This window comes from Schistocerca nitens, chromosome 7, assembly GCF_023898315.1.
Source record: "Schistocerca nitens isolate TAMUIC-IGC-003100 chromosome 7, iqSchNite1.1, whole genome shotgun sequence".
Classification (NCBI taxonomy): domain Eukaryota; kingdom Metazoa; phylum Arthropoda; class Insecta; order Orthoptera; family Acrididae; genus Schistocerca; species Schistocerca nitens.
Genome location: NC_064620.1, coordinates 269,640,054 through 269,712,142, shown reverse-complemented (window position 1 = coordinate 269,712,142; position 72,089 = coordinate 269,640,054).

Here is a 72,089-nt window from a genome sequence, read left to right as displayed (position 1 = left end):
CTTATAACTAAATCTGGGGGGGGGGGGGGGGGTGCGATGGGGAGGTTCCCTTGTTAGCTACCTAGTTATTTGGACATCACATGTGGGATACGTCTCTTCGACGACCGTATGCTCTCTCGCTAGACAGCTACAAGCAGACAACTTACATGCGACCGGGGCAACGATTCTTGTATTTAAATTTACAATAGTCATCAGTTTTAATCTACATTGAAGAGCCAGAGAAAATGGTGCACCAGCCAAATATCGTGTAGGCCTCCGCGAACACGCAGAAGTGCCGCACCACGACGTAGCATGGACTCGAATAACGTCTGCAGTAGTGCTGGAGGAAACTGACAACCTGAATCCTGCAGTGCCGTCAATGAATCCGTAAGAGTAAGAGGGTTGAGATCTTCCGAACAGCACGTTGCTGGCATCCCAGATACGCTCAGTAATGTTCATGTCTGGGTAGTCTGTTGGCCAGCGGAAGTGTTTGAGCTCAGAAGTGTTCCTGGAGCCACTCTGTAGCAATTCTCGACGTGTGGGTGGCGCATTGTCCTGCTGGAATTGTCTGTCCGTCGGAATACACAATGGATATGAATGGATGCGGGTGGTCAGATAGGATGCTTACGTTCGTGTCACATGTCATAGTCGTATCTAGACGTATCAGGGGTCCCATATCATCAGCAGTACACGAGTTGGCCTTCGGCTCCGAAGGTCCATATCGATGATGTTTCGTTGAAAGGTTCACACTGCAGCAATTTGCGGAAGGGTTACACTTCTGTCACGTTGAAAGATTCTCTTTAGTCGTCGTTGGTCCCGTTCTTGCAGGATCTTTTTCTGGCAGCAGCGGCGTCGGAGATTTGATTTTACCAGATTCCTGACATTCACGGTACACTCTTGAAATGGTCGTATGGGAAAATCCCCACTTCATCGCTCGTGAGCAGACTATAACACCACTTTCAAACTCACTTAAATTCTGATAACCTGCAATTGTAGCAGCATCAACCGATCTAACAAATGCGCCAGACATTTATTGTCTCATATACGCGTTGCCGACCGCAGCGCTGTCTTATGCCTGTTTACATATCTCTGTATTTGAATATGAATGCCTATAACAGTTGCTGTAGCGCTTCACTGTATATTTCAACTATTAACTCACTCACTCACTCACTCACACACACACACACACACACACACACACACACACACACACACACACACTCACCCACACACTCACCCACACACACACACACACACACACACACACACACACACACACACACACACAGATAATTTCTACCTTGACAGACTTCTCAACACCGTATTTAAGGTGAATATTCGCCAGGAGATTTTTGCCAACGACGAGACTGAGACATTAGAGTTATGTTGTTCTAATATCAATGTGCGATTCTCTGGTAACCGAGACGGTCACACAGCTGAAATTTTATGTTTCTAGAACAACTGGAAATATCTTTGGTTACAGTACTAACTTATCCTGAAGTCGCTAGCGCGCGCCTGTACTGTAGCACTCGATTCGTAGTCAGCCACCGCAGATCTGTTGGTGGAAGAAACTTTCACCACCAGTGTTTGGCTAGCAAGGAGAGGAAATGCATCGACATAAAGTTCCTGCTCACCAGTCTCTGTGCCAGTGACCTGGATTAAATCTAAACCTCTCCTCAGTGTCTGAAGAAGTGAGCCCTGTTCATCAAGTTCCGTCCATCGTAAGCGAATCTCAAAGTTGTCTCTCCACTTGGTGCCATACGAGATGTAGGCTGTGTGCCTGCTTCTGGCATTGTCCTCTGCATCTACATCTATACTCTGCAAGCCGTTGCGGCCGAACGGTTGTAGCCGCTACAGTCTGGAACCGCACGACCGCTACGGTCGCAGGTTCGAATCCTGCCTCTGGCATGGATGTGTGTGATGTCCTTAGGTTGGTTAGGTTTAAGTAGTTCTAAGGGAGTGATGACCTCAGATGTTAAGTCCCATAGTGCTTAGAGCCATTTTTTTTGCGTTGTGTGTCGGAGGTTGGTTCCGGCACCACTACCGTTTGGCCCCTTCCCTCTTACGTTGACGAATGGAACGTGGCTCCTCATGAGCACTAAATTCTCTGATTTTCTCTTTGCGTGACATATTGCGCTGATAAGCTCGCCCGTAAGTTCTCCGTGAGGCATATTTCGGAGGAAGTAATATGTTGTTCGACTCTTCTTGGAACATACGCTCTCGCAATTACACTACTGGCCATTAAAATTGCTACACCACGAAGATGGCGTGCTACAGGCACGAAATTTAACCGACAGGAAGAAGATGCTGTGATATGCAAATGATTAGCTTTTCAGAGCATTCACACAAAGTTGGCGCCGGTGGTGACACCTACAACGTGCTGACGTGAAGAAAGTTTCCAATCGATTTCTCATACACAAACAGCAGTTGACCGGCGTTGCCTGGTGAAACGTTGTTGTGATGCCTCTTGTAAGGAGGAGAAATGCGATTGAGGTATATCGTATCGCGACATTGCTGCTCGCGTTGGTCGAGATCCAATGACTTAGCAGAACATGGAACCGGTGGGTTCAGGACGGTAATACCGAACGCCGTGCTGGATCACAACGGCCTCGTTTCACTAGCAGTCGAGATGACAGGCATCTTACCCGCATGGCTGCAGCCACGTCTCGATCCCTCAGTAAACAGATGGGGACGTTTGCATGACAACAACCATCTGCACGAACAGTTCGACGACGTTTGCAGCAGCACGGACTATCAGCTCGGAGACCATGGCTGCGGTTACCCTTGAATCTGCATCACAGATAGGAGCGCCTGCGATGGTGTACTCAACGACGAACATGGGTGCACGAATGGCAAAACGTCATTTTTTCGGATGAATCCAGGTTCTGTTTACAGCATCATGATGGTCGCATCCGTGTTTGGCGACATCACGGTTGACTCACATTGGAAGCGCGTATTCGTCATCGCCATACTGGCTATCACCCAGCGTGATAGCATGGGGTGCCATTGGTTCCACGTCTCGGCACTTTGAACAGTCTACGTTACATTTCAGATGTGTTACGACCCGTGGGTCTGCCCTTCATTCGATCCCTGCGAAACCCTACATTTCAGCAGGATAATGCACGACCGCATGTTGCAGGTCCTGTACGGGCCTTTCTGGATACAGAAAATGTTCGACTGCTGCCCTGGCCAGCACATTCTCCATCTCTCTCACCAATTCAAAATGTCTGGTCAGTGGTGGCCCGGAAACTGCGTCGTCACAATACGCCAGTCACTACTCTTGATGTATTGTGGTATCGTGTTGAAGCTGCATGGGCAGCTGTAACTGTACACGTCATCCAAGCTCTGTTTGACTCAATGCCCAGGCGTATCAAGGCCGTTATTACGGCCAGAGGTGGTTGTTCGGGGTACTGATTTCTCAGGGTCTATGCACCCAAATTGCGTGAAAATGTAATCACATGTCAGTTGCAGTATAATATATTGTCCAATGAATACCCGTTTATCATCTGCATTTCTTCTTGGTGTAGCAATTTTAATGGCCAACAGTGCACAATAGGAAACTTGTACGTGATGAAAAACGCATCTCATCTAGTAGTAGCCGTTGTAATTGGCTTAGCAGCTTTGTATTCAGACCTCGCGCTGACTAAACAATCCTATGATGAAACGCGCCGTTCTTCGTTGAATCATCTGTATCTCTTCTATTCAACCACTGTATCACCATACGGCACGAACAAAACAGCACAGCACAGATACACACCCATCACACAGCTAAGTAGTTCAGACATCATATCCTGGAAACGCACTTACGAACTCTCAGAGTTTTCAGTAGCAGATAAACTACTTTACTGATCTCTGAAGATCCTTCACTGCCGGCCGGAGTGGCCTTACGGTTCTAGGCGCTACAGTCTGGAACCGAGCGACCACTACGGTCGCAGGTTCGAATCCTGCCTCGTGCATGGTTGTGTGTGATGTCCTTAGGTTAGTTAGGTTTAATTAGTTCTGAGTTGTAGGCGACTGATGACCTCAGAAGTTAAGTCGCATAGTGCTCAGAGCCATTTGAACCATTTTTGATCCTTCACTCGCGCTTTCATAACGCGCAACTCTTTTTAAAGCCAATCTTCCCCACAGAGCTCAAGAGTCCCGCCCCGCCCTCTCTATGGCCGCGGTTGATACCTGATCGTGCTACCTCCAAAGTCGCTCCCGGAAATTATTTTAACAATCAGACCTTCCGGTCAATTAATCACCAGAGCGGAATATAGGCAGTTCAACAGGCCATTTTCTACCAAGTTCTTAGTATTTGCCGTTAGCTGCTATTTTCTGCGAGGACCTTCGGAAATTTGCTTCCCAAAGGATGTTAGGAAACAGCACCGATCCTCCACAAATCACCTGCCGTTGAAAACAGCATTGTTGGCCCAAAGCACCATCCATTTAGTCAGATTAAGGCAGATCGGCTGACTGTCTCAGCAGTTGAGAATAGTCTCCTCCCCTAGAAATTGAAATTAGCACTTGTCTTCACGATAAGGACCAGTACTGTTGACGTGTGGGGCCAGCAACTGATACTTAACCTATCATACAAAACAGACATGACGCCACAGTATACAAATACGTACACACACCACAGTCACTTACTCATAATAGGTAAACGTAAGACACAGCTCTGCTATATCGCGTGGAAAGGGAACATTGCGTTGGAGGAATACCCTTTCTGTGGAGGTGGCTGAACAAGCCCTCGGGGGTCTCCCAGCCAATAGTATCATAGAGTATTTATGCTGAATTGCTAGTTACGCGCTCATGGGATTAATGGTCCTGACAACGAATCCATGAACGTACAGAGAACAGCTACTTGTCCATGGGGAGCTAAGTGTTGGTCGTAACGTCTCAGGACGTGATGTGGTTACGGACGTGACGTATGAGTTTCGTGGAGAGACGAAAGATTCTCTAGTATCCGCCAGGAGATTAGGACGAATTTTTGCGACACGGGTGCAGGGAGCATCCTGCGAAAAACAGGAAGCCGGTGATATGAAGCAGGCAGCGTGCCGGTGGCTCTGCGGAGACTTCCGATAGGCCCTCTCGCTGTCCTTTCCCCGGCGCCCGCGGACGCCAGGATGTTGCACAAGTCCGGCGGGGCGCTCCCATTTCTCTCTGTCACATTGCTGTTAACCGTCTTAGAGTTAGGGCGCCCAAGTGTGAAACTTAGATGGGGAAGAGACTTTCACCAATCGTTAGAGTAAGCAGGCAGATGTGAAATGTTACTTTCGAACAGTATTGTATCTCCGAACTTCATCCGTGACCTGTGAGAATGATTTTTTGTTATTCTTTAACTGTTTTCAGTACAGTTTATGACCATTGTAGCATTTTTGTACAGCTTGTCCCAGGAGGAATGGTCAATATTCAGGGGTATGAGAGCAACGATCATTTAAAGCAGAAACCTTCATATGGACGTACTCCGTGTTCCGAACGGTTTCCGAGTTGGAACACGTTTAACGGAAACTGTTATTTATTTCCTGCATTATTTAGTACATCGCCATTGTTTACTATATACCACACTGATACAAACAATTAGATATGTGGCGCTTGCGGTCTATCAAGTCGGAAAGTTATCTCAAACTGGCTTATAAAAATTCTGTAAGCTACAGCACATGCTCTTCGTGATAGATTTTCTATAACCTTTCGCTGTCTTGGCGCCAACTATCAGTCCAAGAGAAAACCGAATAGTACCTTTTTGTATGAAAGTTAGTCTAGTTTAATTTTGTACTTCGACACTTTTTTCACTTGGTGCCGCGATTTTCAAAGTATTCGAGAACAACGTACAAAAAGTGATGTTAAATTTGTTCTAGCTCTGAAACTATTCGGAGTACGCTAGATGTACACACGAAGATTTTTACGACGGTCTCTGTCATATCCCTGAATGTCGACCTTTCTCCTGCGACGCCCGGGTTCCCGGGTTCGATTCCCGGCCGGGTCAGGGATTTTCTCTGCCTCGTGATGACTGGGTGTTGTGTGATGTCCTTAGGTTAGTTAGGTTTAAGTAGTTCTAAGTTCTAGGGGACTGATGACCATAGATGTTAAGTCCCATAGTGCTCAGAGCCATTTTTTGAACCTGCGACACGCTGTCGAAAGTAGATGGACTAGTCTTTTTTATGGAAGAAATAAAACGGCTACAATCTGGAACTATATACGAGGATGTTTTAATGTCCCCACGTAGTGTAATATTATTATAATATTCGAGCTGAGCGTACCAGCGATAATGCGCTACCGTAATTGAGACAACGCTCTTTGCTGTGGCGACAACGCTCTTTCCTGTAAAAAAAATAGCATCTAGTCTGTTTCGCAATTGTTGAAGACAAGGCATGGCTATCGGAGATTGTTTTTTTTTTTTTGGGAGAGGGAGGGGGGAGGGATCAGATAAGTTTGCATATAGGCGTAATTTGAAGCGCAGAGGAGATACAAATTGTAATCGCAGATATCAAGAATAAAAAATTTCTCTTATTAAAAAGGAACGTAAATATCGTCTACGAACTTTTATTCGATGATGGATTCCCAGACCTCCATAAAAACTATTAGTGTGTTTAGCAATACAGTGCATAGTGATTTCTTCGCAAATTAACAATACTGGGCGAATCTGCTACTATCACGGTCTGAAGAACGCGCAATATTTCGCCGTCAGCTTGCGTGTTCAAGACGTTCCCTAAGCGACCAGTTTGTTAGTCAGAAGATACCACACTGCCACTGTTGTTCAACCTTCTCACTCTGAAAGTGTTTCCAGAAAATCCTTCGGCGACTGTGAGTACCTTAGCTGCCAAGAGAGACGGAGTCTTCATCGCGAGTTGTAGCAGTTTTCTCTGACTTTGCCTGGCGTTCTCTGAGAGCCGGAGAAAAGGAAACGTCCGACCGCCAACTCATCCCGTACCTAACCCGTTCTGTCCTTACAGCAGCCACGAAGAAAACATAATCATCTACAGTCAAATTTTTTTCACGGATTTTTATATTAGACCGGCATCTAGCAAAAAGAAATCAAAAGAGAATTGAAATGCAGTACCTGTCTTATCTGTGTCAGAGTAAAAGGTCAAGTTATTTCATTAATTAACTTTTTTACGACGTTCATTTTAATGTCTACTATCAGAAGTAACTAGATGCAAGTTATGCCTACGTAAATACAGTGAAGCGCCAAAGAAACTTGTATAGGCATGCGTATTCAAATACAGAGATACGTAAACAAGCAGACGACGACGCTGTGGTCCGCAACGCCGATATGAGACAATACGTGTCTTGCACAGTTATATCGGTTACTGCTGCTACAATGGCAGGTTATCAAGATTTAAGTGAGTTTTAATGTGGTATTATAGTCGGTGCACGACGGATTTTCCCGTACGACCATTTCACAAATAATTAACTTTTTATACCTGGGATTCACAGTCGCGTAGAAATTTATAAAATACATCATATTTACGCCAGTGATTGTAACACTTTCTTTATTTCACGATTGCAATTTCGGCCCTGGGCCATTATCAAGTGCAGATTTTTGTGGCTTTAAGCCATGTCAACTTAATAGTAATGACAACGACATATAAATGTCACAAAAATCTGCACTGCATAATGGCCTAAGCCCGAGGTTGCAATCGTGAAGTGTTACAGTCACTGGCGTAAATATGATATTTTTTTATAAATTTCACGGGTGTACCGTGAATATCAGGAATCTGGTAAAACATCAAATATCCGACATCAGAAAAAGAGCATGCAAGAAGGGGACCAATGACGACTGAGGAGAGTCGTTCAACGTGACAGAAGTGTAACAGTTCCGAAAATTGATGCTGATTTCAGTGCTGGGCCATCAACAAGATCAGAGTGTGAGCCGAGCCATTCAACGAAATATCGATATTGGCTTTCGGAACCGAAGGCCACTCGTGTGACCTTAATGACTGCACTACACGAAGGTGTACGCCTCACCTGCGGCCTTCAACACCGATATTGCACTGTTGATGACAGAAAACATGTTGCCTGGTCGGACGAGACTCGTTTCAAATCTTATAGAGAGGATGGAAGTGTACGGGTATAGAGACAACCTCATGAATCCATGGGCCCTACATGTCAGCAGGGCAAGGGCACTGTTCAGGCTGGTGGAGGCTCTGTAGTGGTATGGAGCGTGTGCATTTGGAGTGATATGGGTCCCCTGATACGCCTATGTGCTACTCTGAGAGGTGACACGTACGTAAGCACCCTGTCTGATCACCTGCATCCATTTATGTCCATTGTGCATTCCAACGGACTTGGGCAATATCAGCAGGATAATGCGACACCTCACACGTTCAGAATTGCGGCATGGTGGCTCCAGCAACACTGTTCTGAGTTTAAAAACTTTCACTGGTCGCCAGACTCCCCAGGCATGAACATTATTGAGCATATCTGGAATGCCTTGGAACGTGCTGTTCGGAAGAAATCTGCACCCTATCGTACTCTTGCGGATTTATGGACAGCCCTGCAGGATTCATGATGTCAGTTCCCTCCAGATATACTTCAGACATCAGTTGTGTCCATGCCACGTCGTGTTGCGGCACTTCTGCGTGCTCGTGGAGACCCTACACGATATTAGGCAGGTGTAACAGTTTCTGTGGCTCTTCAGTGTATAAATGATATCCTAGAACTTTTCTCTCTCTTTCATATACATAATGACTAAGTTACACATGTCGTCCCACACTGAGGCCGTTGCTCAACAGAGTGATGCTTTGTCAGAAGAGAGTAAACATAGTCCAAGTTTTCTACAGACACAGTTCTGCTACGACATGGATAACAGGTCAGTCATTGAAGTGTGACGGCAGCTGGAAATGTGCTCCAATCTTGAAGTAGACGGGACAGTTTCGTGGTCAAAACATCCAAATACACACTGACAGTGAAACTCCGTCTGTATATGGACCAAGTGTAATGTCGCTTCCAGCCGTACTGAAAAGGTGCCAAAAATGTGACCAAGGCTGCACACACGTGAGTGACGCCGATCGGGCAGATCAGATCTTACACCATGCGGTTTGTATCTTTCCGGCAAGGACATCTGGAGGAGCGGGGAGAGGGGGGCGGAGAGGTAGGAATAGATTTCTCCATGATGAGGATGTATACATTTTCTAATGGTTGCGTGACCAAGGAGCCGATTTCTATCGTCGAGGAATTAAACGATTGGTACAACGCTCCGACCATTGTCTGCAGAAACTGGGTGACTATGTTGATAAACGTAGCATGTCTCTGTATCACATTGAAGCAAAACTTACTTGGCCCACCATAACAACATGTTACTTACTTTTTTAAGTAAATCCCTCTAGTCTTAATTACAGCCACAATTATGTGAGGAAGAGAATCAATACATTGTGCCACATCCAGCTGAAATCACTCACCGATGACACGATCTCACAGAGCTAAGAAACCGCGGGGGTACTTTCATCTCAGGTATTTTCTATGGGTTTAACATCGAGTGATTTAACGGGTAGGTAGAGGTGCTGTATGAAGCCTGCGTGGTCGTCAAACCATCATCGTGTTTCTGCAGCCCTTTGATCCCAGCTGCTGTCATCTCGGAGGACTGATCCACAACATACTCACGATGAAGATGGCAAGAAAGAACAATACTTAGGTCACTGAAACTCAAAACTTGCATCATTTGAAAAACAACATTTCAAACAGGAAAAAAATACAGGATTACAAAAAAATATAACGAATAAATTATGAGATGTAACACACAAACTGAGCGATTCGTTGCATTTATTTGGAAGTGCCTGAACGGCCGCTACTTCACTCGCTTGGATTTTACGATCTACACAGATTTCTCTTTCTTTTGGGTTTTGCTTTAACGAATTTGTAGTTTCGACGTGGTATCAATTTTGTCATCAGTGATGACTAGTGAACGTGGTAATTACAACAAAAATTATTTTATAAAGACATCTTAGAGTACTGAAAAATTAGTGTATGAAAGATACGTTTCTTCTTGTAAATAGTTCTGACAAAACCGACTTGTCGTAGTGACTGTTAAATAGCTTTCTTTGATTTAGCTCTCAAATTACACCATCTAAACTTTTCTCGTTAATTAAGTACAAGAAGCATGGTATTTTCGGGATGTAGTTCATGCCAAAAAGGTATTCTGGTAGCTGGAGTCAGAAGTTTTTGTTAAGCCTGCCTGTAGAATTCTTGTGATGATATTTCCATAGAAACACTCATCCTATAATACATATTTCTTTATTTCTAAATGACAAATCATACACCAGTTTTCATATATTTAGCTTTAAAAATATTATAATGTAACGAAATATTTTCATAAAACTTTTAATCCCTTATTTCACAACCTCAAGGGTTGAATTTTTTTTAAAAACTGCAACACGTACTTTTTTATTTCTAACCGAGAAGTGAAATATGAATTTTCATTAAAGTAGATTTAAACATGCTTTAGTATTTGTTTAATAAATATATATTTTATAAAAAAATCTCATTTCCACTGTTCCACTCCCTTAGGGAGGGGTCACAAAAATGCTGTAGAATGTATATGTAAAAATGTATATGCTGTATGTACTGTAGCATTATTATTATATGTATACAAAGGAACATGAATTACAAGCCACTGAAAGTGCTTCACAAATAAAGAAGCGAAACGCGTATGGCGATAAACAAACTGCCTTCAATTACTTCCTTAGGCGGAACACACCTCCACGAATTTTAAAGCAACTAAGGAAAGACGGAAAACAGATAAAAATGAATCTTATAATGTTTCATAGAATTATTCAAGCCGATTTTTTGCAAGTATTGAATCTGTTGTGGCATTGTTCTTGCGGTGTGCGATATGTCTCCAGAACTGGCCACATAATCAGAGCAATTAGAGCTCGCTCGGAAGTTTACAGACAATCGCTCTACACACACCCACACACAGCCACCCCCCCCCCCACCCACCCACACACACCATTCGCGATTCGAACAGACAAGGGGGGGGGGTAAGGGGGGAATTATCGTAGTACCATAGGTACTCTCCACGACACACCGAGTATGTCTTTCGGAGTACGGATGTACACCAGCAGCACAAGTCTCGTGGGACAGGCGTACGTTTCCTGGCCTACAGCCTGCCGGGCTTCAGACGGAGACGCGCGCCCGCAGGGGTCCGCGACCCGGCCGACGCATCCGGCGCTGTGACGTGGCGTGGCGAGGCGCCGGGTGGGCCTCGTTGCGTAAGGCGTTATCACGTGGCGGTATCGCGCTTTCTCCCGCTGAATCGCGGGTGCCCGAATAATGCATGAGGCCGCCCGGCCGGGCCGCACACCGCTAACGCGACCATTCTCATTCCCAGGGCGCGCCGCGCCGCCTTCTGTTGCTATTCTTTCCGTGCCCGCCACAATGGGCGCCGTGCTCTGCAAGTAGCGACGACCTGCGAGCACAAAGTGGTATTCAGTTCCAGTCCACTTGCTACACTTTTCCTTTCATTCCTACAGACTCTCTAATCATACCTCATACGCGTATGGTATTTTCTGCGATCTATCCACGGCGTTTGATTAAGTACATCAAATGACACTCAGAAAAAGAAGTTTTATGGCACTTATGGCTTTACAAACAACTGATTTCAGTCGAACTTAACGAACAAAATGAAAAAAAGTTTTTCCTTATGTTTCAGTCTTGGAAGTAGAGGAAATTCTTGTGGCTAGTGAGAAATCACGAAGCGAGTCCCACAAGGTTCAGTTTTTGGTCCATTCCCATTCCTTATACATGTGTATGATCTTCTACTAAACATTCATCAACATACAAATAGCGTCATGGCAGGAGCACAGAGTGCGTAACTATTGTAGAAGTGGTGGTATTTGGATCGAGAAGTATGCATAACAGAACATTTATTTATTTCTTAAAATAGTATTAAACACAAGTTCTGTATCAGGAGGGGTAATCCCCAGATGAGTTTTGTACTTTATTATTATTATTCACGTTTGGGCCCTACTGGACCACGCGAAGTACAATCACGGGGCATTCAGTTATTTTCTTTTAGACTTTCTCTCTGCCCAAATTGTTTTCATTCTCTCGGAATGAGCTCTTTTCCTTTCATCAGACCATGTGGTTCCAGTTTTCTTTGGTTTTTCAGCTTGACCAACTACCCAGTCATGAATTTTTTGCCTAAATAATTTTCTGTCTTGAATTTCATCTTGTTTTATATCTGCCTCTTTCATGTCCTCTTTTATAGCAGCAATCCATTTTATTGTCTCAAATTTAGCTTTACTTCGATTTTCGTAGAATTCCACTACTTGTTTAGTTAGTCTGGTAGCATCCATTCTTTTAATATGCCCATAAAATTTTAATCTGCGTTTTTTCATATCTGAATATATGCTGGTGTATTGTTGAATTTCACTATTTGCTCTTAGCCTGTATGTTCCTTCTTCAGTATATTTTGGACCTAGAATTTTTCTGATTACTTTTCTTTCTCTTTTTTGGATTTCTTGAATGTCCTTTTTTCTGTTTAAAATTAGCGTTTCAGCCCCATAAAGGCACTCTGGTTTTATGACTGTGTTGTAATGTCTCAATTTAGAGTACCTCGAGAGACATTTTTTGTTGTAGATGTCTTTTGTAAGTCTAAAAGCTGTCTCCATCTTTTGACAACGAATTTCATTTCCAATTTTTTCTAGACCAGTCTCTGAGATTGTTTCACCTAAATATTTGAATTGCGAAACTCTTTTGATTTTTCCATACTTAGTTTCCAAAAGTTTGGGTGCCAGTTTGTTGCTAGTCATATACTGTGTTTTTTCAAATGAGATTTGGAGACCTACTCTTTCTGCTGTTTCTTTAAGGATTTCTATTTGTTTCTGAGCAATTTGGATGTCCTGCGTTAGAATAACCAAGTCGTCTGCAAAGGCCAAACAGTCTATTCGAATATTTGTTCGTCCTAATTTCTCTGGTTGGTCAATTTTGAACTCCAATTTTCGTTCGCGCCACTCTTGTATTACTTTTTCTAGAACGCAGTTAAATAGCAACGGAGAGAGTCCATCACCTTGCCTCACGCCTGTTTTTATTTCAAAGGATTCTGAAATTTCTCCTCTGAACTTTACTTTTGATTTTGTACCAGTTAGCGTGTCTCTGATAATTGCCGTGGTTTTAGGATCCAGGCCTTGTTCTTTCACAATTTGGAAAAGAGATTCACGATCCACTGAGTCATAAGCCTTTCTAAAATCTACAAAGGTACAAACTAGTTTTTTATTGTAAATTTTTTGATGTCTGAGAATTAGTTTGAGGACTAAAATCTGTTCTGGGCAAGATCTATTTGGCCTGAAACCTGCTTGATATTCGCCAATTTTCCATTCAAGTTGCTGTTGTGCTCGGTTCAGAAGACATTGAGAGAGGATTTTGTATGTGACTGGAAGAAGAGAAATTCCTCTGTAATTATTAACATCAGTTTTGTCTCCCTTCTTATGAAGTGGGTGAATCAAGGCGGTTTTCCATTCATCAGGAATTTTTTCCGTTTGCCAAATGTTTTGCATGATTGAAGTAATTTCTTTAACGGTTTTTGGACCAGCTACCTTTAAAAGTTCTGCAACAATTCCATCTTCACCAGATGTTTTGTTGTTTTTCAACCTATGAATTTCTTTAATGATTTCCTCTTCATTTGGTGCAAGTGAAACTGGATTGCATTGTTGGGGAATTTTTGGTGGAAATCTTTCTGTGGGCTCGGGGCAATTTAGAAGATTCTTAAAATATTTAGAAAGTTCTTTGCAATTTTCTTGGTTGTTAAGAGCCAACTGTCCATTTTCCTTCTTGAAGCAAAGATTCTGGGGTTGGTACCCCTTTATTTTGGTTTTAAAAGTTTTATAAAAATTTCTGGTATTGTATTTCTGAAAATCTTCTTCAATTTCTAAGAGTTGACTATTCTCATATTGTCTTTTTGTTTGTCTAATTAGTTTTGAAGTGTCTTTTCTAGTTGCCATGAATGTATCATATGTGTCTTCTGTCTTGTTGCTATTCCATGCTTTAAATGCCTCTTGTCTGGCTTTAATTGCATGATCACAGTTTTCATTCCACCAAGCATGTTTCTTGTGTTTTCGTAAAGGAATTTGATCTTGAGCTGTTTTGATAATCTTGTGTTTGAGTTGTTCCCAATTTTGTGCACTTGTTTTGTCAAATTCGTCTGCTAATAATGATGGTTGGATTTTACTGGTGTCAAATTTGGGGATTAATGGTGTCCTTTTGTTGAAATTTTGGGGTTTTAGCTTTAGTTTCACACGGGTTAAGTAATGGTCTGAGTCAATATTGGCGCCTTTACGAACTTGAACATTTAAAATTTCTTTGTGACATGGATACGAGATTGCAATATGGTCAATTTGGAATTCACCTATGTCCTTGTTAGGTGATCGCCATGTCTTTTGTTTTGAAGGTTTTTTCTTAAAATGACTTGACATAATTTTGAGATTGAAATTTCTGCAAAATTCTACCAGCCTCTTTCCATTTTGATTGGTCCATTTATGTGCAGGGAATTCACCGACCGTTTTTCTAAATTTTCTCTCTTTCCCTAACTGCGCATTAAAATCACCCATTAAAATCTTTACATAATTTTGAGGAATTTTGGAGACTGTATTCTCTAACACTTCCCATGACTTATTTACTTTTTCTGGATTTGTTTTATTCTCCTGGTTGATAGGCATGTGTGCGTTAATTAAACAGTACATTTTATTTGCACATTTCATGGAAATTGTCATTAGTCTGTTGTTTACTGGATTTACTTCGATTACGGAGCAAAGAATGTCTTCCGAAATTGCGAATGCAACACCCAGATGCGGAGTGTTTTTAAGAATTCTTTTGTCTGTTTTACTTTTAAACAATCGGTAGTTTCCAAAATCCATGGCATTCTCATCAGGCAACCTTGTTTCTTGCAGGGCTAAAATTTTGATATTTTGTTCTTTTAGTGTGTCTCCTAATTTATAGAGTTTTCCTGGTGTCAAGAGAGAGTTAATATTGATAGTGCCAAAAAATGTTTCGACCTTGGGCATGAGTCGGTCAAAAGACTTCGATTTCCTCTGGTTTGGGATATAGCGTTTCAGCCTAGTCTCCCCAGAATCCGATAGACTAGTTGCGCCACTGATGGCGGAGGATTTGTTACCACCTGTGGTAATTTTGTAATTACTCAAACGCTCCATAATAGTACTTAGAATCAAAGGGTTGAGCTCAGAAAAGCTCAGTGGTTAAGACTGGAGTGGTTAGTTCCAGAATTTGTATTACGGCCGCACCTCTGGTGAACAGACGCCGACCACAGTGCCGCTTGTTACAAGTCAGACGCAAGGTGGATTTATTGTATTATGTGCCTCTTCCGCTAGTTCCACCGTACCGAGATTCGTTCTCTCCGCCTTCACTACCGTTGAGGTCTTCGCTGTAACCCTAGCAAGGGGGGCCTTTGTTATTAATTAAGAAAGAGCAACGGCCTTGCCGCAGTTGATACACCGGTTCCCGTCAGATCACCGAAGTTAAGCGCTTTCGGGCGTGGCCGGTACTTGGATGGGTGACCATCCGGTCCGCCATGCGCTGTTGCCATTTTTCGCGGTGCACTCAGTCTAGTGATGCCAATTGAGGAGCTACTCGACTGAATAGTAGCGGCTCCGGTCAAAGAAAACCATCGTAACGACCGGGAGAGCGGTGTGCTGACCGCACGCCCCTCGTATCTGCATCCACATTGAGGATGACACGGCGGTCGGATAATCCCGATGGGCCACTTGTGGCCTGAAGACGGAGTGCTATTACTATATTATATATTAATTAAGAAACTAGCAAGCCACAATTCTTAAAATAGTATCAAGGAATGCTCTTAAAAGTTGGCCCGGCGTGACATAGATATTTAAAGAGCTTTCCATTAACGACCAGAATAGTTTTACCCCAAAAAATCTCATTAAAAATATATAACCCTTAGCCCGCACTGCCCAGTGGAATATGGATTGAACACAGCCGAACAAGAAATGAACTCAAGAAGCAAGGTCCCTTAGCAAGTGAGAGAGCAGGCGATACTTACCACCGAGAGATGCTTTAAACCAAGCACTAGATCAGTCACTAACATTGGTTTCGACAGCTGGATTACAAAATGTACTTAGTTCATTTGCTCATAAATTACAAATCACAGAAAATAATACATTCATCTTCTGATTCAATACTATGTTCGTATGTTAGAATCGTACAGTGAAACTGTTTTCAAGAAATGCAAAATCAGAGTGCTCTCGATACCAGGTGCAGCTGCTTCTCAGTTACAAGAGCCCTGTGGACTCAGTACATGGGCGCACTCACCATCGTAATCCGACACGCACCCACTGCCTGACTGGTTAGAAAATGAACTAAAACGTCTCTGATCTTCTGTCACATTGGTGCCCTTAGCAGACCGACGGAATACAGCTTTAAAAAGAAAGGAAAGGAATTGTTCCATATCACAGCTTTGCATTTGCATTGTATGACGTTGAACACTAGACCACGAATAGGTTATACACAGCAATAGCTTAAGTGGAAGTCAGCACTTCTCGTATCAAGTGCAGCATATCCTGTTACGACAAAAACATGATGCTAACACATGTGAAATTCGGTGGTTGGTTGGACTGAGGCTAGCTTGTTATAGCTAAGGTGTGGGTGCTATTCCCACTGGGGTACCAGTTTTTAACAGCCGCAAACATACCCTCTTCACCTCCAATAACGCCAAGTGAAGAACGCACGACTTTGCCGTAGTTCCAAATCTACATCAAACATGTCTATTCGCTACTTATTGGAACAGAGTTAGATTAGCTCTGGCTGTCAGATGCGAAAGTCGCTGCCTGCGGAAACTCTGGCTCTCGCAAGCTTTCTTACACTAGTCATGTTATTTTAGTTCATAAACCAATCGCCATGGTAGGTCATCGGACCTTCAGCTCTTATTTTAAGTGACCTTTAGAATTTGAAATTATTTCCACGGGGTTGGGATTTGAGCTCCGATTTCAGTTTCTCTCTGCATTTGAACACTTCGAGATGATACTGTTCCCCCATTTCGTTGTTTCGTCACAATGCCACCATTTCGTTGTTTCCTCACAATGCCAAACTCCTCCAGGTCTCTATCAATGGCGCGATCCTAATTACTAGTGATAAGGAATTTGATAGTTGACATGTCTTCGTGTGGAGCCAACAACGACAATATGTGTGGGCTAGTCGTTGTATTACCCCTAGCCGAACATGCGCACATATCGCTGCTGGTGAAGAAACAATAAATATTTCATGTCTATTCGTAGCTATAAGACGATACCAAAAGGTGCCGTGTTCGAGTACCTACCAGGCTATTGGTGAACATAATTAGTATCTGACATCTGACTGTCCTTAGTTAACAATTCATATAGATATTGGGCTCTTTTCCTCAGCCATCACCACAACTTTACTTCACGACGTTTCTCACTTACACGATGCATTTTGGTTGGTTGGTTGGTTTGGGGAAGGAGACCATACAGCGTGGTCATCGGTCTCATCGGATTAGGGAAGGATTGGGAAGGAAGGCGGCCGTGCCATTTCAGAGAAACCATCCCGGTATTTGCCTGGAGTGATTTAGGGAAATCACGGAAACCTAAATCAGGATGGCCGGACGCGGGATTGAACCGTCGTCCTCCCGAATGAATTTTATTACATAATTTTCATCGTTACTTCTCAGGGGCAATATAAGTTTCATGAGGTTCCCAGTGCAGCGCTAAACGTATCGTCTTTTTCTTTCCAGGTTCGGATACTCGGCCTTATGAACTGATACTTCTGAAAACTTCGATATTTTACGTCTCTTTATGCCTAGTCATGTCTTTATGAGACACACAAACTTTGTTTGGTTAACAGCAGGTTCTAATTCAGAATTCAGATCACGAACAAGAACTTGCAATGTCATTTAATGGATGTGATAAGACTTTTGAGGTGTGTCTTATTGTCACGAAGTTTAATTTACAAGTGATAGGGATTGTCTCATCTCTAACAATGTTTTTCTTAACATTTATGGTATCACAGTATTAGTTTATGCCTGGAGTGACTGCCATAGTGAACATGTTTCTCTAGTGGTCTCTTGTGGTAACCATTGTGTATAGTCAAGCGACTGTACCCCACAGAGTTTCGGCATTAGAGGACCTGCAACATAGCTCTGTTATGCTGGTTGCAGTCAGCAGTGGCCCATTTTTTTTTTTTTTGCTGTCAAGTGTACCTCTTCAAGAAGTTAGGTATTTTAACTCCACCATCACAATACACACATTAATTATCTCCATATTAACAATGCTAGAGGGAAAAAATGGCTTTTTTGCCCATTATAAAAACTATCGGTGGCTAAGAAAAAATTTCAATATGCAGCATAAAAGTCTTTGAGCATAAATGTTTGACAGGCAGCAAAGTAAATTTCTAATCTAATGTAAAAGCATTTCTCTTGTACAACTCGTTCTATCCGAGAGTCGAATTTTCACTTAATAACTGTAAAAGAATTAAGTTTTTATGTGAAGTTACATAAGTGGCAGTAAAAAATATTATCTTTATTAATGTTAACACCAGTCATGTATTCATGTCCTGTAAAATGACTTGTGGCATGCCACTTCGATAAAGGAACTGTTTAAATGATCTACGGAAAACGGAACTAAGTGACTGTATACACCCCAAAACACCATGTGGTGTATCGCTCAGGATATCTTGTACTGTACGTTGTTATTCCGTTTCCTGTTCCACTCGCAAACGAAGCTAGGGAGAAACGACTGTCTATATGCTTCCGTACAAGCTCTAATTACTCTTGTTTTCATGGTCCTTGCGTGAAATATACGTTGGCAGCAGAAAAATCCTTCCGCAGTTAACTACAAATGCCGGTTCTCTAAATTTTCTCAATAGCATTTCGCGCAAAGAACGTCACTTCATTCCAAGGATTGCCATTTGAATTTAAGGAGCATTTCCATATCCCTTGCTTGTTGATCGAATCCACCAGTAATACATCCAGCAGCATGCCTCTGAATTGCTTCGATGTCTTCCTTTAACACGACCTGGTGAGAATCGCAAACACTCGAGAAGTATTCAAGATTGGGTCGATTTCCTTTATGGATGAATTACACTTTTTATATTTCTCACAAAAAACCGAAGTCGGCCACTCACTTTCCCTGATACCGACTTAACATACTCGTTCCATTTCATATCATTTTGCATCTCTATGCATAGATATTAATTGACGTCACTTCTTCAAGCAGCACACCACTAATACCGTATTCGAACATTAGAGGATTATTTTTCCTATTCATCTGCATAAACTTATACTTTTTTCCGTTTAGATCATTCATCTCAAAAAATACAAATTCTGTCCAAGTCCTTTTGTATCCTCCTACCTACAATCAACGAGGACAGTTTCCTTTGCACTACAGCCTCATTAGCAAACAGTCGCAGACTGCTGTCTACCCTAGTTACTTTACGTATTTAGAAAACAAGAGCAGTCGTATCACACTTTCCTGCGGGACTCCTGACGGTTCTTTTCTTTGACGAACGATCGACATCCAGGAGATTGTACTGGATTTTAGTACTTAAGAAGTCTCACGTAACGGAGGACCCATTCCGTTTGCTCTGACCTACATCAACTGGGACACTGTGCCGAACGCCTCCGGAGATCTAGGAATATGGTTCAAATGGTTCAAATGGCTCTGAGCACTATGGGACTTAACAGCTGAGGTCATCAGTCCCCTAGAACTTAGAACTACTTAAACCTAACTAACCTAAAGACATCACACACATCCATGCCCGAGGCAGGATTCGAGCCTGCGACCGTAGCGGTCACGCGGTTCCACACTGAAGCGCCTAGAACCGATCGGCCACTCCGGCCAGCTCTAGGAATATGGAATCTGCCTGTTGTCTTCATCGATGGTTCACAGGATATCATGTGAGAAAGAGCAAGCTGAGTTTCCCATGATCGAAGCTTCCAAAATCAGTGGTGAGCTGTGGACGAAAGCTTCTCTGTCTAAGGGAATTTATTCTATTACAGCTTAGAATATCCTCACGAGCTGCAGAAATGAGATGTTGTAGCTGTTTGTGCGTAGTTGTGCGGGTCCGTTCTCTTAACTTCCTTATATACAGGAGTCATACGAGCTTTTTTTTCCTTCGCAGCAAGTCATTCACAATAAATGCAAGCGAAGTAAGGGATCAGTACTGCAGAGTGTTGTCTGTAAAACCGAACTGAGTGTTGGTTCAAATGGCTCTGAGCACTATGGGACTTAACATCTGTGGTCATCAGTCCCCTAGAACTTAGAACTACTTAAACCTAACTAACCTAAGGACATCACACACATCCATGCCCGAGGCAGGATTTGAACCTGCGACCTTAGCGATCTCGTGGTTCCAGACTGAAGCGCCTAGAAGCGCACGGCCACACCGGCCGGCGAACTGAGTGTCTATCCAGACCTGATGACTAATTTGTTTTCAACTCTTTCAGGTGTTTCTCATCGCTGTGGAAGGATATTTCTATGTCGTCCATAAGGGAGTCTGTACCATGGTCAGACGATAGTTTGTCTGTAAAATCCTCCGTTAACTATTTTTTAAACGCTTTTAACTTCGGCTTTCCATTGGTTGTCTTCTGTTGCCATACACAACTGGTCGACAAGGGACGGAATAGAAACATCAGACCCACTTAGTGATTCTACGTTTGACCAAAATTTTCTCGGGTTCACGGCAAGATCTACCGCTAACGTGTGAGGATGAAAGTTGTATGCTTCACGCATCGACATTTTTAGACACACTAATTTCTGTTAACTTTGGTGTATTGATATTTCTGGATTTTATTTTGAATGGATAGTGCAACAGTCTCTGGTTAAAATTTTCCGATTTTTGTTATTGAACCACGGTGAGTGTTTTTCATTACTAATTCACTTATTCGGCAGATACTTCTCCAGGCGAGATTTACAGTTAGTTTAAACTTTCCCCATTAATCCTCTACGTTCAATGTATTGGTAGTGATTTACCATCAGAAGGAGGTTCTTACTCGTTGGTCTGAAGATGACCACAATTGTGATCGAAACCGGTCACCGAAATAAATAATTTGTGATCAAGACTGTTTTTGATAGTAAATATTTGTAACAACATTGACCACTGTTCACTCCCACAATGTATTCAAAAGTAATAAATAATTTCCATTCATTGTTTAAGTAGGTTGGGAACGAATTCCTATGTGCTTTTCCTAGTCTTCTTGATGGATTTATTAACTTTAGTAACCATCGTCGCTATGACATCGCGATCACTAATCGCTGTCTTCATACTGACACTGTCGATGTCAGGCCTGAGTGTGTAGCCACAAGGTCTAAAATATTTCCTTTGCATGTGAGCTGTCGAAGCAGCTGCTCAAGACAATTTTCTACTTCACAAAACTGTCTGCTCGTACCCCCTGCACCAAATCTATAGTCCCACTCTACATACGGTAGGTTAAAGTCGCCCCCAGCAAGTATAACACGATCGGGGTACATCCACGCTACTGAGTGCACACTTTCACTGAATAATTCTACAACTGTTATGGTGGAATCGAGTGCCGGTGGAACATCCGATGATAAAATTTTCTCCTTGGCTGGTTACACAGGTTCAGATAACTTCACAGTCACACAGAACACGGGGAAGACAATATTTTTGTTGAACACTCTCCTGCATATGGCATTTAACCAGCGTTTTCGATATATGTCAATTTCTCGTTAAATACACTCCTGGAAATGCAAAAAAGAACACATTGACACCGGTGTGTCAGACCCACCATACTAGCTCCGGACACTGCGAGAGGGCTGTACAAGCAATGATCACACGCACGGCACAGCGGACACACCAGGAACCGCGGTGTTGGCCGTCGAATGGCGCTAGCTGCGCAGCATTTGTGCACCGCCGCCGTCAGTGTCAGCCAGTTGGCCGTGGCATACGGAGCTCCATCGCAGTCTTTAACACTGGTAGCATGCCGCGACAGCGTGGACGTGAACCGTATGTGCAGTTGACGGACTTTGAGCGAGGGCGTATAGTGGGCATGCGGGAGGCCGGGTGGACGTACCGCCGAATTGCTCAACACGTGGGGCGTGAGGTCTCCACAGTACATCGATGTTGTCGCCAGTGGTCGGCGGAAGGTGCACGTGCCCGTCCACCTGGGACCGGACCGCAGCGACGCACGGATGCACGCCAAGACCGTAGGATCCTACGCAGTGCCGTAGGGGACCGCACCGCCACTTCCCAGCAAATTAGGGACACTGTTGCTCCTGGGGTATCGGCGAGGACCATTCGCAACCGTCTCCATGAAGCTGGGCTACGGTCCCGCACACCGTTAGGCCGTCTTCCGCTCACGCCCCAACATCGTGCAGCCCGCCTCCAGTGGTGTCGCGACAGGCGTGAATGGAGGGACGAATGGAGACGTGTCGTCTTCAGCGATGAGAGTCGCTTCTGCCTTGGTGCCAATGATGGTCGTATGCGTGTTTGGCGCCGTGCAGGTGAGCGCCACAATCAGGACTGCATACGACCGAGGCACACAGGGCCAACACACGCCATCATGGTGTGGGGAGCGATCTCCTACACTGGCCGTACACCACTGGTGATCGTCGAGGGGACACTGAATAGTGCACGGTACATCCAAACCGTCATCGAACCCATCGTTCTACCATTCCTAGACCGGCAAGGGAACTTGCTGTTCCAACAGGACAATGCACGTCCGCATGTATCCCGTGCCACCCAACGTGCTCTAGAAGGTGTAAGTCAACTACCCTGGCCAGCAAGATCTCCGGATCTGTCCCCCATTGACCATGTTTGGGACTGGATGAAGCGTCGTCTCACGCGGTCTGCACGTCCAGCACGAACGCTGGTCCAACTGAGGCGCCAGGTGGAAATGGCATGGCAAGCCGTTCCACAGGACTACATCCAGCATCTCTACGATCGTCTCCATGGGAGAATAGCAGCCTGCATTGCTGCGAAAGGTGGATATACAGTGTACTAGTGCCGACATTGTGCATGCTCTGTTGCCTGTGTCTATGTGCCTGTGGTTCTGTCAGTGTGATCATGTGATGTATCTGACCCCAGGAATGTGTCAATAAAGTTTCCCCTTCCTGGGACAATGAATTCACGGTGTTCTTATTTCAATTTCCAGGAGTGTATGTCGTAGTATCCTACTTCGAGTTTCAGCTTTACCGCGACAGCTTTTGCGGAGAGCGATAAATTAGTAGGGACTTTATTATGTATGCTTCGGCAATTTACTGCCAAAATGTTTACATTTATTTGTCTTTACCTTGTAGGCGTACGGATTTCGATAGCTGTGCCTCGACGAGGGAGCTTCCGTCTAACGGGTTCATACTACCGCCTGGGCTAAGAAACCTCCAAATGCACTCCACCTCTGCCACCTGAGAAACTACCTCCCCTGTACTGTGCACAGCTGACCTGTCAAGGGCAACCCTCCACACTGTAATGCAGGTCCAGAAGTCTGTAGTCAAGACCTTCGAATCGTCGGAGCCTCTGGTTGATTTCCTCCACTCGACTCCAAACCAAACGGTCCCAATAAATTTTGGATACAATAGTGTAGTTTGTACGCTCTGCTTTCACGCCACGAGTGAGGGCAGCTGTCTACACCATTTCGACCAGCCGCCCATACGAACTGACGAGGCCTCAACAGAATACTGTCACTGGTTCTGACATGATCCTTAACTTGAACGTGACTGCACACTGGTCTCTCGATAGCCGTAGGCAGGGTACCCTCCAAATCTCGAATGATGCCCCCAGTAGAAATACTGCGCTCACGTTGAACTTTTTTACAGCCACGGAGGCCATTTTCCTAAGGGACCCCATAACGCGCCTAACATTGGAGCTCCCGATAACCATCCAACTCTTCAGCCCCGTTTATCTACTTTGAAGGGGCGGCCACTTGCCGAAAGGCGAAATGGCGAGGACAGAAGGCCCGTCCCCACATCCATCTTCTGCCTCCAAGGATTCGATCGGTGAGCGTGGTTCCCTGCATCGGGTACGATGGAAGGTGCTAGGTGACTCCATCAGCGAAACAAGCGGCAGCTTAGATGTCCTACGCAACGTGAGACAGTAACTCTGGCAGCGTTACACCCTGAGCCAACAGCATGCACACGACCGACCGTGACCAAATGTGTCTTCAGCTGTTGGCGAATTTCGGTCAGCTCCACCCGTGTCTGTACACACTATACGCACTGGCTCGATAGAAAACACTAAACCACACGCCCTACTGGCACAGAAATACATGCTTCCGCTGTTAGGTTACTGAACGGAGACTTATACCGCTGTCTTGTGCCACCTGATGATGACCTTGTCAGAAGTATCCAGCGTGATACGGACAGTGGAAACTGTAAAACAATTTCGCCCCTCGCGGGACCCGGAGCGTCGATGTCGGAATTGCTGTCCAGATAATCGCACTGACAGCCCACGCCACGGGAATCTATGGCATCGTCTTCAGCGACAGCGGTCTACCTGATCTCTAGCTCCATGACAGTAAACAATAGAGCTGTGAAAGAAACGGCCCATACTACTCTCCTTTCTGGTCGTTGTGTCTTTGTTGGTTGCAGGACGTCTTCTTATCCAGTTCATGGCGCTGATACGTTTGCTGCTGGTAATGGTTAAATTACTAGGAATTTAAGGAGATGGGACCTGAATAAACTGACTAAACCAGAGGATGTATAGAGTTTCAGGGAAAGCATAAGGGAACAATTGACAGGAATGGGGGAAAGAAATACAGTAGAAGAAGAATGGGTAGCTTTGAGGGATGAAATAGTGAAGGCAGCAGAGGATCAAGTAGGTATAAAAACGAGGGCTAGTAGGAATCCATGGGTAACAGAAGAAATATTGAATTTAACTGATGAAAGGAAAAAATATAAAAATGCGGTAAACGAAGCAGTCAAAAAGGAATACAAACGTCTCAAAAATGAGATCTACAGGAAGTGCAAAATGGATAAGGTGGCATGGCTAGAGGACAAATGTAAGGATGTAGAGGCTTATCTCAATAGGGGTAAGATAGATACTGCCTACAGGAAAATTAAAGAGACCTTTGGAGAAAAGAGAACCACTTGTATGAATATCAAGAGCTCAGATGGAAACCCAGTTCTAAGCAAAGAAGGGAAAGCAGAAAGGTGGAAGAAGTATATAGAGGGTCCACACAAGTGCGATGTATTTGAGGACAATATTATGGAAATGGAAGAGGATGTAGATGAAGATGAAATGAGAGATATGATACTGCGTGAAGAGTTTGACAGAGCAGTGTAAGACCTAAGTCGAAACAAGCCTCCGGGAGTAGCCAACATTCCATTAGAACTACTGACAGCCTTGGGAGAGCCAGTGCTGACAAAATTCTACCATCTAGTGAGCAAGATGTATCAGACAGGCGAAATAGACTTCAAGAATAATATAATAATTCCATTCCCAAAGATAGCAGGTGTTGACAGATTTAAAAATTACCGAACTATCAGTTTAATAAGTCACGGCTGCAAAATACTATATTGAATTCTTTACAGGTGAATGGAAAAACTGGTAGAAGCTGACCTCGGGGAAGATCAGTTTGGATTCCGTAGAAATATTGGAACAAGTGAGGCAATACTGACCCTATGACTTATCTTAGAAGATAGATGAAGGAAAGAAAAACGTACGTTTCTAGCATTTGTAGACTTAGATAAAGCTTTTGACAATGTTTACTGGAATACACTCTTTCAAATTCGGAAGGTGGCAGGGGTAAAATACAGAGAACGAAAGGCTATTTACAATTTGTACAGAAACCAAATGGCAGTTATAAGAGTCGAGGGGCATGAAAGGGAAGCAGCGGTTGGGAAGGGAGTAAGACAGCGTTGTAGCATCTCCCGAATGTTATTCAATCTGTATATTGAGCAAGCAGTGAAGGACACAATAGAAAAAATTCGGAGTAGGTATTAAAATCCATGAAGAAGAAATAAAAACTTTGAGGTTCGCCGATGACATTGTAATTCTGTCAGAGACAGCAAAGGACTTGGAAGAGTGGTTGAACGGAATGGACAGTGCTTTGAAAGAAGGATATAAGACGAACATCAACTAAAGTAAAATGAGTATAATGGAATGTAGTCGAGTGATGCTGAAGGAATTGGATTAGGAAATGAGACAAATTAGTAAACGAGTTTTGCTATTTGGGGAGCAAAATACCTGATAATTGTCGAAGCAGAGAGGATATAAAATGTAGACTGGCAATGGCAAGGAAAGCGTTTCTGAAGAAATTTGTTAACATCGAGTATACATTTAAGTGTCAGGAAGTCGTTTCCGAAAGGTTGAAATGGCTCTGAGCTCTATGGGACTTAACATCTGTGGTCAACAGTGCCCTAGAACTTAGAACTACTTAAACCTAACTAACCTAAGGACATCACACACATCCATGCCCGAGACAGGATTCGAACCTGCGACCGTAGCGGTCACGCGGTTCCAGACTGTAGCGCCTAGAAACCGCACGGCCACACCGGACGGCGTTTCTGAAAGTATTCGTATGGAGTCTAGCCATGTATGGAAGTGAAACATGGACGATAAATAGTTTGGACAAGAAGAGAATGCAAGCTTTCGAATTGTGGTACTACAGAAGAATGTTGAAGATTATATGGGTAGATCACATAACTAATGAGGAGGTATTGAATAGAATTGGGGAGAAGAGGAGTTTGTGGCACAACTCGACTAGAAGAAGGGATCGGTTGGTAGGACATATTCTGAGGCATTAAGGGGTCACCAATTTAGTACTGGAGGGCAGCGTGGAGGGTAAAAATCGTAGACGGAGACCAAGAGATGAATACACGAAGCAGATTCAGAAGGATGTAGGATGCAGTAGGTACTGGGAGATGGAGAAGCTTGCACAGGATAGAGCAGCATGGAGAGCTGCATCAAACCAGTCTCGGGACTGACCACCACAACAACAACAACTGTTGCTTTGGTGAGACGAATTTCAGCTTCAGTAGCCCCAAATGCTGCTGGCCCTAGATATCCGGCCTGCCAATACCGATTCATTAAGACTGCGACGGCATCGGCTGCTGCGTGTGACGCCAGAGAGCCGCCGAGCCGAGACGTGAGACGTAACCGCTGCGCCGGCGTGTGTAAACGAGGCGAGGTGCGTGCGTAAGACCCCGCCCGAAATAGCGGCGCCTATTGTGAGGGTGGGACGTCACGGCCCGAGAGCAAACACGGCCTCACGTCACATCCTGTCTCGTCCCGTGCTGCCTCCTCCTGGTGCTGGACCTGCGTCAAAGCCAAGGGCGCCAGCACCCGCCCTGCGTCACCAGCGCACCTGGTGGGCGGTGCCGGCCACGCACTCCCTGCGTCCCGCTACACCAGCCCCTGCAAGTATAGCACACACTCATCACCTGGGAGTCTTAATTTTAGCGACCGAGAGGAATTCGCGGAAAGATATCCACCCGTTCAGATTCGGCATTCGGCATACTAATGTCTTTACACTTCAAATACATTATACAGGGTGGTACATCGATAGTGACCGGGCCAAATATCTCACGAAATAAGCGTCAAACGAAAAAACTACAAAGAACGAAACTCGTCTATCTTGAAGGGGGGAAACCAGATGGCGTTATAGTTGGCCCGCTAGATGGCGCTGACATAGGTCAAACGGATATCAACTGCGTTTTTTTTTAAATAGGGACCCCCATTTTTATTACATATCCGTGTAGTAAGTAAAGAAATATAAATGTAAAACACTGGACCACTTTCTTCGCTTTGTGATAGATGGTACTGTATTAGTCACAAACATATCGCTCAAAATTTTAGACGAACAGTTGGTAACATGTAGGTTTTTTAAATTAAAATACCGAAATTGGGAGTGTTTGAACATTTTATTTCCGTTGTTCCAATGTGATACATGTATCTTTGTGAACTTATCATTTCTTAGAACGCATGCTGTTACAGCGTGATTACCTGTAAATACCACATTAATGCAATAAATGCTCAAAATGATGTCCGTCAACCTCAATGCATTTGACAATACGTGTAACGACATTCCTCTCAACAGCGAGTAGTTCACCTTCCGTAATGTTCGCACATGCATTGACAATGCGCTGACGCATGTTACCAGGCATTGTCCGTGGACCATGATAGCAAATATCCTTCAACTTTCCCCAAGAAATTCGCGGACGTCAGATCCGGTGAACGTGCTTCGACGACCAATCCACCTGTCATGAAATATGCTATTCAGTACCGCTCAACCGCACGTGAGCTATGAGCCGGACATCAATCATGTTGGAAGTACATCGTCATTCTGTCATGCAGTGAAACATCTTGTAGTAACATCGGTAGAACATTACGTAGGAAATCAGTATACATTGCACGATTTAGATTGCCATCGATAAAATGGGGGCCAATTATTCTTCCTCCCATAATGCCGGACCATTCATTAACCCGCCAAGGTCGCTCATGTTCCACTTGTCGCAGCCATCGTGGATTTTGCGTTGCCTAATAGTGCATATTATGCCGGTTTACGTTACCGCTGTTGGTGAATGACGCTTCGTCGCTAAATAGAACGTGTGCAAAAAATCTGTCATCGTCCCGTAATTTCTACTGTGCCCAGTGGCAGAACTGTACACGACGTTCAAAGTCGTCCCCATGCAATTCCCGATGCATACTTATACGTTTATGACTGTTACAGCGCCATCTATCACAAAGCGAAAAAAGTGGTCCAACTAAAACTTTCATATTTCTTTACGTACTACACAAATATGTAATAAAAATGGGGGTTCCTATTTTTAAAAAAACGCAATTGATATCTGTTTGACCTATGGCAGCGCCATCTAGCGGGCCAACCATAGCGCCATCTGTTTTCCCCTTTTCAAGCTGGACGAATTTCGTTCTTTGCAGTTTTTTCATTTGATGCTTATTTCGTCAGATTTTTGGCCCGGTCACTATCAATGGACCACCCTGTGTAGGCAGCACTTTCTTGGACGGGACAATAGCTGTAATTACACCAGTTAGAGAGAAAGCAACAATTATTAATGTTTGTCATGACCATAGAAAATATTAGTAATGTTAATTACATATTAGATCATAACTAGAAGTGGACAGAGTCTTTCAGGTACATAGGACAGATGGGTGACAAACAGGATGAGAGAACGTGTCCCAAGGCAACCAAAAGCTGTGTGCTTCTCCGCGGATGACCAAACACGCCAGTGAGCATTATTCTTGATGGTTCGACAAGGCGATGAAGGTCGAGGTCACAAGCGTGTGTGTGTGTGTGTGTGTTGCATGTGGTGTGATTATCATGTGCGACGTAATATGAAATAAAAGGGCCAAATGCAGGATTCGGGATTAAAAAGAAAATCGGACAATTAACTGCAAGTGAACTGACCAATTTTTATGGTAATTTGGCAACAGCCAACGGATCGGGCGTGACGTTGAGCGCTCTGATTCGAAGAAACCAGCCCATCGCGTGAAGTGTCAACTACCAAGTAATTTTAATCGGAATGCAGATACAATATGTTGGGACGAATTAGCTTAAGTGAGAAAGATCGCTGAACCACAAGATACCGTTGTAGGCGACAAATCAGAGAGGTCATGGTAAAATCTTATTACGTGACTGCGGACGTCAGTCTACGGCCGTAGTACGAGATGGCCGCGGTCACCAGGCGAACGAAGCGGCGTGCGTATACGAGCGACACTGCAGAGCGCTGTTCAAGGTGTTAGGCAGCTAAACTGTTACTAAATCTAAGGCAGCAAGTGCCTACGGCAAAACGTGTCCGGAGTCTAAGGTGCATTTGTTGTTGCGGAATCGAAATACACTCCTGGAAATTGAAATAAGAACACCGTGAATTCATTGTCCCAGGAAGGGGAAACTTTATTGACACATTCCTGGGGTCAGATACATCACATGATCACACTGACAGAACCACAGGCACATAGACACAGGCAACAGAGCATGCACAATGTTGGCACTAGTACACTGTATATCCACCTTTCGCAGCAATGCAGGCTGCTATTCTCCCATGGAGACGATCGTAGAGATGCTGGATGTAGTCCTGTGGAACGGCTTGCCATGCCATTTCCACCTGGCGCCTCAGTAGGACCAGCGTTCGTGCTGGACGTGCAGACCGCGTGAGACGACGCTTCATCCAGTCCCAAACATGCTCAATGGGGGACAGATCCGGAGATCTTGCTGGCCAGGGTAGTTGACTTACACCTTCTAGAGCACGTTGGGTGGCACGGGATACATGCGGACGTGCATTGTCCTGTTGGAACAGCAAGTTCCCTTGCCGGTCTAGGAATGGTAGAACGATGGGTTCGATGACGGTTTGGATGTACCGTGCACTATTCAGTGTCCCCTCGACGATCACCAGTGGTGTACGGCCAGTGTAGGAGATCGCTCCCCACACCATGATGCCGGGTGTTGGCCCTGTGTGCCTCGGTCGTATGCAGTCCTGATTGTGGCGCTCACCTGCACGGCGCCAAACACGCATACGACCATCATTGGCACCAAGGCAGAAGCGACTCTCATCGCTGAAGACGACACGTCTCCATTCGTCCCTCCATTCACGCCTGTCGCGACACCATTGGAGGCGGGCTGCACGATGTTGGGGCGTGAGCGGAAGACGGCCTAACGGTGTGCGGGACCGTAGCCCAGCTTCATGGAGACGGTTGCGAATGGTCCTCGCCGATACCCCAGGAGCAACAGTGTCCCTAATTTGCTGGGAAGTGGCGGTGCGGTCCCCTACGGCACTGCGTAGGATCCTACGGTCTTGGCGTGCATCCGTGCGTCGCTGCGGTCCGGTCCCAGGTCGACGGGCACGTGCACCTTCCGCCGACCACTGGCGACAACATCGATGTACTGTGGAGACCTCACGCCCCACGTGTTGAGCAATTCGGCGGTACGTCCACCCGGCCTCCCGCATGCCCACTATACGCCCTCGCTCAAAGTCCGTCAACTGCACATACGGTTCACGTCCACGCTGTCGCGGCATGCTACCAGTGTTAAAGACTGCGATGGAGCTCCGTATGCCACGGCAAACTGGCTGACACTGACGGCGGCGGTGCACAAATGCTGCGCAGCTAGCGCCATTCGACGGCCAAAACCGCGGTTCCTGGTGTGTCCGCTGTGCCGTGCGTGTGATCATTGCTTGTACAGCCCTCTCGCAGTGTCCGGAGCAAGTATGGTGGGTCTGACACACCGGTGTCAATGTGTTCTTTTTTCCATTTCCAGGAGTGTAGAAACCGAATGGAGTGGGGCGGTGGTGGCCCGACCTTGAGCATCTGACCCCAAAAAGTAGGGACCTCGGCAACTTTCGTGGTGGGCCGGAGGAGGAAAAACTAACTGTTGTAACACAAGGAACTGATCATGTCCTTTGTGGATACAAGTTTCTCAATCTGGCCCAGTTCAACAGTCGGAAAAGCTGTTTTTTTCTTTCTGTACCTCCACGAAGAAGAATAAAGAACCGTTTACAACTTGAAGAGTTTTTAACGGTAGCCACATTCTTGAATAAATTAATAACTTCTCTCAAAATTACGGCAGCAGAAATTCATTTCCAGATGTTGGTTCCAAAAGAAACCCACAGCAAGATGTGGCTGGCTGATCACTTACTAAAATCGCGGAGGAGCCAGCCACCCTGATTACACATTAAAAATGGCACCCAAAATTTCAGGGAACAGGTCGGACGGTTCAAAACAGTTTAAAAGTCATACAACATTCCTTTGATTGTCAGCTAAAATAGATAGAAAATCTGACGGAAAAAGAGCTGCCACCCTTTGGAGCGAGAATAAACCACACTCTAGTAAAATGTGGCAGCCTGTGATCTGTACGACTCAAACACCGCAATTGGAGGGTCCTCTCACCGGTACAACATATCATGCGTCATAGGGTTGTGGCCCATGTAAAGAACGAGTAGGGAGGAAATTGCCCTCTTGCGTGGCTGGAAAGAGGTACGCCACGGCACCGTTGTGGCTTTTTATCAGCCACTTTCAGCCGTTCTTCTTCCCATCGGTGACTCTGAACCTCAACAGCGAGTCAAGAGCATGCAGGGGGATGGCACGCTGAACTAATAGAGGACCGCGACACGCCGTCTTGGCTGCTACATTTGCCCCCTCATTCCCACAATACCCATGTGCACAACACCCAGTAGAAAGATGCCCACGCGACGGTCAAATGGCTCTGAGCACTATGCGACTTAACTTCTGAGGTCATCAGTCGCCTAGAACTTAGAACTAATTAAACCTAACTAATCTAAGGACATCACACACATCGATGCCCGAGGCAGGATTCGAATATGCGACCGTAGCAGTCACTCGGTTCCAGACTGTAGCGCCCAGAACCGCACGGCCACTCCGGCCGGCGCGACGGTCAGAGAAGGTAATTTGTCAGGTGACTATTAGTAACGCTTGGGTTAACAGAACAGGTTCTGTGTTTATGATCGTGCCGGCCGGAGTGGCTGTGCGGTTCTAGGCGCTGCAATCTGGAACCGAGCGACCGCTACGGTCGCAGGTTCGAATCCTGCCTCGGGCATCGGTGTGTGTGATGTCCTTAGGTTAGGTTTAATTAGTTCCAAGTTCTAGGCGACTGATGACCTCAGAAGTTAAGTCGCATAGTGCTCAGAGCCATTTGAACCATATGTGATTATGAAGAGTGTTAGCGGCTGTGTCATTAGAAGATAGTGCACTTGATAAAAGTGAATTGGGTAAACAAGGGCATCTACATAGAAGAAAGTGAGAAGTGAGTGGTGGTCAGAGTATGGGTCTAAGGTATTAAGGTGAAAGGGCAGCTAGTGTTCGTTATTTGTGTATAGTAAGGAGTCACTCATTGGGGTACGTCTTCAGTGGTGTGAATGGGACACGTGATTTGCATTAGGTGATGAGTCAGTGAGAACAGTCATTCTAATTTTGATAAGAGGGAGCTCTGATTCACATTCGTAGAAGATCATGTGGGGTAACTTAATGGGGCAGGTCTTCAGTGATGTGAATGGGACATGTCGTTTGGATCAGGTGATGTGTCAGTGAGAACAGTCATTCTAGTTTTGGTAAGAGAGATTTCTGGTTTACACTTTAGCAGCTGGTCACGTGGGGTAGCATACACATTGTATTACATGATGTAGTAATGGCAAAGTAGAGCGTTGCTTTGGAATACGGACGGATTTTTCATGGGGAGAGATGTGCGATATCGTATTTTATATTCATCATTTAGTTGGCAGTTGGATGTAATATACTTTTGACAATGTTATACTTCAGTTTGGGACTTGAAAAATTTTACATGGTGTCTGAAGTGGTAAATAAGCGCAGGTTACCAGTAGCCGTTGCGGATTCGGAGAGCTGTACGACTCTGGATTTCAGGATTGAAATTAATTGTCCAGTCGAGCTCCACAGTGACAACACCTGTGCAGTTCCGTAGGCACGGTGCGAGCTGTGGTTGCTCGGGAAGCAGGGGACCAAGAGGGAGCGAGGATGAAAGGTGACGGAAAGTTTTGAAGGCGGAGTTTGCACAGCAGGATAGCATGAAGACGTGAACTGAGGACTTGCTGATGAAATCTTTTTTCTTTTTTTTAGTCATCCAGTTTCTGACTGGTTTGATGCGGCCCCCTACCATTTCCTATCCTGTGCCAAGCTCTTCATCTCATAGTAGCACTTGCGATCTACTTCCTCAATTATTTGCGTGATGTGTTCCAATCTCTGTCTTCCTCTACAGTTTTTACCCTCCACAGCTCCCTCTAGCACTATGGAAGTCATTCCCTGATGCGTTAACAGATGTCCTATCATTCCGCCCCTTCTCCTTAATGTTTTCCACATACTCCTTTTCTCTCTGATTCTGCGCAGAACCTCACCATTCATTACCCTATCAGTCCACCTAATTTTCGGCATTCTTTTGGAGCACATCTGGAATGCTTCGATTCTCTTCTGTTCCGGTTTTCCCACAGTCCATGTTTGACTACCATACAACGCTGTGCTCCAAACGTGCATTCTCAGAAATTTCTTCATCAAATTAAGGCCGATATTTGATATTATTAGACTTCTCTTGGTCATGAATGCCCTTTTCGCCATAGCTAGTCTGCTTTTGATGTCCACCTTGCTCCGTCCGTCATTGGTTACTTTACTGCCTAGGCAGCAGAATTCCTTAACTTCGTGACCATCAATCCTGATGTTAAATTTCTCGCTGCTCTCATTTCTGCTTCTTCTCATTGTTTTCTTCTTTCTTTGATTTACTCTCAATCCATAAACTGTACTCATTAGACAGTTTATTCCATACAGCAGATACTGTAATTCTTCTTCACTTTCCTTGAGGATAACAATGTCATGAGATAATTGCGCGATTGATATCCATTCACCATGAATTTTAATTCCACTCCTGAACAGTTCTATTATTTCCATCATTTCTTTTTCGATGTACAGATTGAACAATAGGGGCGAAAGACTAAATCCTCGCATTACACCCTATCTAATCCGAGCATTTCATTCTTGGTCGTCCACTCTTACTATTCCGTCTTGTCTCTTGTAGATATTGTACATTACCCGTCTCTCCTTATAGCTTATTCCTATTTTTTTCAAAATTTCTAACATCTTGCACCATTTTTCATTGTTGACGCTTTCTCCATGTCAACAAATCCTATGTAAGTGTCTTGGTTTTTCTTTAGTTCTGCTTTCCTTATCAATCGCAACGTCAGTATTGCCTCTCTGGTGCCTTAGCTTTCCTAAATTCAAAATGGTTATCATCTAACATATCCTCGATTTTCTTTTCCATTCTTCTGTATATTATTCTTGTCAGCAAATTGGATGCGGGATATAATTGGTATAAGGTGGGTGATGCTGATATTTCAAAGGATAAGGTCCTCAGGTTATGGCCAGGTCGGGAGAGGACAAAGGAAATAGCGTATAAATTTGGGGTATGTCAGGGGTAACGTTCGTTAGTTCAGTGTTGTCCTTGTCAGTTTGAACGTCCGTAAGGTCACTGACCGATCTAAAGCAGTTATCTCTCGAGATAAAGTAATGAAGAGACATGTTTAGGGAAAGGAAAATGGGAAGACAGAGACGATACGGTTGATACGCATCGCTGGCGAGACGTTACGCACTGCTCAGGCGTGCTCGCCCGCCACGTCAGACCTCAACTGTGAATGGGAGTCACCGACACGCGCTACCAAAGCAAACAAGTGCGTCGTGCAGCTTATCTGGCGTGACGTCAGCCGCTCCTGGTACACAGGCTCGCGGAGAACACTACTAATGGCTTCAACCTTTCCAAGTCCTCAGTGGCTGTTTTCCTCGAAGTAGAGAAAACGAATCATCAGGTTCGACAAGTGATCCTTATAAGGAAGATACCTGAGAAAACTTCAGTACCAGTCTACTACAGCAAGCTCATTGTCAGCTTTCTAAAACACGGGACAATGACAGTTAAAATGAAGGGAAAAAGATTCTGTCTTGACGCCGATTTTGTGCACAATTTACATAATGACAAGCCGAGCCCCAAAAATATCAACCTGATACAATACGCCGTGGGTACGGCCTTCCTGACTAGCAGATGCCACCACAAAGTAAAAATGTAACGATTACACCCAGGTGACCAAAGTCAGTGGATAACGATTTGCACATATACAGACGTCGGTAGTATAGCGTACACAAGTCGTAAAAGGGCAGTGCATTGGCGGAGCTGTCATTTGTATTGAGGCAGTGAAAAGGCTTCAGACGTGATTGCAGCAGCATGACAGGAATTAACATACTTTGAACGTGAAATAGTACATCTACATTTATACTCCGCAAGCCGCCCAACGGTGTGTGGTTCAAAATGGTTCAAATGGCTCTGAGCACTATGGGACTTAACATCTATGGTCATCAGTCCCCTAGAACTTAGAACTACTTAAACCTAACTAACCTAAGGACATCACACAACACCCAGCCATCACGAGGCAGGGAAAATCCCTGACCCCGCCGGGAATCGAACCCGGGAACCCGGGCGTGGGAAGCGAGAACGCTACCGCACGACAACGGTGTGTTGTGGAGGGCACTACACGTGCCACTGTCATTACCTCCCTTTTCTGTTCCAGTCGCGTATGGTTCGCGGGAAGAACGAATGCCGGAAAGCCTCCGTGCGCGCTCGAATCTTTCTAATTTACCGTTCGTGATCTCCTCGGGAGGTATAAGTAGGGGGAAGCAATATATTCGATACCTCATCCAGAAACGCACCCTCTCGAAACCTGGACAGCAAGTTACACCGCGATGCAGAGCGCCTCTCTTGCAAAGTCTGCCACTTGAGTTTGTTAAACATATCCGTAACGCTATCACGGTTACCAAATAAACCTGTGAAAAAACGCGCCGCTCTTCTTTGGATCTTCTCTATCGCCTCCGTCAACCCGATCTGGTACGGATCCCACACTTATTAGCAATACTCAAGTATAGGTCGAACGAGTGTTTTGTAACCCACCTGCTTTGTTGATGGACTACATTTTCCAAGGACTCTCCCAATGAATTTCAACCTGGTACCCGCCTTACCAACAATTAATTTTATATGATCATTCCACTTCAAATCGTTCCGCATGCATACTCCCAGATATTTTGCAAAAGTAACTGCTACAAGTGTTTGTTCCGCTATCATATAATCATACAATAAAGGATCCTTCTTTCTATGTATTCGCAATACATTACATTTGTCTATGTTAAGGGTCAGTTGACACTCCCTGCACCAAGTGCCTGTCCACTGCAGATCTTCCTGCATTTCGCTACAATTTTCTAATGCTGCAACTTCTCTGTATACTACAGCATCATCCGCGAAAAGCTGCATGGAACTTCCGACACTATCCACTACGTCATTTATATATATTGTGAAAACAATGGTCCCATAACAATCCCCTGTGGCACGCCAGAGGTTACTTTAAAGTCTGTAGACGTCTCTCCATTGATAACAACATGCTGTGTTCTGTTTGCTAAAAACTCTTCAATCCAGCCACACAGCTGGTCTGATATTCCGTAGGCTCTTACTTTGTTTATCAGGCGACAGTGCGGAACTGTATCGAACGCCTTCCGGAAGTCAAGGAAAATGGCATCTACCTGGGAGCCTGTATCTAATATTTTCTGGGTCTCATGAACAAATAACGCGAGTTGGGTCTCACACGATCGCTGTTTCCGGAATCCATGTTGATTCCTACAGAGTAAATTCTGGGTTTCCAGAAACGACATGATACGCGAGCGCCGGCCGAAGTGGCCGTGTGGTTCTAGGCGCTGCAGTCTGGAACCGCGGGACCGCTACGGTCGCAGGTTCGAATCCTGCTTCGGGCATGGATGTGTGTGATGTCCTTAGGTTAGTTAGGTTTAACTAGTTCTAAGTTCTAGGGGACTAATGACCTCTGAAGTTGAGTCCCATAGTGCTCAGAGCCATTTTGATACGCGAGCAAAAAACGTGTTCTAAAATTCTACAACAGATCGACGTCAGAGATATAGTTTTGCGCATCTGCTCGACGACCCTTCCTGAAGACTGGGACTACCTGTGCTCTTTTCCAATCATTTGAGACCTTCCATTCCTCTAGAGACTTGAGGTACACGGCTGTTGGAAGGGGGGCAAGTTCTTTCGCGTACTCTGTGTAGAATCGAATTGGTATCCCCTCAGGTCCAATGCACTTTCCTCTGTTGAGTGATTCGAGTTGCTTTTCTATTACTTGAACACTTATTTCGATGTCAGCCATTTTTTCGTTTGTGCGAGGATTTAGAGAAGAAACTGCAGTGCGGTCTTCCTCTGTGAAAGAGCTTTGGAAAAAGGTGTTTAGTATTTCAGCTTTACGCGTGTCATCCTCTGTTTCAATGCCATCATCATCCCGGAGTATCTGGATATGCTGTTTCGAGCCACTTACTGATTTAACGTAAGACCAGAACTTCCTAGGATTTTCTGTCAAGTCGGTACATAGAGTTTTACTTTCGAATCACTGAACACTTCACGCATAGTCCTCCTTACGCTAACTTTGACATCGTTTACCTTCTGTTTGTCTGAGAGGTCTTGGCTGCGTTTAAACTTGCAGTGAAGCTCTCTTTGCCTTCACAGTAGCTGGAGTTAGACGCATGGGACTTTCCATTTCATAAATCGTTATGGCATTCAGCGTTCCGAGATCCAAGAGTGTTAAGAGTATGCCGAGAATACCAAATTACCTCTCACCACGAACAGCGCAGTGGCCAAAGGCCTTCACTTAACGACTGAGAGCAGCGGCCTTTGTGTAGCGTTGTCAGTGCTAACAGACAAGGAACACTGAGTGAAATAGCCGCAGGAATAATTGTGGAACGTACGACGAACGTACGCATTAGGACAGTGCGGCGAAATCTGGCGTTAATGGGCTCAGGCAGCTGACGACCGACCCGAGTGTCTTTGCTAACAGCACGACATCGCCTGCAGCGCCTCTCTTGGGCTCGTGACCATGTCGGTTGAACCACAGACGACTGGAAAACCTTGGCCTGATCAGGTGAGTCCCGATTTCAGTTGCTGAGGGCTGATGGCAGCGTTCGGGAGTGGCGCAGACCTCACGAAGTCATGAACACAAATTGTCAACAAGGCACTGTGCTAGCTTATGGTGGCTCCATAATGGTGTGGGCTCTGTTTACATGGAATAAACTGGCTCCTCTGGTCGGACTGGACCGATCATTTACTAAAAATGTCAATAAAATTCTTCTGCGCTGTTGATTACATTGTAGATCTGAATGTAGAAATATGTATAGATGTAACAGATTTATAGATATGTCACTCTTGAGAGAATGTCTATTTGGCCGGCCGGAGTGGCCGTGCGTTTCTTGGCGCTACAGTCTGGAGCCGAGTGACCGCTCCGGTCGCAGGTTCGAATCCTGCCTCGGGCATGGATGTGTGTGATGTCCTTAGGATAGTTAGGTTTAATTAGTTCTAGGCGACAGATGACCTCAGAAGTTAAGTCGCTTAGTGCTCAGAGCCAGAATGTCTATTTGGAAGATATCTTGCTCTAACCAATTTGAAAGTCTGTTAATGCCATTCAACAGGCAAATAAACACTATAAGCGGCTCAGTGCATAAATTTTCGAAGTAAGTAGACCCATAGCTGGGGCTCCGGAGAGAGCAAGCTTGCATGTCATTGGTAGCGGCGTAAGCGTGGCGGCGGTCTCAGGCCGCGGTGGCGGGTGTAGGAAATGCATCGGCGTGACAGGATAACTGCCAGTACCGTAGCTTCTATTTCAGAATGTGTTTGACTTGTAACTGCTTTTTGATAATACTTCTGCTTAATTCGATTTCACTGGTTGTAATATCCACGCGTATATTTTATTCAGAATAATATATCATTGTGTGTGGAACGTGAATAAATAATTATTGTCAGTGACATAATTTAATATTTTGTAAAAAATTACATCTCAAACGCTACCCATGGAAAAAGAAAATGAAAATCTCAATCTTTTGGTATCTACACTCCTGGAAATTGAAATAAGAACACCGTGAATTCATTGTCCCAGGAAGGGGAAACTTTATTGACACATTCCTGGGGTCAGATACATCACATGATCACACTGACAGAACCACAGGCACATAGACACAGGCAACAGAGCATGCACAATGTCGGCACTAGTACAGTGTATATCCACCTTTCGCAGCAATGCAGGCTGCTATTCTCCCATGGAGACGATCGTAGAGATGCTGGATGTAGTCCTGTGGAACGGCTTGCCATGCCATTTCCACCTGGCGCCTCAGTTGGACCAGCGTTCGTGCTGGACGTGCAGACCGCGTGAGACGACGCTTCATCCAGTCCCAAACATGCTCAATGGGGGACAGATCCGGAGATCTTGCTGGCCAGGGTAGTTGACTTACACCTTCTAGAGCACGTTGGGTGGCACGGGATACATGCGGACGTGCATTGTCCTGTTGGAACAGCAAGTTCCCTAGCCGGTCTAGGAATGGTAGAATGATGGGTTCGATGACGGTTTGGATGTACCGTGCACTATTCAGTGTCCCCTCGACGATCACCAGTGGTGTACGGCCAGTGTAGGAGATCACTCCCCACACCATGATGCCGGGTGTTGGCCCTGTGTGCCTCGGTCGTATGCAGTCCTGATTGTGGCGCTCACCTGCACGGCGCCAAACACGCATACGACCATCATTGGCACCAAGGCAGAAGCGACTCTCATCGCTGAAGACGACACGTCTCCATTCGTCCCTCCATTCACGCCTGTCGCGACACCACTGGAAGCGGGCTGCACGATGTTGGGGCGTGAGCGGAAGACGGCCTAACGGTGTGCGGGACCGTAGCCCAGCTTCATGGAGACGGTTGCGAATGGTCCTCGCCGATACCCCAGGAGCAACAGTGTCCCTAATTTGCTGGGAAGTGGCGGTGCGGTCCCCTACGGCACTGCGTAGGATCCTACGGTCTTGGCGTGCATCCGTGCGTCGCTGCGGTCCGGTCCCAGGTCGACGGGCACGTGCACCTTCCGCCGACCACTGGCGGCAACATCGATGTACTGTGGAGACCTCACGCCCCACGTGTTGAGCAATTCGGCGGTACGTCCACCCGGCCTCCCGCATGCCCACTATACGCCCTCGCTCAAAGTCCGTCAGCTACACATACGGTTCACGTCCACGCTGTCGCGGCATGCTACCAGTGTTAAAGACTGCGATGGAGCTCCGTATGCCACGGCCAACTGGCTGACACTGACGGCGGCGGTGCACAAATGCTGCGCAGCTAGCGCCATTCGACGGCCAACACCGCGGTTCCTGGTGTGTCCGCTGTGCCGTGCGTGTGATCATTGCTTGTACAGCCCTCTCGCAGTGTCCGGAGCAAGTATGGTGGGTCTGACACACCGGTGTCAATGTGTTCTTTTTTCCATTTCCAGGAGTGTATGATTCTTCTAGAAAAATCCTTCTTCTTGTTCGCCTTTTGTATTGATACGATGTGATTCATGTCTTGTAACACAGAGGTCTGTAAAAAACTGTATTATGTTGCTATTTTAATATTTGAAAAATAGAGTTTATGTCTCATTGAAATGAATCTGCCTTGTAGGGAGTTTTATTTCATTGAAATTCTTGTCCTATATAAATGTTAATTTTTATGATCAGCTACAAAATAGCGCAGCCATTAGTGCTATTGATCTACAGCGTGGTTTATTGGTTAGTGTTGAATAATAAGCGATTAACATTGACAAATATTTTCAAATGTTAATGCATATAGTGAAGCTACAAAAAGGTTTAAAATACGTTATTTGTTAGTAGTAAAAAAGGAGTTGAAGCAGAATCGATAAGTGAATGTCTTATGTTAGCCGCCATCTTAGTGAAATATTGCAGCGCCAGTTTTAAACTGTTTTTCTGTACACATGTTGTTGGCCATAATTGCGATAATAATTGTGTACTGCTCTCCCAGATCCCGCTCTGCAGTAATAAATTCCAGTTAGACTGTGAATACAGTGAACTTCTATGAATGAAAACAGCATATTATGTGATATAGTTTCTTATCTGCTGATGTATGAAGCCTGGTTATTTCGTAACAATTTTTATGATATATTTTGGCAGGAAAAAATTCATTAGTGTTGTGAACATGTGGAACTGTGTGACAAAACTGTTCATTTTGCTTAAAAAAAGTGTTGCCACCTCGAATAACAGTACCGTGAAATTCGATAAACGATCTGTAACTAGTAAAGAGACTATTATACAACAGCACGCTTGTTTACTTCAGATTACTTATCATACATTGAGCTTGTTTGCTGGTTATATATAATTACTTTTGTGCATGAACTTACTGTCATTTACTCTTCTTGAAAGACAACATTGCTACACGTACCCAGGTGGAGATTTCTTTGGCAAAATAAAATTCATTAGTCAATGAAAGCAGTGATTAAATAAAACCTCATGTTACATTAATAATAACTGACTCTGGTGATCTTGCTGAAACAGCAGAACACGCAACCAAACTATACCACGCCACATGGTTATTAGTGTGTAGGAGAGTAATAATGTAACAGATAAACTTCTAAATACAGCATTGAGAAGATTTTCTCGATTGCAATGCTTGTAAATTGGAATAAAATATTTGTTTCATGATGCATGAGCATGTTGTATCATGAAATATGTTTATAAATCCAGTAATGGAAGATGTGGGCTCACCGACGATAGGGATTAGACAAGAAGGGGAAGAGTGGGAATACCAGTTGAAGTTATTGTTGGACACCAATCACTCCATCACTTCCATGGTTGTTTAGGAATAGCTGCATAATGGTGACAAGTGACGAGGTGACTTGGCAAGACGAACATGTCCAATAAATTGAGTTTTTCACAATTAGCACAAAACTTATTTCCAGGATACATATGAATGAAAATAACACATTGCAATGCAAACGTGCTTACTTTTGCGCTCAAAGGCAGTTCGTAGCTGTAAATCAAATCTACAATGAAAATATTCCTTTAATTAGTAGATTTAGATATGGACATGTTCTCATTTGGATGTGTTCAGCTTTGAATGATTTTCAAAAGCAAATGTCTTGTTGTTTCTTTTTCTAAGTTACTTTGATCTTATTGTATAATGCTTGCTATACTATGCCAAATTACGTATTTGTAACAATTTAGTGAAGATAGGGAAAAAATTATAAAATGGCAACCTAACATCGGTATCCCCCCCATGAACCATGGACCTTGCCGTTGGTGGGGAGGCTTGCGTGCCTCAACGATACAGATGGCCGTGCCGTAGGTGCAACCACAACGGGGGGGTATCTGTTGAGAGACCAGACAAACGTGTGGTTCCTGAAGAGGGGCAGCAGCCTTTTCAGTAATTGCAGGGGCAACAGTCTCGATGATTGACTGATCTGGCGTTGTAACCCTAACCAAAACGGCCTTGCTGTGCTGGTACTGCGATAGGCTGAAAGCAAGGGGAAACTACAGCCGTAATTTTTCCCGAGGACATGCAGCTTTACTGTATGATTAAATGATGATGGCGTCTCCTTGGGTAAAATATTACGGAGGTAAAATAGTCCACCATTCGCATCTCAGGGCGGGGACTACTCAAGAGGACGTCGTTATCAGGAGGGCGTTCTGCGGATCTGAGCGTGGAATATCACATCCCTTAGTTGGGCAGGTAGGTTAGAAAACTTAAAAAGGGAAATGGATAGGTTAAAGTTAGATATATTGGGAATTAGTGAAGTTTGGTGGCAGGAGGAACAAGACTTTTGGTCAGGTGAATACAGGGTTATAAATACAAAATCAAATAGGGGTAATGCAGGAGTAGGTTTAATAATGAATAAAAAAATAGGAGTGCGGGTAAACTACTACGAACAGCATAGTGAACGCATTGTTGTGGCCAAGATAGACACGAAGCCTACGCCTACTACAGTAGTACAAGTTTATATGCCAACTAGCTCAGCTGATGATGAAGAAATTGATGAAATGTATGATGAGATAAAAGAAATTATTCAGGTAGTGAAGGGAGACGAAAATTTAATAGTCGTGGGTGACTGGAATTCGAGAGTAGGAAAAGGGAGAGAAGGAAACATAGTACGATAATATGGATTGGGGGAAAGAAATGAAAGAGGAAGCCGTATGGTAGAATTTTGCACAGAGCATAACTTAATCATAACTAACACTTGGTTCAAGAATCATAAAAGAAGGTTGTACACATGGAAGAATCCTGGAAATACTAGAAGGTATCAGATAGATTATATAATGGTAAGACAGAGATTTAGGAACCAGGTATTAAATTTTAAGACATTTCCAGGGGCAGATGTGAACTCTGACCACCATCTACTGGTTATGAGTTGTAGATTGAAACTGAAGAAACTGCAAAGAGGTGGGAATTTAAGGAGATGGGGTCTGGACAAACTGATTAAACCAGAGGTTGTACAGAGATTCAGGGGAAGCATAAGGGATCAATTGTCACAAATGGGGGAAAGAAATACAGTAGAAGAAGAATAGGTACCTCTGAGGGATGAAGTAGTGAAGGCAGCAGAGGATCAAGTAGGTAAAAAGGCGAGGGCTAGTAGAAATCCTTGGGTAACAGAAGAAATATTGAATTTAATTGATGAAAGGAGAAAATATAAAAATGCGGTAAATGAAGCAGGCAAAAAGGAATACAAACGTCTGAAAAAAGAGATCGACAGGAAGTGCAAAATGGCTAAGCAGTGATGGCTAGAGGACAAATGTAAGGATGTAGAGGCTTATCTCACTAGGGGTAAGATAGATACTGCCTACAGGAAAATTAAAGAGACCTTTGGAGAAAAGAGAACCACTCATATGAATATCAAGAGCTCAGATGGAAACCCAGTTCTAAGCAAAGAAGGGAAAGCAGAAAGGTGGAAGAAGTATATAGAGGGTCTATACAAGGGCGACGTACTTGAGGACAATATTCTGGAAATGGAAGAGAATGTAGATGAAGACGAAATGGGAGATACAATACTGCGTGAAAAGTTTGGCAGAGCACTGAAAGACCTGAGTCGAAACAAGGCCCCGGGAGTAGACAACATTCCATTGGATCTACTGACGGCCTTTGGAGAGCCAATCCTGACAAAACTCTACCATATGGTGAGCAAGATGTATGAGACAGGCGAAATACCCCCAGAGTTCAAGAATAACATAATTATTCCAATCCCAAGAAGGCAGGTGTTGACAGATGTGAAAATTACCGAACTATCAGTTTAATAAGCCACAGCTGCTAAATACTAACGCGAATTCTTTACAGATGAATGGAAGAACTAGTAGAAGACAAACTTGTGGAAGATCAGTTTGGATTCCATAGAAATATTGGAACACGTGAGGCAATACTGACCTTACGACTAATCTTAGAAGAAAGATTAAGGAAAGGCAAACCTACGTTTGTAGCATCTGTAGACTTAGAGAAAGCTTTTGACAATATTGACTGGAATACTCTCTTTCTAATTCTAAAGGTGGCAGGGGTAAAATACAGAGAGCGAGTCTATTTACAATTTGTACAGAAGCCAGATGGCAGTTATAAGAGTCGAGGGACATGAAAGGGAAGCAGCAGTTGGGAAGGGAGTGAGACAGGGTTGTAGCCTCTCCCCGATGTTATTCAATCTGTATATTGAGCAAGCAGTAAAGGACACAAAAGAAAAATTCGGAGTAGCTATTAAAATCCATGGAGAAGAAATAAAAACTTTGAGGTTCGCCGATGACATTGTAATTCTGTCAGACACAGCAAAGGAGTTGGAAGAGCAGTTGAATGGAATGGATAGTGTCTTGAAAGGAGGATATAAGATGAACATCAACAAAAGCAAAACAAGGATAATGGAATGTAGTCGAATTAAGTCGGGTGATGCTGAGGGAATTAGATTAGGAAATGAGACACTTAAAGTAGTAAAGGAGTTTTTCTATTTGGGGAGCAAAATAACTGATGATGGTCGAAGTAGAGAGGATATAAAATGTAGACTGGCAATTGCAAGGAAAGCGTTTCTGAAGAAGAGAAATTTGTTAACATCGAGTATAGATTTAAGTGTCAAGAAGTCGTTTCTGAAAGTATTTGTATGGAGTGTAGCCATGTATGGAAGTGAAACATGGACGATAGATAGTTTGGACAAGAAGAGAATAGAAGCTTTCGAAATGTGGTGCTACAGAAGAATGCTGAAGATTAGATGGGTAGATCACATAACTAATGAGGAGGTACTGAATAGGATTGGGGAGAAGAGGAGTTTGTGGCACAACTTGACAAGAAGAAGGGACCGGTTGGTAGGACATGTTCTGAGGCATCAAGGGATCACAAATTTAGCATTGGAGGGCAGTGTGGAGGGTAAAAATCATAGAGGGAGACCAAGAGATGAATACACTAAGCAGATTCAGGAGGACGTAGGTTGCAGTAAGTACTGGGAGATGAAGTTTGCACAGGATAGAGTAGATGGAGAGCTGCATCAAACCAGTCTCAGGATTGAATACAACAACAACAACTACAACAACATCGGTATTCCTTTTTTTTATTATAAGTACTGATTTGACTGTTCTTTCACATTTATTTAAAATAATTCAAATCAGCATAACAGAATACAATGATGAAACAGTGGTATTCACTGTCAACAGAATGTTTCTTTGAGGTAACTGTTACACTTAAATACACAAACCAAAACCACCTACTAAACAATCACAAGCAATTTCCTCTGCCTCTTAGTTCTGCGTGCTTACTTAAGTCATCTTGATTTTGCCACACTTCGCCGAAAATAGTTTACAATAAACCATCAAGATTCTCCTGCTTGTCATCAGAGATTGGATGACTGAGAAGTAGTGCAGCTCATGGTTAAGGAAATAGTTTCTTAATGGTCCATCCGCGTTTCTGAAGAGACTTCCGCTCTGGTACATCTTTTTGGGACCTATGGAATGCATTTAGTTCCATATTTACATGAGTCTTTCCCGTAGCTTTGTAGCTGTATATGAAAGTTCGTATCATTTCACTTACATGATCTAAATTTCGTAGGCCTTTAGATAGGAATTTCACGTCTATCATTCTCCAGTCTTCATCAAGGTTTCATGAGTCACCTACCGATTAGTATATTCCTCTCCTACTACAATTGTCGGCCTTGTTTCGTAGAAGTCTCTCTACTCTATCGAAAATGCCATCAGTAGGTAAGTAACTGTATCCTTGTAACAATAATTATTAATATTAGTACTATGCAGTATTATAACCAGAGAGAACAGAAGCAAAAAATAATGCTAACAGCTGTTCTTCGCGGGATAGTCTGGCCGTGACTGGAATAGAAATCAAGTGACTGGAATCAGCGTTGCCTATTGGCCGTAATGAATTAGTAACTTGCACGAAATGTTTGCTCTGAACCACATGTTTTCACAGGGTAGTCGCACTGGACATGTTCGGTTTCACTTAAATTGGGTGAAGTATTTAGGTTTTATAAATGTAGCCGGTCGGAGTGGCCGAGCGGTTCTAGGCGCTAAGGTCTGGAGCTGCGCGGACGCTACGGTAGCAGGTTCGAATCCTGCCTCGGACATGGATGTGTGTGATGTCCGTAGGTTAGTTAGGTTTAAATCGTTCTAAGATTCTAGTGGACTCATGACCTCAGAAGTTAAGCCCCATAGTGCTCAGAGCCATTTGAACCATTTTTTTTTTCTACAAATGTAACTCCATCCAGTGTCCGGAGTGCGGGACTTCGACTGGTCGATTTCCAATAATAAAATACCAACACCAGTTATTTTGGTTTTATTTGTTAGGCAGCCAGTTTTGGCATTACGTTCTGCCATCTTCAGGCCGGCATACATTGAGTAACCCTCGTGTTATAAACCAATGCAGCATTGTCAACTGGTGTCGTGAAGACATTTTTTTTTTTTCGTGCCAGGAGCATGTGCGCTCTTGGACAGTTATCAACAAGGTGCTGGAGGGAACTGATGACATGATCCTGTTGTCCACAAATCCGTAAGAGTACGATGGGGTGGAGACCTCTTCTGAAGTTGTAAGGCATCCCAGATACGCTCAATAATGTTCATGTCTGTGGAGACTGGTGGCCAGCGAACGGTTTAAACTCAGAAGAGTGATCCTGGAGCCACACTGTAGGAATTCTGGACGTATGGGGTGTTGAAATGTCCTGATGGAATTTCCCACGTCCGTCGGAATGCACAATGGACATGAATGGATGCAGGTGATCTGCAGGATGCTTAAGTAGTGTCACTTGTCAGAGTCGTAACTAGACCTATCAGGGGTCCCATATTACTCCAACTGCACATGCCACACCGATTTCAACAGTACCCTGATGACATGCAGGGTCCATGAATTGATGAGGTTGTCTCCCTACCCGTATACATCCATCCGCTCGATACAACTTGAGACTCGTCCGACCAGGCAACATGTTTCCAGTCACCAACAGTCCAGTGTCGATGTTGACGGGCTCAGGAGAGGCATTAAGCTTTGCGTCGTGCAATCATCAAGGGTACACGAGTGTGCCTTCGGCTCCGAAAGCCCATATCGCTTACCTTTCTTGAATGGTTCACACACTGACGCTTGTTGATGGCCCAGCATTGAAATCTGCTGCATTTGCTGAAGGGTTGCACTTCTGTCACGTTGAACGATTTTCTTCAGGGGTCGTTGGTCCCGGCCGGCCGCGGTGGTCTAGTGGTTCTGGCGCTGCAGTCCGGAACCGCGGGACTGCTACGGTCGCAGGTTCGAATCCTGCCTCGGGCATGGGTGTATGTGATGTCCTTAGGTTAGTTAGGTTTAAGTAGTTCTAAGTTCTAGGGGACTTATGACCTAAGATGTTGAGTCCCATAGTGCTCAGAGCCATTTGAGCCGTTGGTCCCGTTCTTGCAGGATTTTTTTCCGGCCGCAGCGGTGTCGGAGATTTGATGTTTTACCAGATTCCTGATATTCACGGTACACTCGTGAAATGGTCGTACGGGAAAATCCCCATTTCATCTCTATCTGGGAAATTCTGTGTCCCATCGCTCGTGCGCCGACTGTAACAACACGCTCAAACGTCTTAAGCTGCCACTGTAGCAGTAGTAACCGATCTAACAACTGCGCCAGACACTTGTTGTCTTATATAGGTGTTGCCGACCGTAGCGTCGTATTCTGCCTGTTGATGTATCTCTGTATTTGAATACTCGTTCCTATACCAGTTTCTGTGGCGCTTCAGTCTATAATACGTGCGGGATGGGGGAGTACCGGCTCTCGTTAGCGGCGGGCCAGAACGCGGATTCAGAGTCGCTGTTTATGGCCTAGCGGGAGTGGGGGCGTGTCGTGAGGTGTCAGCGGTCGTGAGTCAGCAGTCGCCGGGCTCGGCCGCTGCAAGCTTGCCGTCCCACAGCGTGGCAAGGTCGCCGTGGCTGACGCGGCCTGCCTGTCTTATGAGATACCACACCAGCTCCACTGACGCGTCCTAGCGCCGAGCCTCAACCTAGATGATGCAATGTCGCGTCTATACTTAGCAGCTCGTACTCCCGCGCTTGCGAATGCGGGGTATGAATAAATTGTAATGATGCTGACTGTTTTCGTTTTTTCCAGAATTCTATCTCTGTATCTATCGCTTGAGCCATCGTTAATCGGATTTGGCATGTTAATGTTTAAGGGGTGGCCGGATGCCCTTCCTGCCGCCACCCTGTACATCCCAGGACGGAATTAGTGTATCCCCAACTGTCTGCATTGAGTGTAATCCATGCGATAGTGCGAATGTGTTCAGATGTCTGTGAGCCGTGTAACTGATGCGGAACATGGGGAGCAGCCCAGTAGTCACCTAGCGGGATGTGGAAAACCGCCTAAAAACCACATCCAGGCTGGCCGGCACATCGGCCCTCGTCGTTAATCCGCCGGACGGATTCGATCCGTGGCCGGCGCGCCTAACCGAGTCCAGGAAGCAGCGCGTTAACGCTCTCGGCTACCCTGCCGGGTCTTTCGTTTTTTCCCCTAATATGACAGTTTATTTCCGTGTTTGTAGCGCAAAGAAAAACTTACTAGCATTATAAGAGACAGTATGAAGTATTAATTTGATTAATGGATTATTTCAGCTTCAGAATTTCGTTTACCATATTCCTTCAATGGTTCAATTTAGTTCTCTCTAAAAGCTGTTCCTACACATAACACGCTGCAGACAGTAAACACAGGTATATTTTATGGTAAAAAGGAACACATGATCACTGGGATGCTCCACTATGACATTTAATTTTTCAACGACCATTTTGTGAATAAAGCCGTCTAGATCACGTAATATATTTCTTATTTGTATCGTCGTCTCGACTACTGCCGTCACAGACCAAAACTTAGTTCGTAAAAACACATTTAGAGTCAATATCAATAAAACCTATACCTAAACGAGGGAGTTGCGGTTGACGTCACGTTTAGGCTTAGGTTTTATTGATACTGACTCTGACAATTTTTTTTTTTTTTTGGTCACATTCTAAGTTTTGCTCTCATGATGGCAGTAGTCGAAACGACGTTACAAATAAAACAATATATTGAGTGATCTAGACGGCTTTATGTACAAAATATGTGGAGTGGCCACAGGCTCACTTAGGAAATTTGTTCCCTTCAGTACTCAACGACTGCCTCTGAAAGCGTTGCCATTACCCGCTCGTACCTAATTCAGTTATACTGGTTAACTATCGTGAACCATTGTTAGTATGTGTCATGAATCGTTTAACATTACAGGCACTTGTATATAATGTTCAGTGATTCAGGGCAATAGATGAAAATAGCTTGCTATTGGTATTATATATGACTCAGTTACTTGGACAACATGCAGATGGCGCCTTCGAAACTAGTGAGCGAATAAAGTAAATTCATTCTGTGGACACCTAGGATTTATGTCTCCGTTTTTCTAATACCATTGAGCACCACTTGCACAAAATGCATTTATTTTGTGCCTATTAATAAATAGAATTTCACATAAAAGGTGAAAATGGGACTGTTAAGAATTCTAATCGGCTGGATGCCAGAGAATGTAATCCACTAAGCAGGAAACGAACTTTTCGGGAGGAGACTATCGAAGAAAACTAATAAGTTCATAGGCAATTAGGTAGCTGCAGTCCTACCAAAGAACGTACTACGTCGTACGTGACAAGACGAGTGCTACTTTTCATAGAACCTAAATCGTTTACTCAGTGTGAAGTCCGTTTCAAGTTCAGATACACCAATGCAGTGTGCGGTGGTAGATCTCGCCTGCCCACTGCTTCCTCTAACTAATGGCACCAAATGAAGGAAATGTCATAGAATGTAGATCCTACAGACTGACAATTATTGAAGTATATGAAAAAAAACATAAATTAGTTACAAACTACGACGTGCAAACACTTTATTCAACATGTAAACGTCTCTACAGATATTGGAATTTAGGCAACGACATGTTCGATATGCCTGCGATCCTGGGCGACGACGAGGCGCAGAGGAATAGCGAAATTCTGCATAACCCACTGAATATTGATGCTGTTGATGACCTTCTGAATGGCTGTTTTCAGCTCAGCAATGGTTTTGGGGTTATTGCTGTACCCCTTGTCTTTAATATAGCCCCACAACAAGGAGTCGCATGTGTTCTGGAGAATACGGTGGCCAATCGAGGCCTATGCCAGAATGCGGTCCCCAAAGTGCTCCTCCAGGACATCACTCTCCTGCTTCGATGGGATCGAGCTCCGCCTTTCATGAACCACATCCTGTCGAAATCAGGGTCACTTTAGATAATGGGGTGCAGCTGGTTCCGGCGGAGGTTCGAGTCCTCCCTCGGGCATGGGTGTGTGTGTGTTTGTCCTTAGGATAATTTAGGTTAAGTAGTGTGTAAGCTTAGGGACTGATGACCTTTGCAGTTAAGTCCCATAAGATTTCACACACATCTGAACATTTTTTAGGTAATGGGGATGAAATCATCTTCCAAAACTTCACGTACGGTTTGGTAGTCACCGTGGCATCAAGGAATATCGGACCAATTGTTTCGTGACTGGACATTGCAGGCCACATAATCACCTGTTGAGCGTAAAGAGACTTCTCGTGACGAAATGCGAATTCTCAGTCCCCCAAATGCTCCAATTTTGCTTACCGATGAAACCATCCAAATGAAAGTGGGCTTCGTCGCTAAACCAAACCATACAGCGCATACTAATTCCCATAATGGCACGCGGCCATCCATGCAGTTTGCGATTTTATTTAATCAATAGTTGTAATTGCAATCGTGAATCGAGTAGTTACTTTAAATAACGATTAATCGAAGTTAATTCTGAGGAATAGGTGAACATGAAGAGCATTACCACAATCATATCAATAGGAAGAACCCAAATTCGGCCCCATAATTGAGATACATTTTGCATTAATGAGTTACAACGTAACATAAAACGTACATTAAGCACTGAAATCGGAAGGAAAGAGTCTCCAGTATCAAAAAGATGCATTCAGTATCAAGCTCAAAAGTTATTGAGCATCATTTAGATTAAAAGCTAAAAAAATGCAGTCAGTGGACTCCCTGGGAGGTTGAGACGAGCGAGATAAGTAAATGCTAGCTATGATGAACAACAGTGAAGCATAGTGGCGCGTTACCTAGTCTGGAGGCCGTAGTATCTTACCGTGTTGTGTTCACGGCGGATGGCAGTCGTCCACGATGGGCTTTTTGATGGGCTCGGACGTTGCGTCTAGGCTGCTCCCAGACACCAACAAACGTGAGGCTGAGTGACCCTGCTGAGTATTATTTGGAAACGCGTCCCAGCAGGAAAACAGCAGACTTTCGCCGGCCGCGGTGGTCTAGCGGTTCTGGCGCTGCAGTCCGGAACCGCGGGACTGCTACGGTCGCAGGTTCGAATCCTGCCTCGGGCATGTGTGTGTGTGATGTCCTTAGGTTAGGTTTAAATAGTTCTAAGTTCTAGGGGACTTATGACCTAAGATGTTGAGTCCCATAGTGCTCAGAGCCATTTGAACCATTTGAGCAGACTTTCAGAGAAGGCACTGTTTTCTGTTCCCACCCAAAACGGCCATTTCTACGAAAAGCTTGTCTGTCTTGCCAGCTGGGGCACTCTCGAGACCTGTTAGGCTGACTTTACCCGGCTGGTCCTAACCGCCAGCTAGATCCCAACAATGTATCTCTTCGCTCCTTGGGTCGTTCTTCAGGCCAAGGTGCGTCTCAGGTGATCAAAGCCAATTTGGTGAACGACAGTTGTTATAGTCTGAAAGGTGTTGTCTTAAACTAACCCAAAATTACTCCTGTAGAAAAGAAAAATTTTGTGTACTGTCGTCTCTCTCTCTCTCTCGTCTCGGAGAAACACAGAAAAGATTTTAATTTATAACATAATTTGCTTAGAAACTAAATGTTATATCATAGCTACAGTGCGATAATAGGTCCAGAGTGCCTTTACACCACTGAAAAACTTCGCATCACTAGACTGGAAGACTGACAGAAGCGCAGAAGTCTGAGAATTTTTTTTTTTCGCAAATTAAGAGGGCCAAAGATTGAAAGTGGCCAGGAAAAATTAGGAAAAAGAAAACTGAAACTAAACTACGTCCAAAGAGGCCACGAAAGGCCCAACGCTGCCGACAGACCGCCTTGTCATCCGCAGGCTATACGCGTCAGTGGCTGCGTATGTGGAGGGGCTTGTGGTCAGAGCACCACTCTTCGACCGGTGTCTGTTTTCGTGAACGAAGCCGCAGTTCTGAACGAAGTAGCTCCTGAATTGACCTCACAGGGATTGAGTGTACCCCGCTGGCCAACAAAGCTTGGCAGACCTGGACGGCCACCCATCCAAGTGCTAGCCAAGCCCGACAGCGCTTAACTTCGATGTTCTCATGGGAATCGGTGTTACCACGGCAGCAAAGGCACTGGCAGAAGAAAGAAAACAACTGCCTGGAGTTGCGAACGAAAGATGGAACCAATGTGAAAACTTTTTAAAAAAGACTACAGAGATCGAACGAGAAGCGACAAAGTAAACATTTTAAAAAATTCTGTATTGTCCAAATCTTTTACTCACTGGTAGGATTAAAGCGAGAAGATACCTCACCGAATAGAATGTAGAAATCTTATCTACCGATTCAAAGACTTCGATGAAGAAGGAAAGCGGAACGTCTGTGTATAGAGTAAGTCACGGTAAGGATTCGAAGGTTATGTGAGCTAAATGTGCCGCCGCCCCCCCCCACCCCCCCGCCCAAGAATATAAGGAATAAATATACAGGGACATTCAGTTGCGCTACACATAGGTTTTGTGCTACCCGCAACGTCTTCAAATAGCAAGCCCAAATTTTCATATTCCCTCGCCTGCTACGCGCAAACATCCTACAGAAAATATGAACAGGACCCTTTTTGTATCCCCATACGAAATTTAATGTAGTTAAATTTTGTACTGGAATACGTTTTCGGTAGAGACTGTCCGAAGGAACATTGCATCGTAATTCAACACATTCACTGCAATACCATATTTACCTGCCGGCTGCGAGCAAGCGACTTTCAAGTAAAACGTCTCCCTTGTGTGGAAATATACATAAAGTATGTACGATTACAGGTTGCAGACACATGACTGATGACATATGGAGATTTTGGTCTGGTCATGAGTCGTGCGCGGTAGCCAAATGGTAAGGCGACCGCTCGCGATAAGCGGAACATCCGGCACAAATTTTTACTGTCGTCATTCCATTATACAGCTGATGGCTGTCCATGTTCGCCACTGCGGATATATTTCATAGACTTTAGATTACCTGGAAAGTCATTACGAAAATTTCATCTCCAGCACTGACATTGTTGAGGCTCAATGGACAAATTTCAAAAGCATCTTAGAACACTCTTAAGGCAAATATTCACAGAACAAACTTGTGAAGGATGGAAAAGACCTATAGTGATTTGGCAATCTTGTTAGGAAGCTGCTACAATAGAAAAGAGAGCTTTACTGCAAATTTATTGGTCCAAATCCTCGCAGATGAACGAGAACTTAGCCAAAATTAAGGAGGGCCACGCGTGAAGAGTTCGAAAGTAAAAGTCTATCTACCAACTCGACAAAAAATTCTAGGAAGGTCTGGTCTCACGTTAAATCAGTAAACGGATCGAAGCCATCTGTCCCGGTACTCCATGACCACAGTGGCACAGAAACAGAGAATGAAACTGAGAAGGTAGAAATACTAACGATTTTTCAAAACTGTTTCATTGAGAGAAGTAGCACTGTAGCTCCTGGTTGGTTCAAATGGCTCTGAGCACTATGGGACTTAACTTCTGAGGTCATCAGTCCCCTAGAACTTAGAACTAATTAAACCTAACCAACCTAAGGACATCACACACATCCATGCCCGAGGCAGGATTCGAACCTGCGACCGTAGCGGTCGCGCAGTTCCAGACTGCAGCGCCTAGAACCGCTCGGCCACCACGGCTGGCTGTAGCTCCTGCTTTAAACCGTCGCACTAACGGCAGAATGACAGACATGAAAATAAGTGACCAAGGGATAGAAAAAGACTAAAATCTCTAGACAGAGGAAAAGCCATTGGACCTGACGGGACGCCAGTTCGAAAGAACTTCCCTCTTCTAGGAGCGGTGTACCGTTGGTCTGTTGAGGTGCGAAACTTTCTTAATGACTGGAAAAAAAAGCTCAGGCTATTCTCATTTTGAAGGAAGGTCTATATCTCTGACGTCGCTCTGTTGTAGAACTTTGGAATGTGTTTTATGCTCGCATATTAAGACATTTCTAGAGACCGAAAATCTTCTTTGTAGCAATCAAAATTGGTTCCGAAAACAGCTTTTGTCTGAAACCCACCCTACACTATTCGTCCACGAGACCGAGAAAGCAGTAACTACAAGCGTCCAGATGGATGCTGTGTTCCTTGACTTCCGGAAGGCATTCAACACAGTTCCAGACTATCGTCTGATAAACGAAATACGAGCATGTGGAATGTCAGACCAACTGGTAAACAAAATACAGGGTGTTTCAAAAATGACCGGTATATTTGAAACGGCAATAAAAACTAAACGAGCAGCGATAGAAATACACCGTTTGTTGCAATATGCTTGGGACAACAGTACATTTTCAGGCAGGCAAACTTTCGAAATTACAGTAGTTACAATTGTCAACAATAGATGGTGCTGCGGTCTGGGAAACTCTATAGTACGATATTTTCCACATATCCACCATGCGTAGCAATAATATGGCGTAGTCTCTGAATGAAATTACCCGAAACCTTTGACAACGTGTCTGGCGGAATGGCTTCACATGCAGATGAGATGTACTGCTTCAGCTGTTCAATTGTTTCTGGATTCTGGCGGTACACCTGGTCTTTCAAGTGTCCCCACAGAAAGAAGTCATAGGGGTTCATGTCTGGCGAATAGGGAGGCCAATCCACGCCGCCTCCTGTATGTTTCGGATAGCCCAAAGCAATCACACGATCATCGAAATATTCATTCAGGAAATTAAAGACGTCGGCCGTGCGATGTGGCCGGGCACCATCTTGCATAAACCACGAGGTGTTCGCAGTGTCGTCTAAGGCAGTTTGTACCGCCACAAATTCACGAAGAATGTCCAGATAGCGTGATGCAGTAATCGTTTCGGATCTGAAAAATGGGCCAATGATTCCTTTGGAAGAAATGGCGGCCCAGACCAGTACTTTTTGAGGATGCAGGGACGATGGGACTGCAACATGGGGCTTTTCGGTTCCCCTTATGCGCCAGTTCTGTTTATTGACGAAGCTGTCCAGGTAAAAATAAGCTTCGTCAGTAAACCAAATGCTGCCCACATGCATATCGCCGTCATCAATCCTGTGCACTATATCGTTAGCGAATGTCTCTCGTGCAGCAATGGTAGCGGCGCTGAGGGGTTGCCGCGTTTGAATTTTGTATGGATAGAGGTGTAAACTCTGGCGCATGAGACGATACGTGGACGTTGGCGTCATTTGGACCGCAGCTGCAACACGGCGAACGGAAACCCGAGGCCGCTGTTGGATCAGCTGCTGCACTAGCTGCGCGTTGCCCTCTGTGGTTGCCGTACGCGGTCGCCCTACCTTTCCAGCACATTCATCCGTCACGTTCCCAGTCCGTTGAACTTTGGCAAACAGATCCTTTATTGTATCGCTTTTCGGTCCTTTGGTTACATTAAACCTCCGTTGAAAACTTCGTCTTGTTGCAACAACACTGTGTTCTAGGCGGTGGAATTCCAACACCAGAAAAATCCTCTGTTCTAAGGAATAAACCATGTTGTCCACAGCACACTTGCACGTTGTGAACAGCACACGCTTACAGCAGAAAGACGACGTACAGAATGGCGCACCCACAGACTGCGTTGTCTTCTATATCTTTCACATCATTTGCAGCGCCATCTGTTGTTGAAAAGTGTAACTACTGTAATTTCGAAAGTTTGTCCGCCTGAAAATGTACTGTTGTCCCAAGCATATTGCAACAAACGGTGTATTCCTATCGCTGCTCGTTTAGTTTTTATTGCCGTTTCAAATATACCGGTCATTTTTGAAACACCCTGTACGAGCATATGGAATGTCAGACAAACTGTGTGATTGTATTGAAGAATTTCTAGCAAACAGAACACAGCCTGACATTCTGAAAGGAGAAAAGTCTTCAGACGTACAAGTAACTTCGGGCCTACCACGGGGGAGAGTTATAAGACAATTTCTTTTCATAATAGTTATAAATGACCTATTAGATAGCATCGGAAATTCCATGAGGCATTTCGCGCATAATGCTGTGGTATTCAGATAAGTTGCGAAACCAGAAAGTTGTAATGAAATGCTTGAAGATCTGCATGGAATCGCCTTTTGGTGCAGGGAGTACCAGTTGACTTCATCATAACCAAATGTAACCTATTGCGAATGCATATACGGAACTGGCCTTTACTGTACGATTACAAAATTGCAGACCGATTGCTAGAAAAAGTTACCTCCATTAGATATCTGAGAATAGGCGTACGGAGCGTTTTGAAGTGGAACGAACACATAAAATTAATCGCGAGTAAGGCAGATTCCAACCTGAGATTCATTGCAATAACCCTCAGGAACTGTAGTCCATCAACAAAGGAAATAGCTTGTAGATCTCTCGTTCTAATAATATGTGAATATTGCTCGTCAGTAAGGGATCCGCACCAGACAGGACAGGGCAGAAGAGGAGCAGCACGTTTCATTAGAGGTTCATTTAGTAAGCCCAAAAGCATCACGAAAATGCGCAGCCAACTCGAATCCAGACACTGGATAGGGGTCTTCTGCATCACAGTATGGTCTACTGTTGAAAGTTCCGAGGGCGTAAGTTCCTAGAAGAATCAAACAACATATTGCTTCCTTCTACGGACATCGCGCAGAAAGACCACCAAGATAAAATTACAGAGATTCGAATTCACACGGTAGGCTACCAGCAACCATACGCGACTGGAAAGGAAAAAGGGGAAGTGACAATGATGCACAAAGTACCTTCCGCCACACACCGTAAAGTAGTTTGCGGAATATAGGTGTATTGTCTACCTGGATTCGATATAAATTGTGATAACAATTAAGTAAAGAAACGAAGTACGAGTATATGCCGTAAATTGTCATATTCGAATCATAATCACGGTGGATCCTCTGAGTTCACGTCTCATGTATAGTTAATAATATTTTTAACTGACTTTAATGCGTGAAAATCGGCATACGGTGGTTCTAAAGAGTACTATGGTGAAAAATGCGCACTTAGGTTTTGGCTCAAATAATTACTTTGGTGACAACTGTGCAGTTGATACTTGGATGCTCCATCTGTGTATTGAACTATAGACTCCAACAGTGAATGTGGAAATCTGAAACTGTGTAATCAACTGAAGATTAGTGTAGGTCCGCAACCGGTTGTGATTTTATCAAACGATTTTCAATTGTGAGTGGTGGCGTATTTCACTCAACATTACTCTTTAAAGCTATAAATGCATCTTGGTGAATATTCTTCATAATGTAGTCGATGTGTATTTGATAAGAGATTCTTATTCGAGTATAAAAAACGGTTATAACTGATCTTTTTATTCAACGTCACGTACACTCATGATCAATTGAATAAGAATAAGATGACATGTGGAAGATATAGTTTTTTTGTCACATAGGCGAGTCGACTATCTTCGCAAAGCATGTGACATTCACAAATGACATATGCAAGTCACCATATCTCAGAACATTCGGCCGCAGCGAGATCTGTAGCGTAAAACGTGCAGGCTTTGGAGTTTTCACGCATCACTGTATAAAGGCTCTTCCACGAGTACGTCGATATCCAGGAAAGGGATGAAGGCTGGAGGATGTACTATGCCTGATAGGAGAGGTAGAGAGTAAAAGGCAGTGGGGCAGAAAGGTAAATAGAGGTACAATACTTCAAGGTTCGTAATTACCCATTTTGGGTCTTTGAGTTATGTAATTATGTTGAATCTTTTTGTTTACTGGCAACAAACAACCCCATCCGAACAGGCCATGATGGCTCAACGGTACCGACCGGCCACCGTGTTATCGTCAGGCCTTAGATGTCACCGGATGCGTATACGGAGGAGCACATGGTCAGAACACCGTCTCCCGACCATTATCGGTTCTCGTCACCGGTGTCGCTACTTCTCAAGTAGTTTCTCAATGGGCCTCAAAAGGGCTGAGTGCACCCCACTTGCCAACAGCACTCGGAAGACCTGGGCGGCGACCCATCCAAGTGCTAGCCAAGCCCGACTGCGCTTAACTTTAGTGTTACCATTGCGGTAAGGTCATCGGCTTTGCTGGCAACAAAAAATGAAAAGAATACAGTCGACAGAATTGGAGGATGACGTAATTTCCACCAAGCTGTTATTTTACCAAGCGCTAAACCGAAGGTTAGCGCTTTGCTCATTGTGAAGTACTTATATGTAGTTACAATAGACGTGGACCCATCATTCCAGTACGCTATGTAAAATAAAATTAATATGCTTGAATAATTCGTGCACTGCATGGGCGTCAGTGTACAAAACCTAGAATGTCATTTGAATGGAGTAATATAGCCGCGAGAACAGCAGTAACAATAGACAATAAGAAAAGACTGATAGACTGATAACCAAAAACAAGTCGAAGACAAGACTCGGAATTAGTATCCACTAATTAGGCATATACACAGTTGTTTGAGTTCCGCCACTTGCTTATAAGTGTACGCTGGAATACTTTGGAACTGTCTGTCACTGTACAGTCAGAAAATCGTAGGATACTACTGATATACAATTCTACAGCACATCTTTCTTCGTGTACTTATAATTACATGCAAGACGGATAAGCGCATCACACTAAATTTGCAAAATGGTGACACACGTAAACACTATTTTTTTCAGATGTCAGGACATAAACCATAAACCATAAATGCGACACGAAAATCTGCATGTTCCCCAGTCATCAACAGTTCAACGAGGGTGCTGACGGGCCCAAGCGAGGCGTAAAGCTTTGTGTCATGTCGTCATCAAGGGTGCACGGGTGGACCTCTGGATCCGAAAGCCCGTATAGATGATGAAGATTGGTTTCTTGTAATGGTAAGCGTTTTTGTCGATTTATGTATGAAACGTGTATATTTCACTTAGTATGTACAATCTAAATGGTAAGCACACTAGCGTCCAAAAGTTAAGTATAATTACGAAAAGACATTACCTTATCAGGACGTCGAAACGATTACTGAACAAGCTAGTTTAATCATAAGCCTTTGGATACAACAGTGCTCCAAACATAATGTTAGAAATCTTCTGATAGCTAAGATACATATTTGTAAGAAAATAACACAACTGGGAAATTTATTCCACAACAAAAGGGCCTTTAAGTATGGGATATGGTTATCCCTAACCACCACACACGATACAGAGGCACGTGATATGCTCTCAGCGAGATTGTTCAAGAGCTCTGTTGGCAGTCGATCCCACTGCTCATCAGAGTGGTGCGGATGTCCGGAATTGACCTTAGTGGAGGCTGACAGGATGCAATTGGTCTCCCTAAGGCATCCTAGGCACGTTCTATAGGATTCGTATCTGGTGACCTCTCCGGGCAGTCCATGGGACAGAGGTCTCCACCTTCAAGAAATCCATGAGCCAGAGCAGGACGGGCGTCATCGCCCAAAAAAAGAAAGTCTGGACCAACTGCACCACTGAAAAGGCGAACGTGTGGTAGCAGCACCTCATCTCTATACCTCTAAGCGTTTACAATACCCCTCCGGCCACCAACGAAGATGTGCAGCTCCTTAATGCCATTTAACGTGATGCCTCCACATACCATTATGCTATCAACATCAAACCTGCCTCTTTCCACGATATTCGTGAGGATGTATTGCCTACCAGCTTCTCTCCAAAGTAATATCCGACGAGAATCATTTTGCAAACCGAAGCGGAATTCATCTGCCCATATCCCTTCATTAATTCATGGTCCAATTTTGATCTTCTGGGCTCCACAATGGACGGTCCCGTCTGTGTGCTGGAGCAAGTGGGATGGACTCAAACGGACGTCTGGAAACCAGCCTTGCTGTACTGAACCTTCGATACACAGTCTGTCGGGAAACAGCAGCTCCTGAGGCAGCTTTAAGCTCTGCAACCAATTGCCTTGCGAGTGTGCTTCGATTTTTACGACCTTGTACTGACCTACGACGAACGTCCCCTCTCTCAACTGTCACGAAAGTCTCGGCATGACGCTTTGTATCGCATCCCAGAATACTGAGACTTCGGTGTGCTTCCAGAAGGCCGAGTACTCTACCCTGCAATACAGGGTCCAAATGGCATTATATTGTCACCTTCACCAAGAGACTAGAATCTGCTCACTGCGAATGGACAAACAATACTGAGGCATGAGTAGTGTCATGCAATGTTTGTTTTTATCTTTCGGTTACGCCGCTATTCGCAGCACGGAGTACTCCTTTTCTATACAGAGCGAACTTGTAGGATAAGTTTTGGCGGTGATGTTGGGTAGTTGCTCCTTTTCACTTTTCATTTTTGTGTTTTCGTAATAAAAACTCAACTAGTGTGCATCTGTCTAAATAAATATGTTTTTGTTGATATCTCAAATTTTATCTGCATTTTGAGGAGAATTCAGGAAAGGAACAAATAAAAGCTTATTGAACTCCTCAGAACTACTGACTCACATATCTTTCACGAAGCTTCTCTGAGATACAGTGGTTCTATCCATGCCAGAGAACGTCTTACTCCATCGATGAGGGGTTCTGAGCCCTTATTAAGTTCAAAAAATGGCTCTGAGCACTATGGGACTTAACAGCTATGGTCATCAGTCCCCTAGAACTTAGAACTACTTAAACCTAACTAACCTAAGGACATCACACAACACCCAGCCATCACGAGGCAGAGAAAATCCCTGACCCCGCCGGGAATCGAACCCGCCTTATTAAGTGAACCGTTCATTAGCAGTTAGGGAGTACAAACGACACATGGTCTTGTTTGTACAATTCTAGTAGAGCACGATTATGTACGTTCCTACTTAGGTCATTACGAACAGTTACGCAATACCAATGCAGATTGTGTTACGCAATTGTGCGGGTAATGCTCGCTGCCGGGAGTTCTGGGGACACATTGACGTATCAGGCGATCGAGGCGCCGTACTCGGGCTGCGAGTGGATTCCCTCAGGATGAGGAAGAAACACTCGCTAGCCGTACCTGGAAACGGAGCTCGTGCTGCGAGCTCGCGAGGCACGGGGAAGAACTGGTGGCCTGGCAGATAGCTGCGGCCTTCACGGAAGCGGCCGACGTCCTCGTCTTCCCGGGAAATCGTGCGGCCGATGGCGTCGCGGCGCGTCGACGGATAGGGCGCCTCACACCTGGACACCGAGCCGAGATAAGGAAAAGAGAGGCAGCCGATTTCATCTGCCTCATTCAGCCTCCTTCTTCATTCATACACGATGTCAGGATAAAAAAAGAAAACTATGCTTAATCAGTTACAAGGGAACTTAGATTCTATTAGTTTGTTGTCGTTATTCGCCCTTGATATATGCACAGCGGACGTATGTTTAAGTCAGACGCATGAATCTAAGAGTACTCCTTCTAATAGCTCGTAATATAGACTGAAGCAAGTTCCTCACAACGTCGCGGAGGCGCAAGTGATGTCCACCGGCCGCCATGTCGTCCTCTCCCTTGCAGAGTCATATGGAAATTGTAGGATGGGCAGCTGGTCGGCACACCACTCTCGCGGCTGTTTGCAGTTTTTCCAGACCGTGTGGTCGCTAATATTCGGCCACGTAGCTCAGTTAGCAACACGAGACTGAGTGCACACCGTACCAGTCCTCCCATCAATGAAAAGTCCTAGGCAGTATCGGGAATCGAACCTGGATCTTCCGCATGGCAGCCATGTACGATGACTACTCAGCTAGGGAGGCGGACGCCTGATGTACAGTGTCTGCCAAAAAATGTGAAGCACCCAGCAGTGCACGAAAAAACGTAATGAAACTCCACGGGTTGAGAGGATGCACGATTTTATTTCAGTGAGTACAAAATCGATTAAATCACTCAACAGACAAGAAAATGAACGTATACTTGTCAATAATATAGGGGAGAGCGAATGCAAAGCTCATTATAAAAAAATAGGATATGATGATACTTTAATTCAGACATTACATGGACTAAATGACGCAAAAGGCGTGGACGCTATTGATAAAAGAGAATTGACATAAGCTGTAAAAGCTGCAAGAAATAGGAACGCTGGTTCAGAAGGTATTGATATGGGACTGTGGTAATATGGAAGATTATAGTTGCATCTTACGCTTGTTCACATACTTAATCGATTTCGGAAAGATAGAAAGGCTCCAAACACTGACTAACAGCCGAAGTAATATCTAACTTCGGAAAGAGTTATAAAAACAATTTAATAACTATCGAGATATCAGACTTTTGGAGTCAACCTATAAATTATATACCAAAATCCAGAATGCAAAACTTAAAAATATCATGGTAAAATTAATATCTGAAGGACAATCAGGTTTTAAGAAGCGACGGTCAACCAAAGTTTTTGCATGTTATAGAAAAGAGACGAGAGTTCAATAGGGAAATGCATCTTCCTTTTGTGGATTTCCAAAAAGCATTCGATAGTGTGAATAGAGAAATTCTATCATAGGGGAACGAGGTTACCTATCTCAACTAATAATTCCGTTAAGAGTCATACACGAACACGGAACTTGTTATAGATGTGGAAATTAGAACAACAAAGCCAATGAACACAAAGGGGCTCGACAAGGAAGTTTCATTCCTCCACCATTAATTTGATGGTATTACTAACTGGTTTTATTCTTGTTATAAGCACTGCTCTGGAAAACTTAGTGTATGCTTTCCAGTATTAAATATGAAGTGAAACAGGCACTTCAGTGCTTGCAACAAGAACAAAAACAGTGAGTATAGATCAAATTAATCTTTCAGTCTTAATTTTCTTCCCACATACAGTGCTCACTATTTCGTCTCTATATTTGCCACAGATGCACGACCCCCACAATACTACAAACTAAATTGTATCATCTGATTATGAATTGCCAGGTGATTCGAAACCTGTCATGAATAACAAAATTGAAAAAAATTGGTTGCAGTAATTCCTGAAACCTTTACCAAAAAAGTCGCAATGTTCAAAATCCAGGATGGATAAAAGTTTTAATTCCACATCTGATGATGAGCGCGCCCTTTAGGTACCCTTTCAGGTCTGACAACAACACAAAACGCGAACAACACTAATGGACCCTGGTACCTGTTACAGAAAATTGGAACTCTAATCATTTACTTAGCCGCTGATAGTGCATACGTGTATAAAGCTACATTTATATCCGACGATATCTTCTATGGGCTTGTGCATCTCATTCTACGAGGATATCTCTGAAATTAATGGAGCCAATTTCTTCTCATGAAAACTTCAACAGATATACAAACAGCACAATAACACACTTCCGTACAAGAACATTTGAACTACTACCTGAGGCTAGCCATTGTCTTAGTGCTTTGACTTCATCATCTGAGGCTGGAAAATGTTGGCACATAGTTTTCATAGGCCTAACGAGATTTAAGTCTGGAGGTGCTAAATCACCACTGTACAATGGAAATGGTAAGAACACCAGCCAGATTTGGCAATAAGACCAGAACTGTTATGGGTCTGGCGTCAACGTATTGCAAGCGGATGTTTGTCCTGACTATAAACTCAAGTTTTCACCTAGTTACGGTCGTCTTGTTGCGTACTGAAGCGACAGCTGCCTTACGTTCTCTTAGAACCACACCCCGTACATCCCATAAGAATATACACATCACATTACTAGCAGATGGCTGTGTCTTGAATGTTTTTCTTCGTAAGAGAAGTCGCCTGTTGCAACTCCATAGGCAGTCATTTGGTTTCCGGATCGTAGTATTGACAACATATTAAAATTGTTTCAAATGGCTCTGAGCACTATGGGACTTATCTTTTGAGGTCATCAGTCCCCTAGAACTTAGAACTACTTAAACCTAACTAACCTAAGGACATCACACACATCCATGCCCGAGGCAGGTTTCGAACCTGCGACCGTTGCGGTAGCGCGGTTCCAGACTGTAGCGCCTAGAAACACTCGGCCACCTCGGCCGGCGACAACATATTAAATCATGACGTTGACGGTGTTCAGAAAGGTGGCGTTTTTAGTCATCCATCATCCAGTGGCGTCGATTTTTATGCCTCATCAAGCGTCGTTTAACCCTGATTAAAGGAACGTGTTGTTTATGTGTAGTCTCTCGACCATAGAACCACATTCTTTGTCTCTCACTACACACGTTGTCCCAGGTGGCCTACTGGGAGCACTTGGGAGCTCAAGAATGATTCCTTCCCGTGATTTCGTGAGACTTTTTGCAAGTCGACCATCCATTTCGATCAGAACATGGGGTATGCATGATTTTGGTTTAGCTGTGGTCGTTGCATCGCTTTTATGCTTCACAATCACATAACCTACAGTCGATCTGGGCAGCTTTAGAAGGTTCGAAATGTTTGTGATGGATTTGTCACTCACAAAAGGAAACTCCCCATATCACCACTCTCAAATTTAGTGGTGAGAGGGCGCAGTGGGCAGCCCATGAGAAATTGAATATAAATCAAGCATGAAAACAGGAGGAAGGTGTACTAGACCATGAAAAAAAAAAAGAAGCAAAATAGAAACAGTGAACAGTCAAAGAACAAAAAGTGCAATATAGATGAAGTGAACAGAGAAATGGCATCTTGGTTAAGTGGTTGTGGTGTTGGACTGCCAAGCGGGCTAGCCGTATTCATACCTTCGTCTTGCCAATTTTTTTTCCCACTGTTCGCTTTATTCAATTTTGTGTCTGTGTCGTCGTATAGCGTCCGTTTGCAAATGCAAACCTATGATGACAGTTGATTCTGGACAACTACTCTATTACCAGCCGAAAGGAAGTGGCTTTCGAATGGGAACCGCAAACATTTGATGACAAGTCGACAAGTCAACCGAATACTCCACCGGAAAACCCGTCTGGTGTGTCATATAGGCATTAGTGACTGTGCGTGTGTCATATTATAGGAATGTCTTATCGACGCACCTAATTTGTACGCCTCGTAAGTGAGTGAGATACGCCTCCTTGCTCGGTTTAGGTGTTCCTATGAAAGTGAATGTGATCGCTCCCAAGGAAATGACGAAAACATAATAGTCTGTCACATAAGCTGTAAAAAACTGACGCAACAGTTTCACACTCACACAATTTCTCTGTGCTCTGTCAAAAAAAATGTTTTTAATGTTTTTGAAATTGCCTTCCGTTTTGGATGTCTTAACTCTTGAATTCCTTTGTTGTAACGTAGTTCACACCCGTTTATTTGTTGTTTTCATTTCTGTAATACGTCTATGTGGTATCTCGCTTGCTCTCACAATTCATCAAATTTATTTGCGGCGGAAACTTATTCTTACCACCTGACTCATCTTCTATAACCGGTGTATAGTATGACAACTGCCAAGACTACAGGAACGGAACAAACATTTCAATAGCCGGACGGCCAATTCATAATGTTTTGAAGAAAAAAGATAACGTTTTGAACGTGGCTCGCCCACGTGGTAGTCCACCATCAAGGTTGCCCCAGAGCACCGTTGCTGTTTTGGCTGCTCTTTATAGCACTTCTTGTTTTCGCACCGTTCACTGTTCGTGTTTCGTTTTTCTCACATTTGTGTATATCTTCTTCCTGTTTTCATAGATGACCTGGGTTCAGTTTTTGACGGGCTATCCATTAGGCTATCTTATCACTAAATCTGAGGTGGGTGCGATGTGGAGTTTCCCTTGTTAGGGATGAAATGATGGTAAGGACAACACAACACCCAGTGCCTGATCGGAGAAAATCCCCGACCCAGCCGGGAATCGAACCTGGGCCCGTAGGACGGCAATGTGTCACGCTGACCACTCAGATATCGGGGCGGACTTCCCTTGTTAGGTGACATCCACTGTCTAGTCTGTGCTTACTGCTCCTCTACAAACAATACAATACTTCGTGCCCCCTTTTATCCTATTCTTTGTTTCATTCTAGGTATAAATATTATTATAATTTTTTTTTAATTTCGAGAGAGAGCTTTCCTGCTTGCTGGGTGGTTTATTTTTTTCCAAATTAAATATTCCACGAGGAGTAATCTAAGTTATACTTCTATTTTAATTGCAATGGAGGCCGAGGTTCTAATGCAATAATGGATGAGAGTTGCAGTAGTTATTCGGAAGTAAAGAGGCTCGTGCAAGATGGGCTAGCGTGGAGGACTGTAACAAACTGACGGCCACAACAATAAGGAATGGCTATCATCATGTAGGTGAGAAAACGCTTTGCAAAAATTTTCTCTTGACAGCTTCTGTTGTGATATAAGTATCACCCTTGAGTTCTTAGAGTTTATTTTGGGGCCAAAGTGATGTAGCCATCTTGATTCTTTATGAAGGTTACCATTCACAGCATCGGTCAACATCTGTTTTACCGTTAGCCATTTAACCATGTGAGTGCATTATTTGAGAAATTCTGTAGTCCCATTTTCAAATGCAAGTAACTGAAACCAGCAATATGAAGCACCTCTCTGAAGCCAAAGGTAAAATGATTTCTTTGCGTCTCTCCACCGATTGTTTGAGATCTTTTGCCACGATGGTCAATGTAGCTGTTGTACTGTAGTGTTTCGGGAGGACTAAAGGATGTTTGTGGTGAATTAACTTTAAAGCCGTCCGACAGTTGTACGGCTCATCTTTAGTTGGGAATTCGACAGTAAGTGTGTCTCAAAAGTAAGCAGCAACGCAGAATCGGACGAGAGTTGTTTGGAACGAAATAATTCTGAAATATGGGAGTTATTTCTTTTCTTTGATTCGTCGTTGCACCTGCAATCCACAATAGATTCGTAAGATACTACTTATATAGTGATGATTTAGTGTTAATGACTTAGAATTGTGTTACTTATCTTATTTGATCATCATTCATTACTGTCTCATATTGATGCCATACTGTGATTTGTTCATGTCCCATCGATTTTCTTTTCCAGCAACGCATACGCACGATGGAAAATCTAAAATCAGTGACATGTTTAGTTACACTTTCACGGTAACCATTTGATGCTTGATGAATGGGGTAACCACTTAGAAAACCAATCGGAGACTTTTATCGCGGACAAAGGATCATTCGGCTGCTATAGCGTAGCGGCATGGCAGCATCACCAGTCATACGGAAGCTGCGTTGAGAGATTGCACCACCGAGGGACAGTATGTCGTAATGCGATTTCTGTGGTTAGAGGGAATGAAACCTACGGAAATCCTCCACTGAATGGTGTCGCAATAAGAAGACAATACGAGGAATGGAAAATGTACTCGTCTATCGAACGATTTCGAGCTTGACGAAGTAGTCACCCGTCATGAAAGTTTCTGGCCATTCCTGTGTATTTTAAATGGAGAGGCCAAACTGCGCATTGCTTCGAAATGAACAGAGGCCTGATTCATGGAATTTTGTCCAGACTCTATTGTCGTATAATAACGATGTACATCTTCATACGGTGGTAGACTTGAAATTTGAAGTTTTACATCATCTCCAATCCAGACTCCCATTATCGCCGGGTGGCTATTATATTTCTGATCAATTCACAAAGGTGTTGCACGGTCACATATTCATCAAAGATAATGGAATTCGACGAGGGGGTGGTAGAAATTCTCGGCCTGGATCAAAGGTGACGTCTATATTTATGAAATATCAGTTGATGTTGCTACACGTTGCACAATAATGTGACTCAAGTGTGAGATTGATCTATGGGAATGATTTAGTTTATATGGCTGTTTAATCTAGTCGAGCTGTATGTATTACACAAAAAAGGATAAGTTATACTACCTTGCCACCAGAAAAGTATATAGCGTGGACGACTTACATACAAAGCAAGTTCATCCAAACTTGTTTAAGGTTTGAATGAGCAGGGTAATTCCTTCCCCACAGTTAAGAAGTCCCTAGTTTTATTCAGCCTTGAAGGTGAGCCACTTGCAGAGTGCTCAAAATGTGCAACCTGAGACAAAAATGAAATGAAATGACACTACTTTCATCAAACGACTTTAGGCGGTATGCCGTTTAATGTATTCTAAGATACACTGCGGCATGTATGTTATGCCCATGTGATTAAAGCGCCCTTCCATAAGTCATAATCAAAATTCGACCAATAATGTGCAACAATATTTTATACCGTCAATATTCGTCACTGTACCCAGTATCATCATTGTAGCCAGTATTAGCATTCTCTTTTACAACCCTGTACGGACTGCCAATACGTAAGTGATAAAAACAACCAGTTAACTGGCGCCAATAAGATAGGAAATATTTAAATTCATACGAAAAGCAATCTTAAATTGCATTATACTGTATTCTACGATTAGCAGTTAAAGGCGTATGAAACGTCAGAGGTATTAGAGACAACAGGGAAAAGAAGAGAGTATGTTTTACTGTAAGAGAGTTTTGAGCACAGTGGGTGCCACATTTACTGAACGTTGACCAAAAACAAATGAGTAATTGAGTGTCTCCATAGAGTCTGGACTGAAGTAAAAGCAATTCAACTGAAATGTGCACACGTCTGTCCCTGCGAGTGACAGTCATGTTAGTACGTCACTTGACGTCAAAAGAAACAGCTATCAGATCTGCTGTATTTGCCCCCAAAAAAGCAATGTACTTTCATTTTCCGAAAACGTTATAGCCAGATGCGAAATGAAAACCTCTGCTGATTAACTTAGAAAATACTAAACTTATTTTACGCATCTGTTGCGGATTAACTGCATGAAAAAAACTGTGTGAAGATGATTTCATTAGCAGAGGGAAAAAGGAACTAACTTTCACCAGAATAATAAAACGGCATACAAACGCTTCTCTTAGTTACTTACATTTTATAGGGTCCAAGGGGACCCCCTGTGCGAAACTTCCGCACTTGTATAGTTTTAAGTAATGACAGTATTTGTAATAAGTGTAGTCGTTGGGATATGTGTAGTTGTGGGAATCGAGAGAAAACATCTTTAAAAGTGACCCGAACGACGAGAAGTAATAATCATGAAATTATGATGAAATCGTTGTATGTATATTCCCATGGGTCCAAAAATGTGTTTTGCACGACGGGCAGCGATCACGTACTGTCATTAGGGCCACATAATCTATAACTCGACACTCATTTTCAATTATAGCAAGCACGTTGGGCCGTTGTAGCAATAGGTAAATCACATTAAAGGCGACAATGACAAATATGTTTGTCGTTTCGAAAGTGTATTTGTTTCGAAAAGTCAAGGTGTACGACGGGCATAGATAATGGATTGTGTAGGTTTCACTCTTATTAACTATGACAATGGGCTATACGAATTATCAAATTAATAAATACTTTTGAAAAAATAAAGTGTTATTTGTAATAAGATAACATGTAAAGAGAGTCTCTTATTCGTGATTAACAATTGGCTTCATATAATATAGGTATGAAGTTGGATACCCTTTTGCGCATTATAACTGTGTTTCTTTTACCTTACAGTTTTCCACAACTGGCTCAAAATCGGTATTCACTATCAGAAGTCGGATGAAAATCGTTTCTGATGACACCCATTCGACCCTGTACGGTTAGTATGTATTGAGAAAGAGATGTTGAACTGGCTCTGAGCACTATGGGACTTAACTTCTGAGGTCATCAGTCCCCTAGAACTTAGAACTACTTAAACCTAACTAACCTAAGGACATCACACACATCCATGCCCGAGGCAGGATTCGAACCTGCGACCGTAGCGGTCGCGCGTTTCCAGACTGTAGCGCCTAGAACCGCTCGGCCACTCCGACCGGCAAAGAGGTGTTGACTTGAGAAATAATATACGAGGATTAAACTTAAATAGTGGCAATTATTTATTCACAACCGATACAAAAGTGTTACATGTTTGAACCTTTTACTGTCCTTCAAAGCAGTCACCAGCGTTGTGGAGAACCTGTTGGCAGCGATGTGGAAGGCGTAGTAGCCGGCCGCGGTGGTCTCGCGGTTCTAGGCGCGCAGTCCGGAACCGTGCGACTGCTACGGTCGCAGGTTCGAATCCTGCCTCGGGCATGGATGTGTGTGATGTCCTTAGGTTAGTTAGGTTTAAGTAGTTCTAAGTTCTAGGGGACTAATGACCACAGCAGTTGAGTCCCATAGTGCTCAGAGCCATTTGAACCATTTTTGAAGGCGTAGTATACCGTTAGCAGAGACTGTCCTGGTGCTAATGGATCGGTCTGCTTTCGGTTGAATCTCTGGAACAGTTGTGAAGTGAATGCCACCGTCAGTGTACAGTATTACTCTTCTTTCTGGAACATCACCTAAGACCAACTTTGCGGAAGAACCGGCGACACTTTCTGCGCAACCCACCCACCATTTTGCACGACAACGCGAGGGCGCATACACCGCAAGATGTGGCTGCTCAGTACGGTCGATGGGACTGGGAAGTACTGTACCATTCACCATACTCCCCGGACTTAAGTCCTTGTGACTTTGATTTGATTCCGAAGATGAAGGAACCACTTCGTGTCATTCGCTTCAGAACTGTTCCAGAGACTCGACAGGCAGTAGAGTGCTCCATTCACACCATCAACAGAATAGGGTCTGCTAACAGTATACTACGCCTGCCACATCGCTGGTAACGGGTTCTACACTACGCTAGTGACTACTTTGAAGGACAGTAACAGGTGCAGACATGTAACTCTTTTTTACCGGCTGTGAATAAACAGTTGCCACTATTTAAGTTCCAACACTCGTATATGAACAAATTTGCGACAGCTCGTTCGGATGTTCAAAAATGGTTCAAATGGCTCTGAGCACTATGGGACTCAACTGCTGTGGTCATTAGTCCCCTAGAACTTAGAACTACTTAAACCTAACTAACCTAAGGACATCACACACATCCATGCCCGAGGCAGGATTCGAACCTGCGACCGTAGCAGTCGCACGGTTCCGGACTGCGCGCCTAGAACCGCGAGACCACCGCGGCCGGCCTCGTTCGGATGTATCAGTGGGTTTGAAGAAGTATAAATTTTTTCTGAGAAACACTTACATTAGTATTTTAATCTATAATCGAATTTAATAAATGTACCCAGTCACCAAAGTAAGGTAGAAGTTAAGGAATGTAATCGAATTAAATCTGGTAATGCCGAGGGAATTAGATTACGAAATGAGACACTAACAGTAGTCGATAAATTTTGCTATTTAGGCTTAAAAATAACTGGTGATAGATGAAGCTGAGAGGATACAAAATGCAGACCAAGATTAGCAAAACTATGCTTCCAAGAAAGAGAAATTTGTTAACTTCAGATATAAAATTAAGAGTTAGGAAATTTTTCATGAGCCCATTTGTGTGGCGTGTAGCCTCAGTTCCCTTCACTACCAACAAAATGACGATCCCTTACTGCCTCGTGGTGTGTCCTATCCACTGATCCCTTCTTCTAGGACGCATGATCTTCATTTTTGATC